We start from the raw sequence: 72089 nt of genomic DNA, 5'->3' as shown, positions 1-72089 counted from the left end.
CCCCGACAAAATCATTCGAAAATTATAATACTCTGACAAATTCATCCGAGAAGACATTTGATTTTAGTAAAAAACATAAACTTTTCGCAAGTATTTTATAATAATTTAAAAAACTTTTCAAGCAATTTCAATGTTATATTCTTCAAATATTAATGCTGTTTTTGCCTTTGCTCTGCACAACAATTTTCTGAAATCTTACACTTTGAATAATCCTCTTCTTTTTAGATTCTTTTTAATAGAATCTGGTCATTTTAAAGTGCTCTTGTTAGGCAGTGTCAAAAAATGTTTGATGTATAAATCTACAATACAATTATACAATCGTTTAATCAATAATATGAATTAGTTTGATAACAACACCGAGGCATCCAACACTGTGTTCATCTAACACTGTGCTCATACGTTTGATAACAACACCAAGGTATCTAACACTTTGTTCATCTAACACTGTGTTCATTATACGTTATCAACAGTGCTCGTAATGCAACTCAAGTGGTCGTCCACATTAAGTCAACCTGTTTTGCTGTGACGGCAAAAATTTTATAAGGATCCTATGCGTGATACGCGTGCAAATTACGATTTAAATAAATAGTTATTTGGTTTCTTAATCAAAAAATCACATTAAAACACAATAAAAGCGCGTACTACACACGTCTATGCTTGCTTAAAGGAAGCAAAACATGTCTACAGGATTATTTATGGGACACACATTGTTCATTGTGAACTTTTATTGAGAAACCTTAAAGTCTTAAATGTCTATAAACTAAATACACACCAAGTTTTATTCTTCATGTTCCAAATAAAGCACGAGCTTCCCCCTATTATATTTTAGCCTTTAGTAAAATCTCTCAAAAAACCCTACTTAATTTTTAAGTAATTACTTGTTCTGAGAATTATTTTTATGGCTAGGTTCTTACCAAATCAAATATCGTGGACCATATTTATGAAAAAAATAATCTTAATTTGTTACTCAAAATAATTATGTTCAAAAGGTCTCTTCAGAACATTTCAGGAACGAATCGAAGAGTCTCTTGATGCAAAAATACTTTAATTTAAAATCGACACGACACGACACGGGTTTAGAAGTGGAGCCATAATTTTCAATTTCTAAAAAAAGTCCTCGATATCTAAAAATTTCTAAAAAATATATTTAGAAGTTTCTAAAAAGGTCCTTTAGAAAAAAATCAAAATAGTTGTTGCTACTATAGCATATTTTGATTTGCTTTTTGTACTATAGCATATTTTATTTTGAATTTTATTTTTTGTAATCTTTAATATGTTATATTTCATCATGTATTACTATAATGTACGTAATTTAATCGCGTTTAAATTATGTACATTATAATTTTTTATTAGTGAATATAAACTGATAATTAGACAATGTACACGAGGTTTGGTGATAAGACTTTTTGTCTCCGGCTATCTTATATATTCATACAATTTATTTTATTGTAAATATTAAAAGGCAACAAATTAAAATTTTTTTTTACGCGCATAAACTTTTTGAAAAATAAAACACCAAATTATCTAACTTTTCTATCACCAGAATAATAAAAAAATTGTTATTACGTATTATAAAAAAAGTCTTGTTGTTACGTTTAAAGTTACCAATTTAAGTGGTAGTGGTTTTCCATTTTCCTATTTTTAGTTTTTGAAGCTGATTGTGAATTATATGTGACATGATCACTTCTGATCAAGAGGTATTGGTATTGGTTTATCTGTTTTTTTCTGGATACTTTAGTCGCATCACCTTATCTAATTTTGTATTTAGAGCTTTTTGCCCTCAAAGTAAAAAACAATAACAGTTAGTTTACTATCTAAAGAAAAACTTTGTTGAATCGACTAGACACAAATTGACCATTGAAAGCATCAGTAGCTTTCCCTACATTAAAAATAAATAATTCTGTAGTCAAGAAAAAAATGCGTGCTTATATAATCAATCCAGAATAAATATTTTGGGGCCTGTTTGTTTCCGGTTGATTAAACATAGCTTCTTGGAACCCTATCTGATGTTCTTTAACTATTATTTTGGTAAGAATATTGTGCAAGGTATAAAATTTCATGTATTTACATGCTGTCTCATAAATTTCTTATTGTTTTATCTCAGACTCAAAAGCGTGTAGTCAAAGCAAGATAATTCTAACATTGCAGTTGTTAAAAATATTGTCAAGATTTGCAATCTAATTTGAATTTTGCTCTGGTATTGCAGTAGTTAAGAAGTTTAATTTATTCATAAAGCTGTTTAAGTATCAATTTCTATTACTGTAGGTTAAATACCTCAGTCAGTCTTTACAGATTATAAAATTTTTATAAATATAAACTTACTAAAGACTAGATGAGGTTTAAATGTTAGACACTTATGCACCCTCTAGCCTTTATCACTTTATTTATATATATAAAGTTTTATTTTTTACTTTTCACTTTTATTATATATATATATAATATAATAAAAATTGCTTTTATATCTATCTATCTATCTATCTATCTATCTATCTATCTATTTATCTATCTATCTATCTATCTATCTATCTATCTATCTATCTATCTATCTATCTATCTATCTATCTATCTATCTATCTATATATATATATATATATATATATATATATATATATATATATATATATATATATATATATATATATATATATATATATATATATATATATAATATATATATATATATATATATATATATATATATATATATATATATATATATATATATATATATATATATATATAAAAGCAATTTTTCCTAAATTTATAAGATCTCATAAATTTCTTTTGGGAAGATAGTGTCTAAATTTTGCCAAGTTTTTTTTGTTTTTTTGTTTCTACATCTTCACTTCCAACAAGGCTGCAAACAACCAATAATAAAAGTTACTATAAGAAAAAAGATGACATTTGTAGAGCAAGATAACTATTAACAGACAACTTAAAAGGTTGCAAATTATATAAATTAGGAAAACAAGATGAAGGAAGCGAATTCCAAAGAAATTTTGGAGCACTTAGGAACAGTCACAGTAAAAGGACAAGACTTAATTAAATAACGAGTAACACGAGAATGAATTTTAGAAGATAGCATAAAACGCTAGCTCTGTAGAGCAGTGCTCATTAAAGTATTTATAGAAAAGAGAAAGCGAAGCAAAATTACGACAATGTGATAGCGGTTGGAGGATGGTAGTATACCATACCAGGACGGATTTGAGATTTATAGAGATACAGAATAAAATTCGAAGTAAGAAAGTGGCGAGCATGATAAAGAGATGCAACCTTAGCAGAACCTAAGCTAATTTTGCAATTGATTTAATATATGTTTTCCAAGAAAGATCGAAAGAGTTAACCCTAGAAGATGAAGGATAGATGACTCATCAAATATATTGCCATTCATAAATATAGGAAGATCTAGAGTTAAACAACTGCGTGGGGCAAGGAATCAAAAAAAATTAACATGCATGACATGAAACTTGTATAAATCATCAATCAAACTATTGTTAACAGTGAGCGAGTCTATGGTTTATAAAATTTATATTTTATACACTTTATACTTTATAAGAGAAAAAATTAAATAGTAAAAATGTGTCACAACTTTATACAACTTTTTATATCAAAATTCTAAACATTTAAGTCCGATTAAAAATTATTAATTTTAAAAATATGTATATAATATGCGACAAAATTCTCACTTACTTACGTGTATCTCAATCGACTGTTCTCCACCTTTAGTTTCGCATTGTGTTACCATTATAATTTTCTAACTCTTACCCCTTAGATGGTTACCTAGCAATTGCAATCCCGGAATTCCAGCCTTTTTTTATAATCCCGCATTCCCGGGATTGTCTAATATGAATCCAAGGATATTCTATAAGATATTCTATAAGATAGTCTATAAGATATTCTATAAGATATTCTATAAGATATTCTATAAGATATTCTATAAGATATTCTATAAGATATTCTATAAGATATTCTATAAGATATTCTATAAGATATTCTATAAGATATTCTATAAGATATTCTATAAGATATTCTATAAGATATTCTATAAGATATTCTATAAGATATTCTATAAGATATTCTATAAGATATTCTATAAGATATTCTATAAGATATTCTATAAGATATTCTATAAGATATTCTATAAGATTGAACAAAACAAAGCGTAATAAAAGTATATATAAAAGTAACAACAATTTATGCGTCTCAATAAAATAATTTAAAGATAGTATAAAATTGCAGAAAACAATTGCATTTTTAGTTGTACAATTTGTAAGTTCTTTATTTAAATGTAGAAAATTTTTGGTAAAATTTCTGAAAAGTTTAAACGCTTCCAATCCTGCTCAAGAGTCAGTTAATTCTGATATGCTGAATTTGATTGAGGAACCTGAAATGGTACCGGAGTCTGAACAAATTTACAGGAAACAACAGCGCTTAATGGTTGATAAAAAAAACTATTTACCAAACTAATACGTAAACTCATTGTTATTAGGGGTCGTCAATAAATTACATCACTCAATTTTCTACTGTTTTTAACCCCCCCCCCCTCCCTCCTTCGTCTCAAAATCGTAACACTTAGGTCCCTGTTATGTTAAGAGAATGTTTAAAGAACAAATGATCCAAGATTGCACCAAAAAGAGGTTGGAATTTAGGCAATGTGGATCAAGCAGTGGCAACAAGAGTTGCAAAATTGTTTATTAGAGAGGAAAAAAAGGGCTATTAGAAAGCAAATTAGACAAATAAATCTTCAAACAACATCAGATGTTGGTTCAGATGAAATTTTTAGTGTTGAATCCTTAACTTTAGATATAGCTGAAATTGGCGAGTCTGAAAAGCAAATAGGTAATGAAAAATATTACTAGACTTAATTAATATAACTAAGACTGCAATATGATATGAAGTTAGAGATGCTACTAAGGTAGTGGTAGAGCGCTCGCCTCATAATCGAGAAGTTCCGAAATCGATTCTCACCCCATCACATGTAGCACCACGCTCAACTTCTTTGTCAAGGTTCGTGTTTTGGAGTTAAGAGTTGAGAGAGGGTTGTAACCACAACTAAAGTAGTCTCCTTGACTGTAGTGGCCTTCATGGCCTTCAGGAGTGAAATAAATTAATGGGTGAATTGAAATAAATAAAAATAAAAAAAATTGACTATCTAATAACTGAATATAAGGTTATTTGTGAAAAAACTCAATTGATACTATGCACCGTAAGATGCTCTGCAATTAAAAGTAATTGGTATAGATGGAAAAAATGAAATGAAATAATGAAATTTTTGAAAATACAAGACGATAAAATACAAAAGTAAAACCAAATATAAAGATCATCTGACTTTTACTTGTGAAAATAATCCTTTTTCTGATCATAACGTGTTCTTTTCAGCAATTGCTCTATAAGCCTTATATACGCTGTAGTTAAAGGCAATACGTGTTCTGGCGCTGATGTGTATCAGTGACGTTTATATAATATATATATATATATATATATATATATATATATATATATATATATATATATATATATATATATATATATATATATATATATATATATATATATATATATATATATATATATATATATATATATATATATATATATTATATATATATATATATTATATATATATATATGTATATATATATATATATATATATATATATATATATATATATATATATATATATATATATATATTATTCGACCGTTCCGGCATTTTTATTTTCTACATGACAACACTGATGTGGAAGATGATTTGTTTATAAATTTAGGATAGGTTGTTTGCTTCACCAATCCGAGCTACCAATTCTCCATTTCATATCTGAAATAGATGGAAAAAACAATGAACCTAAAAAGTATTTTTTAAAAAAGGTTTCTATATAAAAAATACAGTTTATCAACAAACAGGATAACAGAGTTCAAAAAAATGTATTGATAAATCTTCAGGGTAACTTTACTGATGCTGTCAAGAAAAGTTCCTTTATGCTATGCTACTAGATGACAAAGTTCTAAGTGATCGCGCTCTTAATAGAATCCTTAAGATTAGGTATCCAGGGGTATTGATTCAAATTTTAAGCTTAAAATTAAACCTAATGCAGTTAAGCCCTTGCTTTTCAAAGCTGATGTTTGGACCAACTTGGGGTTTTTTTGATAAATAGCCTTCGAGTTTTTGTTTCTTCAAATGAGTTTCTACAAGCTATTTAAACTGGTAATAAACTTTCTCTTACTAATCTGTCAAACAACTCTCAATTGGTAGAAAAAGCTGTAGAGTTGATATCTTAAGCACCTAAAAAATTTTATGGACGGGTGAATTAAAAAAAACAACATCGCTCTCGCACTTTTGCAAACTAAGGTACACTTTCGCTGACTGGTGCTAATGAAATTCATTAATTAGGGAAGGGTATGTGTCATACACCCTTTTTTACAACCCTCACCCTTCCCACTTTTAAAAACCGTCAATTTTAATGAGATTTTTATGAACATTTGACTTGAAAATTGCTTCATAACTAAGTATTTTAGAAAATTCTTAACTCTTCTTAATATTTGAGAAAAAACACAAATATATGAAAACTTCAAAGTGGTATCCCAAAATGAATTCCAAGTTATCTAATTTTTTTAATTTGTGTCTATATGTATGGGTCACATTAATTTTAAAGTGAGCCAATGTGTTTAGAAAAAAAAGTGTGTTTCGACAATGGCTTAATGTAGATGTTATACTGTTTTTTAATTCTGAGATCAAATCCGAAAACCCGGAATTAATGCTTTTTTTTTTTTTTTTGTGCCCCAAGAAGTCCTTACGGTCTTATCACAGAGCACCGCGGAAAAGCAGTTAATAGGAAGTTCACACCTCCTTACCAGCCGGTATCGCAAAACTTGCCCAGAAATAGGGTTTGAACCACAGATCTTACATTTCTGTGGCAAGTGCCACGAGTGCTTCACGGCTGCCCCACGGCTACCTTTCAATCGGGATTAATAAAAACCTTGGGGATAGCATTACCAAGTTTAGCAATGTAATAAGTAATTTTCGAAATATTTTAATTGGCTAGCTTGCCCCAATGCTCAATTAGCCCCCCATATATATAACATATATAAATATATATACATATATAAATATATATACATATATAAATATATATATATATATATATACATACATATGAAATATATATATATACACAATATAAATATATATACACATATATATACATGTATATATATATATATATATATATATATTATATATATATATATACATACATATATATACATATATAAATATACATATATAAATATATATACATATATATATATATATATACACATATATATACATACTCTTTAATTTAACTAAAATGTTGTAGTTTTTGTTATTGTTATTTATGTGGTTTTGCTGTCGTTGAGGTTGTGTTTTTTAATTTATGATGTTGTTGTTTGATTTTTTTTTTCTAATCATTTAGTAAGCATGCGTACTTAAACAGTAATTTTACATATTATTGATTTTAAATCATACAAAAGGTATAATTGAACTTGATTAGTAAAAGTTCAAATAATCTTTAATTCTTTGCATGATCGTCATGGTCGTGGTTGTGTCCGTGATCGTCGTGACTTTTTTCAGTTTCTTTATGACCATCGTGTTGTTCGAAACTTTCATGTTTGCCCATAGGATGATCTTCATCGTGTGAATGCTCTTCTATGGTTTGGACAAAAAGTAAAATCGCTGAAAAAATAAACAAATTCTAAAGTTGTATAACCATAGACTACAGTTTTGGCCAATAACAATTTATTTATGTCTAGCTATATTATAATTATATATTATATATTAGATTTATGGCAGCAAACTAAATTTTCAAACTCTTTTGCAAACTTTCAAACTCTTTCAAACTCTATTGCAAAATGTCATATTTGCATTTATCATAAATTTACCTATGGCCACAGATATATGTATACGTATATAGATATATGTATAATAATAATTATAATAATAATAGTAATAAACAAAAACTAGCGACTAGCTTGAATTTTGAAGTTTCGTAGGTTCTGTCACTTAAGCTTTAAACATTCACATATTATCGCTTCTTCTTCTAAAACATACAGACAACTACATTGTCAATTTATATTTTAAAAATAAAATAATGATAATATTAATAACTATAAATAAAAACTAGCATTTTTAATATTTTATTTAAAATGAGATCATCTACTTTGACCATAGTTTTAATACCATCTCATAAATTCGTCTAAACACATCGCATTACCACAAAACACTAACTATAAAAACTAATTTTTAAATGTAATTTTATTGTAAAATCATGAAACAATACTGGTTAATTCATTTAAAAGTAGTAAGTTATTTTGCTTAACAAAAATATTCAGTTTTTCTTTAAAAAAGCCCTTTATGTTTATTTATAAATCTTTCACATATCGCTGACTCAAGTAAGCAAAACCTCTATAATTAATGTTGAGCTGTAAATCTCTAAAAAATGTCATTAGCTTGATATTTTTAAAACTCAAGGAACTATTTGATTGACAGATACGTGGAAGTCGTTTTTCGTTTTGATGTAGTCTAAATTTTGATTGCGTTTACTAATTATCGCAGCAGCTAAAAACTTCTTGTTCTAAGTTTATTAGTTCTAGCGTTATATATAAGACGTAAACGCTCAAAAAAATGACTTTGAAGCCTTCAAACTTGTGGTAATAGGAACGATTGTCTTTTCAAACCATCCATCAAAAAACATTCGGACATAAATCTAAAAGTTTAATTAATGAAATAGTACTTTATAAAAACCGAAGTTTTACGGATTCTGTGCACAATTTTAAATTCCGTTGTATAAAATAAATACTCAAAATAATCATAGCTATTATTGCCTTTGAAAGAAAACATGAGCTGGCAAGAATGTTTCAAACTTATCACAGCAGACTGAAGCGTTTTTATAGCTAATACAAAGTTTCTTTAGGCTAACCATAAAATGGTCAAAGTCACAATACTAAATAGTCAAACACCATTGACCAATAGTGCTTAGCTGAATTAACATTGCACGGTTTGATAGCCTATTATTTAAAATCTTGAGAAAATATCTTATTGGAGTGGTGTCTGATGAATAAATAGTACAAGACAGGTGTACTTTCGCCGAAAATAAAACCAACACTTACATCAACACTTGCCTTATTTACTTAGTTAATAACTTAAGATTTTAACTAAAATGTGTTTGATGTTGTCGCTCAACAAATTTGGTTTTTTTTATAGTATGCTTCCTGTTACTCCTATCGATGAGAGAAGCTCTTTTGACGTCATTGCTGTTGCCCTCTTACTATTTTTTTTTTTTTTTTTTTACCTCTTTACACATTCAAACTGCAAACATTATTTGAAAATTAAAGCTCGTAAAACTTGAATTACGCCATTTAGGGGAAAGTGGGGCACCATGACACACTTTTGGTTTTTTCTTCGTAACAAATTATTTAATACACCTTTTCTTCAGGCGATTAGTTTAATTTGTAAAATAAATTTATACCCACAAAATAAATTCTATAAATTATCATAATACAACAGGTTAAACTTGTGAGACTAGTTAAAGTAAAATTAGAAATTTGTTTCAAGGTACCCTACCCATGGGGTACCTTAATACATACTACGAGCATCATTAAAAAAGTAAATAAAAAATATAAAACATAGAGAAAAGGCGGTTTTTTATTTGAAATATAAACAAATGAATATTTATAATCCAAATAATGCATCCAATGGTCAAAATCACATTCCAGAAGACCAGATACGATATTGTTTTAAGTGTCATTCTTAAGCGTCAATAAATAAAGGCTTTGTATCGAAATGTTTTCTCCTTGTAATATAGTTACATAAATTTTTTTTAAAATTGATGTTAAATATTAAAAGAAGTGATTTTTAGAATTGTTTATGACACAATGGAGTATTACTCTACAGTTTTAGGGCCCCCCATAAATGCTGTATCAAGTTACCCCATTCTTGCTAGAGAAAACAATCGCTTTATTTTTAGTATTAATTTGTTTTTTCAATGATTTTGTTTATTGAAGTAAAAAGCCTATGAATTGTAGTTTACAAAATAATATTACTTACCAATAGACACATTGAATAAAATACCTTAAAACTTACGAGCTTTAAAAACTAATAAATTACTTTGTCATTAAAAAACACTAATTTCGACCCCTCGCAGGACAAATGATGTCAAATGATATATATTTTTTTTAAACATAGCTCTAGTAGTAAGTGTTTCACTATATGAAAGTGGTTGTCACAACTCCTAAAATGGCTTTCCAATTACAATGATTCATGGTACCCCATGTATTATGGTACCCCACTCTCCCCTACGTATTTCATTTTTTGCCATTTACTCCTAAAAAACCGAAGCAACACGGTAACCGAACCTCGGCAATTTTACAGTGTATATACTTTTAAATATTAAACGTATAAAATATATTAAAAGCTATATTTACATGTTAAAAAATGCGTCTCCCCGTTAGTCAAATATTATGTGTTCATTATAACTAATATGTATAAATACAAATAATATATATTGCTTTATTTACGCTACCTTGGGCACATCTAGTTTTTTATTAAAAGCAACATTTCTTGCAAATTAATAGTTAGAAACTTACAAGTAAGCACGGTAAATGAAACTAAAATTTTTTACTAAAAGCAACATTTCTTGCAAATTAATAGTTAGAAACTTACAAGCAAGCACGGTAAATAAAACTAAAAACTTCATATTCGCTTCTTTTTCTTAGCTGCAGAATCAAACAATTTTTCTTAGCTGCAGAATCAAACAATTTTTGCTCAATGAGGAAAATGAAGTTTATGTCCTTTTAAACAAATCGTTTTAATCTTAAAATAAATATTGAGATGACTTAAAATCTTGCCATTGACATTATTTATAGACCAAATATTGGCAGGCTAAATATTTCTGGAAATCCTAAAATAAATAAAAATAATAATAGCAATACTTTTTTTGAACTTTGTCGCGTGAGATTCATAAGATTTTTTCTGCATTTTTTGAAACAAAAATTTAACAGTAAAATTAGCATTAACAATCAGTATTATTAAGCAAAGAATTTTAAAAGTTGTAGAGTTATTATTGTAAATAAAGTTTTAAAACATAACATAAAACATTAATTCATAAACATTTTGTATATACCAAGAACTTTTATGTTTATTCAGTGCCGCAATAAGGTATAATAAGGCTCTAGGCACCGAAACTTTTGGGTGCCACTTTTTTTCATAAATTAAAAAAAAAAAATTTTTTCATATTAAAATGTATGAAGAATTTTATTTTGTTGCTGACTAAGAAAAAAATTCATAGATTAAAAATCGTACAGAATACTTCAAGTCCGATAACGATGTAGATTAATTAGAAAAATTATTTTCATTGATTAATTAACAACAAAACGTGTCCTGATGTTAATTATATTAACAGTGAAATTTTAAACTCAAAAACATTAACTTTTTGGCTGCTCCTGTTCAGCGTGGGCCCTAGGCCACAGCCTAGTCTGAACTATTGGTTAATATAGTGTTTATTAAAACACTAATTTTTTAATTGACTCAAAAAAACTCTGATTACTACTAAGCAAGCAAAAGTAAGCAATTAACAAACAACTCTCTGTTATGTTTTTAAATAAAACATAATGTGGAAGTCTGGAGTAATGGAGCAATTTCTCCAAGCATCTGAACCACAAAGGTGTCTTTCAGATATTACACATTTGTTTATTTGTTTCAGATATTACACATTTGTTTATTTGTTGTTTTTGTTGTTATTTTAAACAACTCTGCTTTTTCTTTTAGTTCTTTTTTGAATTGATCATTAGTAGAATAATGATGTTTTTATAACAAAAATATCCTTATTGCAATAATAATTTTAACAATAAAAGTGTGATATAGGTGCGACAATTATTAAAAACCAGTGCTTATTAGTCAGTGTTTATTTAAGAACGGCGGCTTATTTGTTTATAAAATGTTATTGAAAAATGCCGGCTACTTCTGAAAAAAACAAACATTTTATGAATAAATATACCTTTCAATTTAGTTTAACTGTTGTATGTCAAATGTTTGTTAATTTAACTTATTTTGAATGTTTGAAAGTTTATTACAACTTTTTCAACTTCTGATTAATTGCAACTGCATAACAAAACACTATTTGGCAAATTTGGGTTAAAATTCAGTTTTACTAATTATATAGTAATATCGAATGAAAACAAATAAAAATATTTAAAATCATTAACGAACGTGCCCATCAAACCTAAACCCTTAAAACTTGCCAAACAGATAAACAAACAACAAAAAAAGATGATGCAAGCGGTGTTCAAGTAACAGTTGATATGAGGTAATATCAGGGCGTAATGATAAGGCAAACATTGTCCTTTTTTAGCCCCAGTCATGTAGATTTTATTTTTTATAACACGGTATCGTTTTCTTTTTTTACTGCCGAAATAAATAAATAAATATAGTTTAAACATTTAAATCTGATAAATATCTAAATAGTTAACATTAAATTTAGAAGAAATTCAGGATTCCATTTTATCAGACTTGTGTCCTACAGAAGTTTAAATAAAAATGAAGACACCGTTTGTGAAACATCAAACATCCCCTAAATTAATGAAACACGAGCCTAAAATTTTACCACTGACAAGAGACAATAAAAACCCGGCGTGTATAATTTTACAAGAAAGCCCTTAATCGATTAATAACATGGATAACTTAGTTATAAAAGTCCAGTGTAAATAAAAAATTTTGACTTTCTGGTAAACAACAATCGTAGTCTATTTTTGTTTACAACCAACAAAAGCCATAAAAGCAACATGTTTTTAGATCCTGGTTAATTTCCAATTTCAATATTCAGTAATTGTATAATTACAGTACAAAAATTAACAGCTAAAACATTTTAGCTGTTAATTTTTGATGTTGTTTAAAACCATTAAAAATTATAGACTGCTTAACAATGCGCAGTAAATATAAAAAAAATATCAAAATTAAAAAAAAAATAACTGCCGTATTAAAATTTATGTAATATAACAATCATTAATAATGCGATGTGTAATTGGCAAAATTTATCATATAAATAATGGCAATTTAAAAAAAAAAAATTTAATTACTGGCTTAGTTTGATCTGCAGAACATCCTTGAGTAACCAAAAGTAAACAAAAATACATTATTTGAATTTAAGTAAACAAAAATGAATACATTATTTGAATTTAAGTAAACAAAAATACATTATTTGAATAACAACATTCAAAATGAGTTGCGGTATATTTCTAAAAAATTAAAAGCATATTGTTAAAAAAAAATTAGTAAATTCTATTTAATAATAGTAGATTGCACCTCAAGGTCACGTTGAGCAATTATTGTTATGACAAGATTTGAGTTCGAAGGCAATGGTGGGTTACTCAAAAATTATCTACCACAGAGAGTAGTAAAAAATCTGTGAGATTTTCTGTGAAAATTACTTCTGACGTCTTCGTCCACTTCAAGGTAAGTAGCTAGCTTTTTTAAAACTAATTAGCAAAATTATGCATTTTTAAATCATTCTCTAGATGGCGGGATATTTTAAAACAGCACGCAAAAATCAACTTAAAATTAGTTAGCTCTACTAGATGGGAAAGCTCCATTTTTGCTATAATTCAAAACACTTTTAAAGTGTTTTTGTTAATATTAATTCAAATGAAAACCGCAACAATCAAATGAAATGTGAAACCCAAACATTAGCAAAACATGTCTTGCTTTAAGTTTATTTATAGCTTATGTGCTATAACATTTTATCAAAAGTAAATATTGCATCAAGAATAATTCACTTCATCCCCTCAGCCCTCCTCAGGAGGGCAAAAATTACAAAAAAAAAAAAAATTTTAAGTTGCAATAATGCTTTTAAAGAAGTTGTTGATTTCATCAATGAAACAAAGAAAATCAAGTGAACTCTCAAATATTTCAACAATTTGAGTTCGTAATAAATCAAAACAACTTTGATAACTAATTTAATAACTAGCCTATTGTAATTACACTGTATAAATATAAACTTACAAATATAAATTAATTTTTTTTCTTAATTCTTGACATAGCAAATATTCAATCCGAAAATATGGCAGAAAAGCTGCAAATACTGGTACCATATTTACTAAATCCCGAAATTAAAGCATTAATATTAATTGTATGAGCTTTATGAATTTATATTAACATGAGCTTATAAACATTATATTAGCATGAATTTGTAATAATATTAATGAGTAGTGATGTTAATATTGTTAAATAATTCGACTGTCGACTATATCGATTAATATATTTTTTAAAGTCGAATAAAATCAACTAATACATTTTTGAAATCGAATAAGTCGACTAAGAGTCGATTTGATCGAAGTATGCTAATAACTAATTAATTTTTCGAAACAAATTGTAAGGGTATTTCTATACAAGATGCAGCTGAAATATATAGTTTATCAAAATCTGCATTAGGTAGAGCTGTTAAAATGGCAAGATATCAAAAGCTGCCAGACTATAAACACGCTGTAAACATTGGAAATAGAAAAATATTTCATGCGTCCGAGGAAAGTGCTATTGCAGATTATTTGCATACATCTTCAAATATGTGCTATGGTTTAACTAAATTACAAACTAGGCAGTTAGCCTACAAGTACGGAATTGCATTAAATTCTAACAGTATTCCAGAGTCATGACACCAAAATAAAATGGCTGGAAAGCAATGGTTGGAAAGTTTTTTGATACGACATCCAAAATTATCACTATGTAAGCCAGAAAAAATTAGTCTTGCTCGTGCAACTGCATTTAATGAACATACGGTATCAATGTTTTTTGATAACTTGTCAGAAGTTCAATTAAAATATAAATTCAAACCAGAATGTATTTTTAATGCAGATGAGACAGGATTATTAACAGTAACCGATCCTCGAAAGATTATTTCAACTCGTGGAACTAAGAGGGTATCGCAAGCTGTTTCAGCAGAAAGAGGTTCATTGGTGACAATGTTAGCTTTTGTGAATGCTATGGGTAATACAGTTCCACCTGTCTTTATATTTCCGAGAGTAAACTACAAGGATTTTATGATAAGTGGAGCCCCAACGGGAAGCTTAGGGCTGTGTAACAAAAGTGGTTGGATGACAAGTGAGAACTTTTTAGTTGCAATGAAGCACTTTGTTTCCCATGCTAAGCCATCTGTGGATCCTCCAGTGCTGTTATTAATGGACAACCACGAAAGCCACATTTCATTTGAAACAATAACATTTGCAAAAGAAAACTTTTTGATTTTATTAACATTTCCACCACACTGCAGTCATAGATTGCAGCCTTTGGGTGTTTCGGTGTTTGGTCCTTTTAAATCTTATTTTAGATTGGCTAAGAATGAATGGTTGGCCTCCAATCCAGGGAGAATTATTAACATATATGATTTACCTCAGCTAGCATGCAGAGCATATAATATGTCATTCGCAATAAAAAATGCTTGCAGTGGATTTTCTAAATGTGGGATCTATCTACTTAATAGACAAATATTTGGGGAAAGTGATTTCATATCATCTAGTGTTAGTGACAGACCTCTTCCTGTCGAGCAACCAGAAAATAAACAACCAGATAATCAGCAATCATATGAAAAAAATAAACAAGTTGATTCTTCAGAATCATCAGTCAAAATAGTTAGTCCAGAAACCATTCATCCGTACCCTAAAGCACCCCTAAGAAAAGATTCTAAAAAAAGAAGACAGCAGGGTAAAAGTACTATATTAACTAAAACTCCAGAAAAGACAGTAGATAAGAGGAAAATTTTTGAAACTGGTAAAATTAACACACAAAACCGAAAAAAAAATTGACCTCAATAGAGTGAAAGAAACAGAAAACTCTGATGCAGATTTTTTAATTGTGTCATCTGTAAAAAATGAACCCGTAAACCAACAACAACAAAATACTTGCAAAATATGCAAATGCAACTGGAAAAATTTCTTTGGGCCTGGTTGGATTCAGTGTTTTACTTGTCAATGGTGGATATGTGGTAATTGTAATAATAACAGCAAGAAGCGTTATTATGAATGCGAACTATGTGAAGTTGACTGTTAATATCTTCTACACTTTCTTTGATTTATTGGTTTTTATTTCATGTCCTTTGCAACAAGCAATAATTGTTGATTTTTGTATTTTGGTTAAACATAAATAAAATGATTTTTTTAAATATCTAATAAGATGCTTTGTTATTGAGTTTTTTGAAAGTAAACTAGATACTTTGTATGGTATAAAGTTGTTTATTTATTTCTAATTTATAATTTAGCATAGAGATGCTGTAGGCAACGACTCATTTCCCTATTGGAAATGTTTCATTACTGGGAATTATATCCAAGCATTTAAACAACGCTTTTTGTTTTACTAAAAGCAATTATTCGTGTTTTTAATTTATTTTTAATATACATATATTTTTTAATAAAATTATTTTAGGTTTGTCAATATATGCAGACATTCTGCTATATTTATAGCTTTTTCGGGTTCCCTAATCGTAGAAACTACCCTTACTGCTTGACTGCCTTGAAACTTACTTAGGACCTCTCTTCTTTTATTAATTTTTTAGATTTGTCCCATTCAATAATTTTTTTGTCCCATTCAATGAGTAGTTCTTAATGAATGGGACAAATGCCATGGTCCAAAACCCGTATGCGGAATCTATTTTTTTGTTTTTGTTTATCATAGTACGAGAGTTAATAGTTATCAAACTATTTTCAAAGAAATTTTTAAACAAATTTATCAACCTCAAAAAATGCATTTTACGAAAACTGTCCCATTCATTAAGGTTCTCCCCTACATAATCGAAAGTTTAAATAGGTATAAATAATGCTAACATGCTATGAATTAGATAAAAACTTTATAAGAGTAAACAAAAAACTATATAATAGTTTTAGGGAAAGGTCGGGTAGCCCCAGACACTTAAGGAAAAAAATAGATTGAACACATGTACTAACAGAAAACAAAATATTAAAAGACTTTATTAAAAGTATAAACATTTATTTATTGAATTAGAAATGAAATAAATACAAATAATTAGCATTGGAATATTCTCAACACATTTAAAAAAAAAATTGTTTGTAAAAATTGTCTCCGATATATAAGGAATGGGAGTGAAAATGTCATCATTTAGAAATATAAACATTAGCTTTTTACTAATAAAAATTAACCTCCAAATATGTGTCCAATGCCACCTGATCATACTTCATTCACAAATATTAGTTTTAAAACCAGTAATTTAAAGTATTAAACGAATTTTTTTTTTTTTTTAAATAAAATTAGTAAATAGAAATCTTTAATCAATAAAAAGTTATTAGTTTACATAAAATTAGATGTATTAATGTGAACCAAATATGATGACATATAGCTCTTCTAGTGGTGGGAAACAATATCTTACACTCCCAGCCAATCGGTTTGACATATTATGATATTTTGCATATGTCTGATTTTCACTCAAATAATATATTTATAGTATTTAAAATCACATAGCTTCTTTTGCTTAAGCTGTACATTAAGTGTCTGGATTTACCCGCCGTCCGGGGCTATTCGACTTTGCCTTAATAGTACATACTAAAGTTATTAAATGAACTTACAAAAATTAAAGATTGAAAAGTTAAATCGAATGAAAAGGTATAAGGATTTTAGAATTTTTATTCGACTAAGTTGACTTTTAGTTGATTAGTCGAAAGTCCATAGTCAATCAAATCGACTATTTGATTTTTCAAAGTCGACTTATTTCGACTTTTGACTAGTCGACTTTTAGTCGATTTAGTCGAAGTCGATAACAACACTTTTAATGAGCAATCATAATGTAGTTTTAAATTTTGTAAATAAATTGTAAATTTATCTGCAGAGTTGCATTTTTTCAATTGAACATCATTATATTTAATTTGAATTTTTTTTTAATATGAAATTAAAAACAATATTTGTCTAACTTTAAGTATTTAGAATCTTGCTAGGATGAAAAAGAAACTAAAAATTAACGTAAACAATATAGAAAATATTTTTATTAATAAATTTTTTTTTTTTGCATTGTTATTATGGTGAATGTACATGGTTTTTACAGTAATTGAGTTTAAACAAAGAAAAAGTTATAATAAAATGAAAGATGGCTTCAAGTGAAATTAGCGAGATTATCTCAAATTCGAATAATAATATTTGTGGATATTACTAAAATAGTGTCGCGGAAATATGCTCTCATCCGAAGGATGTTATCATTTAAGAGTAACACTATTCACCGAGATCTTGAAAAGTTTTGATATCAATTCTCTTCTATCAACATTATTCTTGACGCTGAAGATCTCTTTGAGAAAAAACCTTAGAAAGCGTTATAAAATCGCAACATGTCTAGATGACATATAATTAATGTCGAAATCATTTACAGAAAAACAGCTTCACAAAGATTTTAATTAAATGTTATCTAATTGAAAACAAAATAGTAAACAATTACAGCAATTACCATATGTAAATCTGTTGTCGACTTAAAAGCGCTCGTCGATTGCGTTAAAAAAATTAATCAGAAAACAAGAAAATCAGAGACGATCTGCATTTATTACAAGGAAAATATGATGAACTACAGCAAATGTGCAAAAAAATTAAAATGCGCTGCTTTCTAACTGCAGCAGTAATTTATTAATTCAAAAACCGCTTAATACTGGAAAATCTTTTGTTTATGGTTCAATAGAAAATCATTCCTTAAAGTTTTAAAAACAAAATCATTCGAAAATAAAACAATTTATAAGACTTGTTAAAAAATTTGAAGTCCAAAGAAAAATGTTAAAAAAAAATTACTACATAAATTTATTAGAAAAACATAAACAAAATTCAAAACACACATGGGAACTTTTAAGAGAAATTACAGGCAGTAAGAAATCTAAAACAGACTTTTTACCAAATGGCATCAAAATTAATGATGAAATTTTTTATGATCCGAGAGTGATAGCTGATAAAATGAACACATTTTTTATTTCAGTTGGAAAAAATTTAGATAAAAATATTCAAACCGAAACAAAAAAAATTAATAATTTTAATTTTCCTTTAGTGTCTTGTCTAGATTCTTTTGAATGAGTTTGATAAAGCATTTAAAATGCTCAAGTCAAACATAGCAATAGGTCATGATGATATTAGCGGAAACGTGAAACAAAACTGATATGAAACCATAAAAATGTTTTATATAAAGTATTTAAATGTTCAACTGATCAAGGAATATTTCCTGATCAGTTAAAAATAGCAAAAGTTAAACCAATATTTAAAGGAGGAGAGTTGTTGAATGTCAGTAATTACCGTCCTATCTCTGTTCTCTCTGTTTTTTCTAAAATTTTAGAGAGAATTTTTATAACAAAACTTTCCAACATCTGTCTCAAAATAATATATTATATAAAAATCAATATGGGTTTAAGAAAAATAACTCTACTGAGTACGCTATACTAAAAATAACTCAATATATTACAAATTCATTTGAAAAGTCCAAATTTACTTTAGGCATTTCTGTTGACTTATTAAAAGCGTTTGATATGATTGACCATAAGATCCTTTTCAAAAAACTAAAATATTATGGAATGACAGGAAATTTTCTTAAGCTAATAAAAAGTTATTTATACAATAGAAAACAATTTGTGCATTTTGACCAATCATCGCGATCTCAATTATTAGAAATAACTTGCGGAGTTCCTCAAGGATCTGTACTAGGACCTCTTCTTTTTCTCATTTACATAAACGACCTCTATGAAGCATCCAATTTAATGACAGTTATGTTTGCTGATGACACAATTTTTTTTTTAATCTTATAGCGACATAACGACACTATTTTCTTGTATGGATAATGAGTTAATGAAAGTTTCTCAATGGTTTAAATCAAAAAAACTTTCTCTGAACATTGAAAAAACAAAATGATCTCTTTTTCATTCTAACTCTAAAAAACGTCTACTTCCAATCGAGCTTCCTCCTCTTCTTATTGATGGCGTTCTAATTAATAGAGCAACATGTACAAACTTTTTAGGGGTTTCAATTGATGAAAATCTCACATAGAAAAAACATATCGAAAACATTACCTGCAAAATTTCAAAAAGTATAGATATATTATATAAAGCAAGAAGCATGTTAAATAAACATATTTTAACTCAACTATACCACTCATTCATTCATTGCCACATAAACCATGCCACTGGTGTAGTGTTAATAAAAGTAAATTAGAACCTCTTCAACGCCAACAGAAACATGCTGCACGTCTTATTAATTTTAAAGGCCGTTTTTCACGTGTCGCATAGCTCAACCTACAAAAACCTGCACCTACAAACTTGATCTACAAAATAAAACATCTACTGTAAAGTGGAAATAATTTTTAGATGTCCTACTGAGGCAAAAATTGATTTCAACCGATTATTGGCTTTTTTTAATTCGACCGATTTGTGACGTTTTCAATTTCGATCGATTTTTTTCTCAACCTATTTTAGAGACTTTTATTTTCAACCGATTTGCGATTGTTTGATTTTCAACCGATTTTCAGATATTTTCATTTCAACCTACTAGTTAGTGTTTTTACCGTTTTTTCCTTACGTTTTTAAGGTTTTTTTTTTTCAAAAACCATTAACAAGAAATCAAGAATACACAAGTTTTTGTTTTCAGAATTCCATCAACAAGAAGCCTATGTCATATCAGCCTATGGAAGTTACTGACCTCCTTGTATTATTTCTACTATTAACTGCCATTTTTATTTAACCTAAATGCATACAAAAACAAACTTGTGTTTTTTTGTTTTTGTATGCATATATTAGCAATATATATCACTCATATATATATATATATATATATATATATATATATATATATATATATATATATATATATATATATATATATATATATATATATATATATATATATATATATATATAGTTTTAATTAAAATAAAATACATACCGGAAAAGACGTAGTTATAAAGTCGATCGAAAAAAAAGTAGGTCGAAAATACAGTAGGTTGAAAATTCAGTAGGTTGAAAACCCAGTAGGTTGAAATTTCAGTAGGTTGAAAACCCAGTAGGTTGAAATTTCAGTAGGTTGAAAACCCAGTAGGTTGAAATTTCAGTAGGTTGAAATATCAGTAGGTTGAAAACCCAGTAGGTTGAAATTTCAGTAGGTTGAAAACCCAGTAGGTTGAAATTTCAGTAGGTTGAAAACCCAGTAGGTTGAAATTTCAGTAGGTTGAAATTTCAGTAGGTTGAAAATGTAGTAGGCTTAAAAATAAGTAGTTCATGTTTTAATTAGTAAAAATAAAAAAACAAAAGTTGTAGGTTGAAAACCAAAATTGTCATATTCGATGATTTTAGGAATTTCAAAATTAGGTCCAGTCATAGGCCACCGTTTTTCACATGCTAAGCCTCTTTTTATTGAAATGAATATTTTAAACATATTTCAACTAAATATTTTTAATATACTGTGTTTTATGTTTTAATGTAAAACTCGTATAGCTCCGGTTTCTTTTCACAATTTATATTCCTTAAGGACTATAAGTTCCTTAAGGAATATAAATTGTGAAAAGAAACCGGAGGTTTAAGGCCTTAAAAGAAAAAAATAAATATAATTTAAGAAATGATAGTTTCCTTTTTCAAACAGTTTTCAAAACCAATTTAAGCAAGTTTTGCATTTCTTTTCGAGGGGCGTTTTTATGGAACAATATAGTTTTGAAACATTTTGATTTTTCTCACGACTGGAGCTTTTTCGCATTTAAAAGGAAATTAAAAAATATCATTCTCTCAGTTGAAAACATACTTATATATTTTTAAATTTAGTTGTTTTGATTTATTTATAATGCTTTTACGAATTCTTATATAAAAATATTTATTTGACTATATACTTGTATATTTAAATTTTGTTTTATTAATTTCATTTTTGTGTATCATGTTAATTTAATTTATACATTTTATACCTATCAAGTCTTGTATTTTAAGTATTTATATAAAACATTAATTTTTACTTCTAACTTTCGTTTTATAAACTTTATTTGACTGCCTTATTTACTTTATACACATTATAAAATTGTTTTAACACGTAACGATTGGAAGCAGTTCTTGATGACAAGATCATCAGATCTTCTGCAAATCTCCGCGTTCTTATTTTATATGCAACAAATACTGAAAATACTTTATATGATGTACCTTTACGTTTCCTTAATGACGAAACTACCATTATCGAGTCTAGTTTAAAGACATACGAAAGCGGAAACCAAAATAGAGTCACCTATGCTAAAAAAGTTTAAATAGACCGCCAATTATTGAAGAAAAAGTGAGTCGGAAAAAAAACGATCGTTTCTTTTTGGTAGTAAAAAAAACAATGTAGCAAATAAAGCCCCAAAAGAAAAGTCTAGAATAAAGCCCATTTTTGAAAATAAAGTTGCATTCAACAGAAACTAGCAGGGATCTGTAACTCAATATCGGAAGAAGATCTGTCTAACCACATCAAAAATGAAATAGGTTTTGAACAGATTAATGTAGAACTTAACCGTGAAAATAGCTACAATTGTTCATTTAAAGTGAAGATAAAAAGTTCTGAAAAAGCCATAAGCCTAAACCCTAATGCTTGGGACAAAAATATTATCGTTAAACCATTCAGGCTTCATCGTGATACCTCAAGAAGCAAAACACCACAGCAGAGTACAGTTAATACGCTACAGTTTGTACAATCACCTTAAGAAATATTTTCTAAATTTCAAGAACAACCTTCTTTTGCACGGCAACATTCTTACTCAACTTGAATACCATATTTTAATTCAAAAAGGAAACAAAGTAAATCCTTCAAAAATATTTCTTTTTGTGCATATAACTGCCAAAGTTTTAAGTCGAACTCAATTTCCAAACTTGTCAAATCATTTGATATTATCGTTCTATCGGCTTTTGAATATTGAACTTTTGAGCTAAAAAGCATAGCATTGCCGACACAAAGTATTTTTTCATGCGGCAGGAAAAAAGGCATATGGAAGACCCGAAACAGTTCACAATTATGAGAACCGTAACAATAAAATACGCAACAAATTCTTTAATAATTTAACTAATTTCATTAAATTAAATAAGCTCTCTTTAATCAACATAATCAGTGGCGCTGGTCCAACATACATCTATCAACAAAACTCTCTCTAACTTATTGTATATTGATCACATCGCAGCTCTAAAAGCGTCGACCTTATCTTTTATAAATACCAAAGTTATTCCCCATTCGCCTTTTAATTTTAGTATACACTTACCAATTGTTACAATTATCGTCGTTACACATACTAATCTATCAACATTAATAAATAGCATAATGCATAAATATAATCATATTCCGAAATATACATGGAATAACGGAAACTTCACTAACTTGTATAATTATAACCTCTCCATTGCTTTCAATAACTAAACCTTCAAAATAGAAAAAAATGAACAAGAATTAAAACAAACATGCAAAAAAAAATCAAAAAAGCTGCTCCATTAGCAGTTAAGCAGTGCTTTAAACAACGCAAAACCTGTAAATATTCCAAATCGTGGTGGACAACGGACCTTAAAAAATGCAAAAAAAATCGTTGCAATGTAAACAATCGCAAAAATCTAATTAGAATGCATTAAATACAAAAGATACATCCTTGCACGTAAAAACTTCGGAATGCGGTTAAAGCAAATCATAAGAAAAAAATCCACGAAAAAACTATAAATATTCAAAATCTTCGAAATACAGTTCTTTAAAAGTTCTGGGATAACATTCGTAAATTCAAAACTAAACCAACAACTTGATTATTTACAATTGATAAATCGCAAAACATAAAAGTCATCGTTAGAACTTAGACATATCGTAGTATCGTAATATCGTAACATCGTAATATCGTAAAGAATTTAGACAACATTTTCAAACTCTACTCAATTCGCCTCTTATTACAAACAATAACCATAATCCTCTTTAAATTCTAACTCTAAGAAACAAGCCTAATTCACTAGTTATTACATCAGTTGATATTATAAATTACATCTCACAAATAAATAGTAATAAGTCCCCAGATAGCTTTGGGGTAAGTGTTAAACACAGTAAAAACTCTTATAATAACAATCTTTTTTTGTGGCTCGCTAAATTATATAACAGTATTCTAACAAATGGAAAGGTGCCAAACGATCTATCAACTTCAAAAACTATTACACTGGATAATTACCGAGGAATTAGTATTTTTTTAATCTTTACTAAACTTTTAAAATATCTAATACTACTTATATTTCCTAGTATAACAGAAAGCCATTCCCATCAATTTGGTTTAAAAAAAACAGCTCTTCACTCCACGTAGTATTTTTATTAGGCGAAACTGTTAAGCAATATAAAAACAATAACACGCGTTTATATATGTGCAGTTTAGATGCAAATAAAGCTTTTGATACTTGCAACTGGGATTTACTACTTGAGAAGCTCTGTTTCCGAAAAAAACTTCCTTTGCCTGTAATACACACAATTTCATCGCTTTATCTTTCTGGTACTGCAAACATATTCTATCAAGGAGTTACCGCAAATCAATTCTATCTGTCACAAGGGGTGCAACAAGGGTCTATTCTATTGCCGCATTTACATAAAATTTATACTGAAAGCATCATATATGAAATAGTCTCAGAATGTAAAGTAGGATGAACAATTAACAAAAATTAAAAAAAAAAATTAAATACATGCAACCTATCGAAAACTTGCAAGCTGATGCTGTGTCAATATTGAACAAAACGTTCCAGTTTTAAAATTTAAAAGAAAAGAGGGAATCGTTTAAAATTTTGATGGAGGAGAATGTTACGAGGAATCTGATCCAATAATTTGTGAAAAACACACCGGGTGGTTATTAGCATTTAATGCTAACAACTGCGAGAGCCGTGTCGTTTTAGCTGATTTTAATTTAATTGACTATTTTTATTTAGTGACTATTTTATTATAATTTATTTTACCTGCAATTTATTGCCGGGTGATAAAGAGAAAAAATATAATATAAAAATGTAAAACATTTTTATTAAACTGTTAATAAACCTTAGTATGAAAAATAATACTTATAATTAAATAACTGACGTAAAACTATTAATACAACTCGGAAAAAATATATGCATCGTTTTTGCGTCAATATACTTTTCAAAATATTTATTATTGCAAACACCCACTGTCTTATAGCTCTTCTCTATTTCCGTGATTTGTTCTTGTCACTTTTTGTATATTAACTTCATCATGGGGTTACTTTATTAAAATATATACTTAATTTTACTACATAACTGCCCTTCTGCTTGGATAGGAGGGGAGGGGGGAGGGTAAGGAGCAAACATTTAAGCATTTTTTGTTTCCAGGCCCCACCATCTCAATTTTTGCAAAGCCTTATTTAGTATAGGTAAAAATATACTTAAGTTTAGACTTTTCCCAATGCGTGAAAGTGTCATACCTGAGGTGTGACGGAATAGTGTCGCAAAATTTTGAACGTCGCAAATTTTTATTGTCTCAAATTTGATTGTCGAAAATGTGAAAAAAAAAAATAGTGTCGCAAATTGTCGCATGACTGATTATCGAATAACAGAATAAGGAATAATTTCGCAAATGAATTTAATGAATAGTGTCGAAAGCAAAAAAACGGAATAGTATCGCAAATGAATCTAAGAAATAGTGTCGAAAACATAAAAAAGGAATAGTGTCGCAAATAGTGAAAATGGAAAAGTGTCGCAAATAGTAAAAACGGAATAGTGTCGCAAATAGTAAAAACAAAATAGTGTCGCAAATGAATCTAAGGAATGGTAGTTACTAATTGCGAAACTATTCTGTTTTTACTATTTGCGACACTATTCCAATTTTACTATTTGCGACACTATTCCGTTTTTACTATTTGCGACACTATTCCTTTTTTATGTTTTTGACACTATTCCAATTTTACTATTTGCGACGCTTTTCCTTTTTTTTCGTTTTCTACACTATTCCAATTTTACTGTTTGCGACATTATTCCTTTTTTTTTTCAACACACTATTCATTAAATACTTTTGCGACACTATTCCTTTTTTTTATTTTCGGCACTGTTCACAAATTCATTTGCGACATTATTCTTTTTTTTTTGCGACATTAGGCCTTTTTAATAAATTCGACATTATCAAAATTCATTTTTCGACATCATTCCTGTCACCCATATCTGAAACATGGAAAAATTATGCGGACACCCGCATCGTTTTACACCTCCCAAGCAATAATTTTTTTTTGTTCTTTTCTTAAACATTTTAGTAAATCGTTGTACAATAAAATCATTAACATAAAAATAACAAAACCATGCAATAGGAACTAAGTAAAAGATAAAATAGTTATACAGGCAGGGCAGGCGCAAATTACGCGATTGCATAGGGCGCCAGCGTGGCTGGGGCGCCGCGCTGACATAGCCAAACCTTTTTTTTTCTTTTGTTTTCAAAAATCATAATTTTAATTTAAAAAAAGTACATATACTGAGTTATTTACATATTAGGGGCGCCAAAGTTTACTCGCTAGACTAATAATTTTTTGCATTTTTTCTCAGCACTTCAATGAAAGAATAAGTAGATTGAGGATAGCAGTTGGTACTTAATTGAAGAGTTAATTGTTTATTTAAATCATATCTTTTTGTATGTTAAATGTTTATTGAAATTGTAAACCTACATTTAGGGGCGCCAAAGTCTATATAATAAACTATTGATTTTGAATGTATTTGCTCCGCATTTCAATAAAAAAATAGTTATAACAAAAAATAGTAGTTTGTTAATTATTTGAAAGAATAAATTTGTGTGTCATTATGACGGAAAAAAAAAACATTCTTAATAAAAAACCCAAATCAGATACGGATAGATAAGACATAAAACACAAAAAGTTTTTTTTAGATTGGAAAAGCAAGATTTTAACGATAATCAGCATCAATTGCAGGTAAGATATGATATAAGAGTGCATTTATAACAAGTTTGTTGATATGCAAAATAATAATAAAATAAAGTGATAATAGGTTATCCTTTATTTAAGCCTTAATAACCATTATGTAAATTTTTATAATAATCTTTACTTGATGTTGGGTGTTAGGTGTACTTTTAACCCTATTTAAAGTCATAACAAATAAAAAATAAAACAATTTGTACTCAAGGAGCAAAGACGTTAGGAGAAAGTTCATAATCTCAAGATTTAAGAGGTATTCCTAATAAAGTAGTTCAAATCTTTTTTCTGTACAATTTCAACCAAGTACCCGTACGAATACGTCGATTTCATTTTTATTTCAATTTCATTTTAACTTTTAAAGGTTTAGTCTTTTATTAAAAAAATAAATAGGATAAATTTACGTTACAAATCTTGTTTTACGGTACAAATTTTACGGTACAAATTTTAAAGCAAAAACTTTAGTTTTAACTCCTCTCATTGAGGGAACTTTCTTGAATTTTTTCAGGTCTTAGATACATCTGAGTAAAAGTTGAAAGCTTCCTTAGTAGACCTTTTAAAAAAAAAGAAAATCTTTACAAAATATGGGGACCAAGGTTATGATAATGGATCACACAAAAAGGGAAAGAATGTAGGCGTACAAAAAAAGATACTTGACTTTAACCCGAGAGCTTTTTTGTTCCTTGTAAAAGCTCACTAAACCTTGTTGACAATGATGCAGCTTTTTTCTACACTCTGTTAACTTTTTCAGCAACATTCAGGAGGTTTATAACATTTTTTCTGAACCAACTCATTTATGGAGTATATTAACAAGTCATGAAAACAATTTGACTGTTAATCTTCTATATGAAACTCGTAGAAAGAGCCGAATAGGCGTCCTTTAATTTTTGCGATACGATATTAATAAGATTTATGACATTTGGAAAATGTACCTACGGGAATTTCCAAAAAAATACAGATTTCTTCTTAAATTCTTCTTCTATTTGTTCTCTTGGTATAATGTCTCGTTCAAATTTAATTTAGTAAATAAAACACATGAGATGAAAATTGTTAATCTGCAGAGCACTTTGAAACCTTTTTGGAGAACATGAGATTGGAAAATGGGCTGTATATTGTTATTACAGATGCCATAGAACTGATCAAAAACTGGACATCAATCTAAAGTTCTCTTATGAAGTTGTGGTCAGACCAAGAAAAATCAAAAAGCAATTTTACTATGAATGTAAAGATGAATCTGTGAAGTCGGCAATGTAGTCCTTTAAAGTAAATTTCTATATTTTAGTTTTAAACACTGCAATTAATTCTTTTTCAGAAAGATTTGAAGAGATGGAAAATCACAGCAAACATTTCGAATGCCTCTATAATATAACAAAATAAAAAAATGTGAAACAGATGCAGTTAAAGAAAAATGCGAAAAACTACATCCCGTTCTGGCAGCTGGCAGAACAATGGCAAGAGTGAGGTCACTAGGAATGAACTGTTGATGAAATTGTAATCTTGAACCTAATGTTGCCAAAATGTAGCTGTCCCGAAACAGCATTGTCATTATTGTCAAAACTACTTTTTTGACATCATTCTTAAGTAGCATTCCCTGTAACATTGAAAATTTTGTTTTTCTCCCGGTTTCAGAGACCAGCGAAGAAAGGAGTTTTTCTAAATTAAAAATTCTCACAAATTATTTTCGATTGAGTCTTTCTCAGGACCGTTTATATAGGCAGTCCTGAGGAAATGGGTCAATCGAAGAAAACAACCTTTCTTTATATATTATAGCAATTGAACCTGGCGTTCAATTGCTGTAATTTATAAAGAAAGTAATTGAATCTGGTGTTTAATTAAAACCGACTCATTTTTGAAAGACTTTGCTAAACTTAAGGTAAGCTTGTTACTTGATGATACGTTTTTATTTTTGTCAAAAAAAACTGTACGATATTTGTTAATTTCTTTATTTAAAAATATATTTATGAGGCATACAATTCTGCAGTCAGTTTTAATTATAGTACGGTAATTATTTATAGTACGGTAAATATTTATAGTACGGTAAATATTTATTAGGATATTATGTTTTTATTGTATTTTAAGGGTTTTAATAAATATGTGCAATTTACAAAAAATACATATGATACGTTAATTATAAACATACCGTTATATTTTGATTTTTCCATATAATAATTGTCGTCAAAAATTATTTGGTTCATTAATATAATCAGCTTTACAGTTCATTTTAATTTTAAAGAAATAATCATATTAATATTACTTATCCTATTATCCTAAAATAATTAAATTATTAAACCATTCAAATTTTTTTTTAGAATTTTTAAAGGATACACTTTTTTTTATGATAGGTGGCGCCAAACATTGATCTTGTATAAACCAAAAAAAACCCTTGATCCGGCCCTGTATTCAAGTATTTAATTTTATAAAAAGAACGTGGAGACAAAAGACAATCAGGTCTTGTCATCGAGAACCACTCGTAATTAACAATTTCAATAAATTAGAAATCAAGTATAGTTGTAGGTCTCTATAAAAACTTGATTGCATAAATACATCAAATAATACATTTAATTATTTAACTTTTAGAAATGTAAAAATATATTATCAAGACACAAAATAACTTCTTTGAGCTTATTCTTAAATGAGAGGTAACTCCATTCCAGAAAAAAATCAAAATGTTATAAAACTATTTTACTCTAAAGATAAGCTCTTTTATCTTTCAAGGTATATAAATTATGGAAAGAAATTGTGGAAAGTTAATTTTACAATTGTACATGAGATATATATTAAAAATTTTCATTTCAAATAAAAGATGGGACTTAAATTACAGCAAAATGTAAAATTCCATTTTACATTTCGCTCCATGTACCTACTCTGTATCAGGCCGAAACTGCAGCAGTATAGTCAACCAGGTCTTTGACACTTATCATTATCTTAGATTTAGTAGAATGACTGTAATAGAATGAATCTAATAGGTAAATCTTCATCATTCAGAGAATCTAAACTTAACTCTGATTTAGAATCATTTCTAGATGAACGAAAAGAAACCAAGTTCATTGAATTTTACTGCATTCGACGATAAACAATTTACCTTTAGCCTTTTTTATCCTCTTGAGCCAAATCTTTTTATTTTCAACTGAATTTTGTAATACTTTATCCAGTTTTTCTGTAATATACATATTTCTCTTCTTTTTGATCTAGATAGAATTGAATATCTTTCTCTTTGGCATTCGCAGAACAAAAACGATTCTGATTTACTTTTTGTTTAAAACATGCCAATGAAATATCAAAGAGTGTATTACTCTCCTCTAAAAACTCATTCTGTTTTGTAGAAATGTTGCCATCCATATTAAGTACCTAAATCTACAAAAGTTGCAGATTTATGTACTTATCATAGATGTTATTAGATTAAATATGTATTACATAAAATAGACGATTTTCAAATTTTATTATTGTTTTATAGTATATTTATATAATAAAAAAAAATTTATTTGTTCTATCTGGCAATTTTACAAATTATTGAATTCTTTGACACGCTGTACTTTCTCTTCTCACCTTTTTTTATTTTTGTAGGTACAAACTATATTACTTTTATTTTTAGTTAATGCTAAAACAAATTTGAGAAAATTTAATTCTAATGTCTTTCTAATAAAATTTCATTTTATTATACAATTTTCAAGTAAATATATGTATATTGCAGATATACATAACTATTACATAATTATGTATGAAAAAATTAGCTTATACCATTAAAAAAACAGTTTCTAATTATTACTATAAGCAGTTAAAATTAAAGAAATAGACAAAAATTAGTAAAAACAAAGCAGCATACAGAAAACACAATGGTTTTTAAAGCAGTAATTATTATCGACATTATTATATACATTTTTTACTTTCTACCAAAATGTTTTTATTTAATAATATAGCAATTTCTTCCCAATAATAATTGGCTGTTGAAACTCAACACTTGCTTTTCTACATTGAGCAAAAACAAAGGGATCTAGATCGCCAGCAAGGTCTCTGTTAAAATATTTTTTATGGTGCATATTCAATTGTTCTTTCAATAAAATACCTTTTTGAATAACTGCTCTGTTTGTAGAGAGCTTAATAAGAGTAAAATACTTTCCAGGTTCAATAAACTCTGAAATTCTAATGATGGATGAATGTCTTGTCATAGCTTTCGACATAATTTATACAGAGTAGGTATACGCCCACAAACTTCATTAATAGCTGCTATTTGCAATAAATCTAAAAGAAATTAATCTCTTTAGAAGTACACTCCATAGAAAGAGATATAAGAAAATTGATATATTAGGAAATAAGCTCCGGCAAGAAATTATAAGTACTCTGAAAAGAAAAAAAGATTTGTTCATTTTGATGGAAAGTGGGTAAAACAGATTAAAGAAGATCTTAAAATAATTGTTTCTGTAGAAAGAATAGCGGTCGATGTTACATCCCCTAATATGGATGATACCAAGTTCGATAGATAGTGACCAGGCTGAAGCAATTTTTAATCCGCTAGAATACTTTGACATGGAGATCAAGTATTTGCTGTTTGTTGTGACACTACGGCATCCAATACTGGAATACACTCTGGAGCTGTTTTTATTCTTAGCCTCCTTCTAAACATTCCACTTAAATGGTTTAACTGTTGAAGACATATATTAAAAACACACATTTCTAATCTACAACTATTTCTAGTTTTCTACTACTTCTAGTTCTCTACTCCTACTACTACTACTACTACTACTACTACTACTACTACTACTACTACTACTACTACTACTACTACTACTACTACTACTACTACTACTACTACTACTACTACTACTACTACTTCTACTACTACTGCTGCTACTACTACTGCTACAACTACTACTACTACTACTACTACTACTACTACTACTACTACTACTACTACTACTACTACTACTACTACTACTACTACTACTACTACTACTACTACTACTACTACTACTACTACTACTACTACTACTACTACTACTACTACTACTACTACTACCACTGCTACTTAAAAGCAAATTTTTTGATTCGAATGTACTTAACTCTGTCACAAGCTTTATAATTTTTTGACTGATAATAATACTAATTACCTGGAAACATCGAGTAATCTTTTAGTACAATAAGTTTCATCTTCTTCTAAAATGCACAATTTTTTTGTCGCTAATTTAAGCAAATTTTTAATTTAACCCTTTAGAGCCCTGTGTAGCAGATCTGCAACAAATGTTTATTAACCTGGCATTCAAGTATGGCTTATTCATGTCAAAAATGCCCATTGTGGCATATTTGCAACTCAGTTTCATTACGTATAATTTGGACATTATAAGTTTGTGTTATCAAGACAAAAACACTAACAATCAAAACAGGGTTGCCATCTGGGTTTTTTTTCAAGCCAGATTTCTCAAATCTGGTTTTTTTTTTAAGGTTTTGCTTGAATTTTTTTCTCTGGTTTATTTTAGAAAATCTGGTTTAAAGCTGGTTTTTTTTTAAAAGTGTTTAGTTTTTTTTTTCTTTTTGGGATATTTTATTGAATTTGGTTTAATTCTGGTTTTTTTTTTTGTTAAATCAATTTAATAAAGCTTTTCGTTTTGTAAAGAAAGTAAAATTAAGCGAAATAAACAAACATGAATGAAAATATGAACGAAAAGAAAAAAAGAACGAAAATGAATAAAATATTCATTTGTTTATTACGGCTCACTAAAGAAATTCTAAAAAATTCAATGAAAGAGTTAACTCTCACTCATGAGTTTTAACAAGTTCAAACAATTTATTTGGATTCGGCCCATTCATTTAAAATTCCGTTTTTTCATAAAAAAGTTTTTTTTGAATAAACTATTGCATTTGCGCAAAATATTAGAAAATTCTGCCATTTAAAAAGACGATTTAAAGTGAAATACTTTACTTAAAAAAGGTAAAACAAATGTTTCTGCGGATATTGAAAATTTAGTAACTGTTACTATTCAAATAACAACTTATTAATTTTTGCTTTCTTAAAATAACTAATTTGAAAATTGATCTGATCTATTGGTTATAAAGTTGAATAATTTGTAGCTTATACTTGATTTTTTGTTTTAGATTAACATCTTTAAATTGACAATGCCAAACAAAAAATCATATGAAAACTCTCGTAGCTATCGAAGTGAGTTGGAAAAAGTATTTTCCTGGGTAAAAAAAAGCTCTGATGCACCTGAACAAGCTTTTTGTTGCTTCTACCGCACTAATCTACGTCCACACAAAGGTAGCTTAGAGCAACATCAAAAAGCGCTTCACACATTCAAAGAGAACAAAACTTGAATACGTTTCAAAAGAAGAATCATTTTCCAGGTCAAGTAAAAATTTCAGGCGTAAACAAAAAAGCAGACATTCAGTTTGCTATGTGTATATGCTGTCACTCAGCAAATTTCAACTCCTGACCGTTTTTGTGAAATTGTTTCTAAGTTTGGTGTAGGCAGTCTCCTGGAACATCTAAAACTCTACCGCACTAAGTGCACTAAAGTAATCCAGAACGTCATCTCATCAACTCTAGAAGGAGAAATTTCTGAAAAAATCAAATCAAAGCCGTTTTCCATCCTCATTGATAACCTCTTTAATACTTTGAATTATAAACTCCACTCTATTGGGTTAACTCTTGAAAACTGCATCGGATACAGTTCGGATGGTGCTTCAAATGTTATTGGCATACATAACTCAGTCTGGTCTTGTGTACTAACTAAATCACTTAACTGTATTATGATGAGGTGCATTTGTGACTCTCTAAATCTTGTGGTGCAAAATGCCTTTAATGCAATTCCATCTCCGGTCGGCTTTCTTCTGAGCGAGGTTTCCCGGTTATTTAACAAGAGCATTCTCCGTTGAAACGAATATGAAAAGCTATTTGAACTCATGAATCCAAACAATGAACACGTGCGAACCCCGTCTCCTTTTCAGAAGTTTTCTGCAACTCATTGGTTGGTTTTAGCAAAGTGTTTTTATAACTTGCTTGTGAATTGGCAAAAACTAAATGCATTCTTTATTTGTGCTGAAATGAATGCAAACTATGAGGTCCGTTGGAAAATCTCTTCAATAAGCAAAATGTTTTAAGACAACACCCTTTACCTTTATGTTGTTTTTCTCACTCCAGTCTTTCAAGAGTTTGAGCGTCTAAACTCTTTTTTTCAAGGGTTTTCACAAAATGACTTTAATTTAAAATATCTCTTTTAAAATAAATACATAAATAATATAAATTATTTAAAAAAATAGTTATTGACACTACTTCTCTTTTGTTGCAGTTTTATTTTTATTTATTTTTTTTGTTAAAAAAACTTAAATACTTTTATATTGTTGCTAATCTTTGATATATTGCGTTGTATTTCAACACTAATATTTATATTTTATTAATATATATATTGTAACTAACGTGTGTAAAATTCTTATTATGTACTTAGCTACTTTTCATTTTTGTATATAAACTGACGATTTTTTCAATGCAAATGGGGCTCAATGATAAGACAGTTTATGTCTTTTGCTTGCTCCAGCTCTCTTATTTATTAACACGATTTATTTCATTGTAAATTTTAATATACGGCAAATAATAACAATAATAATAATAGTAATAATAATAATAATAATAATAATAATAATAATAATAATAATAATAATAATAATAATAATAATAACAATAATAATAATAATAACAATAATAATAATAATAATAATAACAATAATAATAATAATAATAATAATAATAATAATAATAATAATAATAATAATAATAATAATAATAATAATAATAACAATAATAATAATAATAATAATAATAATAATAAAAGGGTCAAGTGTTGATCCAGAAAATCTAATGAATGAACTAAATATGCACCTCAAAATCTTAAAGCAGCGTGTTTTGAATACCAATGGCTTTGTACTTCTTCTTTAGTGTGTTGATTTTGGAGCCAAATTTCCTCAGAGTGCGAAATTTACATTCAAGGGCAACCTCCAAATGCAAAACTGAACTCTGCTTAAAAAATTTTTTATATGCCCATGAAAAATTTTCAAGCTGAGGTTGCAACAAGTCTAATAAAGGCAAAGAAATGTAAGATTGGCAGACCATCTCTTGAAGCTGTGATATCACCAAATGCTAAAAGATCTGTGGTCCAAAGCAACCCAACGCAAGACGTAAGACAAGACGGAGTAAACCATCTACCAGCATTCACTGAGAAAAGACGACGATGTAAAAAATGCCCAGCAGGGTTTTTATACATTCGATGAAGTAATTTTTCTTGTGTTTCGATATTCTAAACAGAAGAAAAAAGAAGCTTTTAGATATTCTTTAATACTCTTTGAATTAAAGATATAATGCATTCAACTTGGTTGCTAAATTTTGTTGTGGCTAAGTTAGATTTCAATGAATCAAGTCAAATATTGGTTTTGTCTATTTTTTGTCATTAAATCTTAATTTTTTACCACTTCCATTTTCTCTCTTTATAGTCTCGTTCTTCTTAAAACATTTGGTGACAATTCGATGAGTTGATTTTGGAACTTTGTAAGCTTTTAAAGTTATTGAATTATTGAATATGAGGACTATCTATATGTGATTATCTATATGTGATTATCTACATGTGATTATCTATATTATGTTTCAAAATATTTTTTTGAATTTTTATATTTTTCATTCAACATTGCAAAAACTCAGGGGCGTCCCAGAAAGATCATAAAGGGGGAAAACGTATCTTTTTTATTGCACACCAAGGCCTAAAAACTATTTTTGAAAACTATGGCCTAAAAAACACATAAAAAATAAAAAAGGTCCTTGTTGGCTGACATTTGCAGACTGACAACTAAAGGATTAAAATTGGCGACTCCAGGGTCCAAAGTCGTCAACTAGTTTTTGAACAAAATTTTTACTAGCAACCCTCCCTCCCCAAGGGACGGCCCCGCAAACGCTAATTAAATCAATCAAAATTAATCAGATCAATCAGAATCAATCAGAACAGAACTATCCCGACGCACAGAAAACAACTTACGTATCTACTACTTATTAAAGAAAAAATTTGAATTGATTAAGCAGTTTCTTAGAAAACTTTAAGAATAATTTAAACCGATCATAATGATACTCAAATATACAAACTCTAATTCTTCTCAAATTTTAGCTAATAAGATTATAAATGCAAGCTTACATGTAACTTATACTGCTCGCATTGCAAGAAATTATTTATCTTGGTTTATCGCTTGTACCTAACGGAGTGCAAATAGCTTCAAGCGGCAGTAAATTAATTTTACATTAAAACTTTACATGAAAAACTTTAAATTGTTTTATTGTGTAATTTTTGAACAATAAAATCTTCTCTAAGTTTTCTTAATGGCCCGCTCTATGTATGTCAGTTTATGTATTGATCATGGTTTTGCACTAATATGAATTTGTCATCTTCAATTAATACTGCACTGTACAATAAAATTTTAAGACATATTCTCACTAAATCAAAAATTAAAGCCAAGATTATAGTGAAACAAGAACAACAGCGCTTGTATTGCTTAAAGATTCTTAAAATATTGAGCTAATAAATGATAGTTTAGGTCGAATGATTCCTCCAGTAGCTGTTACAGTTAGCAAAAAATGGAAACGTCGTGCACTTGTTTAAAAATTAGTGATCTTTTTTTTATTATTATACAAACAGGTGAAAAGTTAAAAAGCAATGTATTTCAATGTAGTTGAAAATGGAGACATGATTTGGAAATGTTCAAAAAAGGATGACCATTAGTCTTAGGGATTTAAAAAAGCAGAAAAATGGCCTAAACTTGTCACATAAAAAAGGAGAACTGAGGCTGTAATAGGCTTACAAATAAAATAATCAAGAAAATAAAAAATTATTTTAGGGAAGCTATCGGTAACAACAATGGAAGTCTTGACTTAATAAAAAAATGCTGTATGGACAATTTTTAGGCATATAATTCAGGACAGCTCGAAATCTTTAGATGAACAGCAGAATCTTGGTATTTGTATATTGATACCAAGTATCGGTTTGTTAAGATATCGATACTTGGTGTATGCATTAAACCAAGTATCCATAACAAACAACTTCTATTTTCACTTATATCAACTGATGTTCTTTTAAAATCTCTTTTCCCAACTTATACAAACAGTGAGCTTATTAATTACTGTTTGTTAGGTATCACACTAAACCAGAATAAATTGGTAAATGAAGTTCTTGGGTCAAAATGTCTGCATCAGCAAGATTTAAGCTTTGTTTGTTTTGTATAGTCAGCAGATCCGCATGACATCTAGTCCTGTTGGCAGTTATACGTCAGAGAGTGACTTTGAGTATCCAGGAAAAAGAAAATTTTTTTTAGATATTAACATTCTATTTACTGAAACATCAAAAGCAAAGTATTAGTTGAGTATTATTATAGTATAAGTATAGCATGGAAAAGAACGAAACTGTACACATAAATATTATGTATATGTTATTACAGTTTTATTATATAGAAAACCTTATAAGAATTTATTGATAAATATAGTGACATGATTTTTAAAAAGTAAGTTTTATATACAGTATCGGACAAAACGAGAGCAACCAAATAATGCTAATTTAGTTTCTTTATATAAAAGTGCTGCATTTTTTCAATTTAGAGAAATAACTATGTAACTATTTAGAGAAAAAGTTTTTCAAGTTTTTTAATACTTTTGATTAATTTATTAAGTTTTTACGAAAATTAATAAATTAATCAAAAGTATTAAAAAAGTTGATTTCCTTCTGGACAAAACAAGTGCAACTCGAAAAAATGTTGACCAAGCTGTAATTCTCTATCAATATTTTGTGACGAATCTTTTGTTGTCGATCACAACCTTGCATCTTCGATGCATAGATTCGATCAGGTGATCAATGAAACTTGGCGGAATCGCTGCCCAGGCCTTTTGGATTTGTTCAAACAGTTGATCCTTATTACGAACACCTTCACGATTAATTCTGCGGTTGGCGATCTCCCACAGGTTCTCGATAAGGTTGAGAACCGAAGACTGAGGCGGCCAATCCATCACCAATAGATGGTTGTCTTGAAACCACTGCTTGACTACTTTTGCAGTATGTTTCGGATCGTTGTCTTGCTGAAAAACCAATTCTATTGGCATATTCCATTCAGCATGAGGTAACATAACATCTTTCAGGATATTTTTGTAGGGGATATTTTTGCAGGGCGTCGAGAAAACAATCCGGCTTAAACAGCACGTCGTCTGATTGTTCGGTCCGATACAGGCAGCTCTAATTGCTTTTGTATCTCGACTGATGATATCCAGGGATCCTTCTTGACGGATCTGACGATCATAGAATCCTCTCTAGAAGTGGTGGAACGCGGTCTTTCACCTTTGTTAACTGCTGCCAACTTCCCCGTAGAACGATATTTGGAACATAGTCTTGATACGATCCATTTTTTCACGCGATATTTATCACAAATACTTTTTTGTGACATTCCACTTACGTAATCGCCAATAATTTTCTTTCTTAGTTCCAATCCAAGACTATCGGAAGCCATTTTTGCACTTGAAGTCATAAAGATAATAAAAATAAATAATCACACTTCTCAAGGTTTACCGTGTTATATTTACCTTGTAATGATACAATAATGCTCTGTGGAACACAACGTCTTGGTTGGATGTGGACTGTATTGATGTAATGAAACACTTGTTTTTCATTTCTTGTATTGATGTTCTTTGATAAAACACTTTGATAAAACTCACTTCGATAAACTGTCTTGATAATACTGACTGATTGACTTCCATATACTGACTAAATTACATGTCGATTTACATGTCTCTTATCTAGTAAAATAAACCTGTGTAAACCTGTTCTGCAAGATTCTAGATGCTTCTTTTCGATACTTCTGGAAGCTTCTGGATGCGTCTGGATGCTTCTGATTGTTTCTGGATATTTCTGGATGCTACTGGATGCTTCCAGATGCTTCTTCTGGAAACTTCTAAAAGCTTCTGCATGCTTCTGGAAACTTCTGGATACTTCCTTTAATTATTAAAAAACTTCCGTGACGTTGACACGGACCAGACTTAAGAAAATGAAACAAACCAAAAAAGTTGCACTTGTTTTGTCATTTTGCAAAATGGCACTTGTCAACGAAGTTCTGCCTGTGTGCTGTCACCTGTCAGCTGATTGTTCCTATCACCTGTAACCTTTCAGTTGATGTCATGGCATGCTATGACTCCAGACTCCTGAACTGTTTGCTGTGGTAGTATAGTTCGTTTCGTTTTTAAGACATGTAAAATTAGGAACACTTTTTAGCATTGTTCGATGTTGGTTGCAAATGTTTTGTCCAATGCTGTTTATATATGTATATATATATATATATATATATATATATATACATATATATATATATATATATATATACATATATATATATATATATATATATATAAATATGTATATATATATATATACATAAATATATAAATGTATATATGTGTGTGTGTGTGTGTGTGTGTGTGTGTGTGTGTGTGTATATATATATATGTAAATATATATATATATATATATATATATATATATATGTAAATATATATATATATATATATATATATATATATATATATATGTATATATATGTAAATATATATATATATATATATATATATATATATATATATATATATATATATTTATATAATATAATATAATATAATATATTGTATAATACAATAATCTGCAATAAGAAAAAATTAAATTTCTCATGAAGTCTGTCAAGCAGACTTTAGCAGATGCTTGTTCGGCGACAATGAACTTGTCATATCAATTCTTGAACTCGTTGACGCTTCTTGAATCGATAACTTGATCAGGCAACTTTTTCCATAAGAATACAATCCTGTTTGTAAAAAAGTAATACCTAGCTTGGTTTCTTGTGAATTGTCTCGACAGTCTTAATTTAGAGCCTCTAACATTACTTGCAGGTCCTTGTGCTAAAAGAGAATATGGTATGGCATTGGTATGAAATTAATTAACTTCATTAAACTCCTTGAACGCTTTAAAATATTGTATAATTTCCCCTCGTTCCCTTCTTTGATCTAGAGTTTGTAGATTGAGATAAGTTAGACGGGCTTTGTAATCTTTTCTGGACGGTTTCTAGAGCCCTTATGTCTTTTTTGATAAAGATTCCAACAGATGCACAGTATTCCAAATGAGGTTGAAAAAAGGTTGTAAACAATCTAACAAAAATAGGTCCCGTCCAAGATTTGAATGTTTGCTTAAGCATACCTAGGATTATATTTGCTTTATTTATTGCATGTCTGATGTGGTAATTCCATTTTAATTTATTGTTAAAAATTACACCAAGATTTCGCTCAATATTTGTTGTCTCAAGGTTAATCATATATATATATATATATATATATATATATATATATATATATATATATATATATATATATATATATATATATATATATATATATATATATATATATATATATACATATATATATATATATATATATATATATATATATATATATATATATATATATACATATATATATATATATATATATATATATATATATATACATATATATATATATACATATATATATATATACATATATATATATATATATATATATATATATATATATATATATATATATATATATACATATATATATATATATATATATACATATATATATATATATATATATATATATATATATATATATATGTTATATATATATATATATATATATATCTATATATATATATATATATATATATATATATATATATATATATATATATATATATATATATATATATATATATATATATATATATATATATATAATTTTTTGTTTTTGTAACGTCAGAACTCGTTCCACCGTAATTTTAATTTGTAATTTTTAAACGGTTTTTAAGTGACTAAATACACAATGGCTGATGATTGCCGAAAGGCATGAAACTCAGAGTTCCATCAAAAGTTTTATTTATTCATTTTATATAAATATATATATATATATATATATATATATATATATATATATATATATATATATATATATATATATATATATATATATATATATATTTATATAAAACTTCTTCTAAACTTACATTTGATCTTGATAACGGTAATAACCGATAGGTTTTATTGTGCATTATATAGATGTGGAGAGAATAAAGTAATTGCTCTCAATATTCCTAATACCTTTGATAAAGTTTGACATGCTGGTCTTCTTCATAATCTCTCTTTTTAAGGTGTGAAAGGTAACATCTTTAAGATTATTAAACCCTTCCTTTAAACCCTTAAAACCTTCCTTTAAACCTTCCTTATCCTTCCTTAACCTAACCCTTAAAACCTTCTTTTAAACCCTTAAAACCAATCGTAGTTTAACTGTTGTCCTAGATGGTCAGCACTCATCTTCATTTCCTGTAACTTTAGAGGTTCCTCGAGGTTTTATTCATGGCCCTATAATTTTTTAATTTAGATTAAAATTCTCCCAGAAATTCTTACTTCTAAGGTGGCTTGTTTGGTAATGATATTACCATTTATTCTTGACTTGATAAGCCAACACTCTCTAATTACTTGGAGAGGGTACTTGAAAGGATCACACTTCTGCTACACATGGAACTCTCAGCGGCTGGTAAACTTTAACACAGATAAAACTCAATTTTTTTTAGCTAACTGTTATTGCAATAATTTAGATCTTCCGCTATCTATAAGCGTCAATGTGCTCAATGTGCTTTATCTTCTTGGATTGACTCTTATTTCCGATCTTTCTTGGAAAATATATACCAAATCCATTGCAAAATTAGCATCTCCTAAGGTTGCACATTTTTATCGTTTATCTACCAATTTCTATTTTTTATCTCTATGAATCTGTTTTTTTCAGCCAACTTTTAATTATTGTCACATCGTCTTAATGTTGCTTTTCTTTCTCTTTTTTATAAATACTTTAAAGGACGCTGCTCTAAAGAGCTAGCGTATCTTGTAATGTTTTCTAAATTTTACTCTCGGGGTACTCCTCATTCAATTAATTCTCTTTTATTTACTGTGACTGTTTCTAAGTGCTCCTAAAATTCTTTTGTCAAGTTTTATTTCTCGAACATCAGTTCTTTGGAACTTGCTTCCTTCATCTTTTTTTCCTGATTCATATAATTTGCAATCTTTTTAGTCGCCTGTTAGTCATTCTCTTGCTTTATAAAATTGATCTTTTCTCTTATAGTAACTTCTAACTCTAAATGTGGAAGCTTGCAGCCATTGAATATTGCTCAATAAAAATATTGTTCAATAAAAAAATTTGATGCTTCCAGCATCAATATTTGATGCTAAAACTCTCATTTCCAATGTTTAATTTAAATTAAAAGAAAGTTTGTCCACTTTGGCACAATTTTAATTTTTGATAAAAAAAAACGGTCTCGAATTTCTATTAATTTCTATTACGATTACATTATTCAATCAATTAATTTTACACCGAAATAAACTATTCTTTTCGAAACTCACGATATTCAATTGAGAGATATTTGTCATCAAAATTTTAAAAATGGTGCCCTAACAATTTTTATTTTTTGGAGTTTTTAACATAAAACCAAAAAAATTTTTTATTTTTGAGAATCTATTATGTTTCGCCTAAATATTTTATGTTATCGAAATTTTGAAAACGTCACCAAAAAATCAGCTCCATCGGCAAATCTAAAATTTGCACCAAAGCATTTTTCTATTATCGAAATCCCAAAAATAAAACCGAAACGATTTATTAGTTTCAAAGTTCCATGAATTGTTTCAAAATATTTTTATGTTATCGAAGTTTTAAAAATTTTATCGAAAGAACTTTTAACTTGAGCCACAAAAGTGATCAACAGGCGCCTCGTTTTACATATTAACTTTAACCCTTTTAGCCCCAACATTTTATGTACCAGTTTAAAAAAATTATGATATGCTCAAATTGTGGATAAAAATATATAATATATGTTCAACTTAGGATATAATATTTAGCTATCAATTTCTATGAATAAATGTAAACCAAAGAAAGAAAATAACAATTGAAACTTGTAACTCAAATTATAAATACACACTGTCAAATCTAAAAAATGCTAATGGTTCCAAATGGACCCACTGGGACTAAAAGGGTTAAAGTAAATTTCTACGTTTAATTTCTGCAGAAAATTTCTTTTGATGTAAATATTTATTTTTACTATACTAGGCCAAGCCTTATACTATACTATTATCAAACATCTATACTCTAAAACTATACATCTAAAATCTATACATCTAAAACTGCCAACATCTATACTCAATGAGCACAGACGTCCGTGGGACGTTTTTTAAAAAAAATATTTTTTTTGTAAGTTGAATATAACGCAAAACAAACATTGAAAAAAAGTAATAAGGCTTTTTTCATATAACTGGTCAAACGACTTTTTCATTTTTCATATAACTGGTCAAACAACTTTTTTATTTATAATTCTAATTCACTTGCTACAAGGCTGAGTTAATAGATAACAAAGAATATAGCTAAAGAGCGATGAAACGGTTGACAAAAGACTAGAAAAGTTGTAGGCTGTATGAGTCAAGAAAACATGAAGATGGGAGAGAGGCTCAATCTTGGCATATAAAGCAGGTCAAACTAAGTTTACTATCTGTTTTTATACCTTTTATAGAAGAGAAATAACATTATTAGAAAAACCAGCCACAATATAACAACATCTTTTTTGTTTATTAGATATATTTCTTCATCGTCATAATAAATTATTCACAATATTTTTTTTGAGTTAAGATGTGGCGGGAACAGACAGAAGAAAAGTCTTATCATCCACCCCTGTAGTATCATTTACATATAAAACAAAAAATAATCTATCATATAAAAAAAAATATAACTATCTCAGAAAAATAATACGAATACAATACAACTTAAAATTAAAAAATAAATAAAATACAAAGATAAGTAAAGATGTAAAGGGTGATGTCGCTTTTTAACAAAAGGAAAAGTCAAAAAATAAAATAAAATAAAAATTAAAAACAAAATACTATTTGAAATACGTCATAATCAAGTGACTGTTTTTTAAAGATCCTTTTAAAAGTTTGTTATAGAATATTATAAATATATAATTGATAAACATGCAGCACTTCAAGTTTTCTTAGCAGTGAATTGGCACTGGTGTATTTATTATCATTAAATTTAAGGCGGCTTGCTTGTTATTGTTTTTTTAAAATACACGTTAGTCTTAATGGAAAAGTGCTTGCCAAAGCAATCTTATAATAACTAATATAGCTATGAATAAATGAAAAGTAAACAGATTTTAAACAGTTTTTATTCAACATATATCTAGTTTTATACATAATTCCAATATTTTTTTAAATTTTATTTTCTATTAGATTAATATGCTCCAACTTATTTGCTCATTGATTAAAACGCCTAAGAATTTAACACAGAATGTCCGTTGCAACTTTTTTTCTATTGAAATATCCAGGAGTTTTAAGGGCAACGTGTCAGATTTAGAAAAGAGAGTATATTTGCTTTTGGTAGGGTTCAGAGAGAGTTTGTTGGCTTTAAACCATTCTTAAGGTTATCAAGTTCACGATTCATAGTGGTAAGGATTGTCTTAATGTTAAAGTGAGTATAAAAAACTTGAGTGTCATCAGCAAAAAGATTGAAGTTTATTATATTAGATGATAAGAAAATATCGTTGATATAAACAATAAAGGCCCTAGAGTAGATCCCTGTGGAACTCCGCAGGTAATGTTTTCTAATTTAGTGTAGGTTTTGTCATAAGATACACATTGTTTGCGATTTTAAGATAGGAACAAAACCATTTAAAATTATTATTTTTGACTCCATAACTTTAAAGTTTGTTAAGAAAAATATCATAGTCCACCGTATTAAAGGCCTTTGTGAGGTCAATAAACACTCCAAGAGTATATTGGTTGTTTTTAAACCCATTTTTCTTTAACTAATTTAATTACTGCATGTGCTACCCTTTTTTAAATCCGTACTGATTATTATTTAGAACTTTGTGAGTTGTGAGATAGTTGTAAAACCTACAATTCGTTCTAGAGTTTTAGAAAAATATGGGATTATTGAAATAGGTCTATAACTAGATAACTTTGAGATATCACCATCTTTAAATATTGGAACCACTCTAGCTAGTTTCAAGAGATCAGGAAAAACTCTATTTTTAAATGAAAGTTTAAAAATAATAAGTAAAAGTATTCAATAATTTCAAAAACTTCTTTAACAATCCTAGGACTTATACCATCATTGTACCATCAAGACCTGCAATTTTGTTTAGTTTGATCATATTTAAAGCGAACCTAAGTTCATCAGGCGATACCTCAAGCTCATCCATTACATAATTCACTTCATTTAGATATGATTAAATTTTTTTTTTCTGGTGTTATTTCATTTGCTAGGTTTTTACACACGTTTATAAAAAAGATATTAAAACTTTTTGCAATATCTTTTTTCTCATTAGCTATTGTTCTTTCATCCTTAGTATAAAAATATTTCGGTAAAGTATAACTACGACTTTTCTTTTCTTTTCCTATCTATTCCTTTATTATATCTAAAGTTTTTTTTTCTATTTCCTTTATTATTTTGTGATAAATTTGAGAAATAATTTTTTTTTAAAGTTTTTAAACAGATTTTTCAAAATTTTATATTTTTTTTCGTTTTGATAAGTTTTTTATTTTTAGTATTTTTCATAGATTTTTTTTTCATCTTAGAAGATTTAATGAGTCCTTTCTAAATCCATGGACTTTGTGGACTTTTAAGCTTGGTTTTAATTTCCTTCATTGGAAACGCTTTGTCGTACCCATTAAAGAACTCGTTGTAAAAAAATTCATAGGCTTTATTTGTATCCTTGCAGTTATGTAGTTGTTTCCAGTTTACTTTGAGAAAATAATTTCTAAATTCCTTAATATTAAGTTCAGTAATCTGCCTTTTTATTTGCGTTAGTACTTTGCTTGTTTTTTCTTTTTTATAAAAGTCAGATAGAAATAAATTGGAAAGTGGTCGCTTATATCTCTTTAAATCATTCCGCTTTGAATTTTGTAAAAATATTAGTAAAAATATTATCAATGTTGCATTGAAAAAGAGAGTTTAAGAAACGTTTAACATCGTTATTAGTTTTAATATCAATAAAGTTTAGTTTTAAGACCCGCGTGATGTAAATTTGTTTACTTTTTATTTATTTTTTGCTTTTTTTATAATACCACACTGTGCACTCCTGAGACCGCCAGGGTAAATTTTGGTTTACTTTAAATTTTTTTGTTTATTTACTATTAATGGGTTAAACAAAGTATTTTAAAATAGTTTTTAAAATCTAAACTAACTTTTAAACATAAAAATTTTAAATTTAATTAATTGAAATGTCTAAAATAAATTGCGTCATTATATGATTGCATCATCTATTCTATTTGGTACAAAATGTTGCAATACCGATGAAAATTATTATTACGGTTAAAAGCGATCATATAACACTTATATTTTTTGTCAAAAAACGGCCGACGAAAAATGTCTAATTTGTGCATGTTGCTTTATTTCCTTTGGAAAAGGATCACATAAACTTATTAAAGTAACTCCCGCATTACAACTTCACATTCAAAATTTGATTTGGAGAGAATATGATGTAGAAAAAGAGTGTTGTCCGAAAAACATTTGTAATTCTTGCAAAATAAATTTATATGCATTGAACAGGGGTGAAACATCAAAATTAAATGATTGGATTGAGAAAATATCTCAAATAAACAGACAAAAACTCAGAAGATCATCTGATATTAGTGAAATATCTGAACAGATCACAACAAATAATCAAGATATCGTTGATAAAATTGTTAAAAAGATATGTCCTTCTTGCTTTTCTACAATAGGTATGATTTCCTTAAGTAAATTAAAAATATTGTATAACTTATATATTTTAGCTAATAAACTATTTCTTCAATTATTAAAAAAAATTATTTAAATTTAGCATAGAGTCTATGCTAGTCAATACATAGTCTATGATAGACTTATTAAATATTAGTGTATTATTTTTATATGTTTTACAAATATAATAATATCAGAGTTTTTCCTACTTTAAATTTCTATTTAGGCAAAGGAATTTCTCATTTTTGCTGTAAAAGTGAAGCTGTAAAAATTCTAATTATGTTGGCTGAAGGTCTTGGAAATGTATCCAGTGAGCAAGTTGCTTCTGGGATTCTCAAAATAAAAATGAAAAGAGACAATATTAAATCTGGAGACAAGTTTCCTTTAAAAACCTTTGGAAACAATCTTCTTCTTGTTGTTGGCACACCTGATAATAAATGCAGCAGAGCATCCGTTAAAAAGTTATCTCTAGAAACTATAATGGAAATCTCTAATACTTTAAACCTGAGTAAAAGAAAGACTAACCTACTTTGTAAACATATGCGACAAAATTTAGGGAAGAAAATGTTAGAACCAAATATAGCAACTCAGATAGAGGAGCTGCATAATATAGTTTCAGATTTTTATGATGTCAAAACTGAATCATTCATTTCAGGGGATGAAGAGATAAGTCGGAGTTTGGTATTTGTAAAAGACACTTCTGATTTAATTCTTCATATGATTAATGAAAGAAGTTTGAATCCTTATAGCACTATTGCTAAGATTTCCATTGATGGTGGACAGGGTTTTCTTAAATGCGTTATAAATGTTTTTGACCCACTATGTAAACATACAACTTCAGAAAGTCTTGATGATTGTGGTGTAAAAAGATCATTGGTTTTGGCTTTAGTTGAAGATGTTTCAGAGCATAATGGTAATCTTAGCAAACTATTGAAACCACTAGCTCTGAGAGATGTAAAATATTCAATAGCATTTGATCTAAAATGTGGTAACTCTTTATTTGGTTTAAGCAGTCACAGCAGCAAGCATGCATGTCTCTGGTGTGAAGAGGAAAGTACTCTTGAGAGCGGAAAAAAAAGAACTTTAGGTTCAATTGATATCAACTACAATAAGTTCATTGAAGATGGATGCAAAAAGAATCACATGATGGAATTTAAAAACTGTATTTCTCCTAGGGTTGTGTATCTTGATGAACCTCTAGAAACTTTAGTAGAACATCTCATTCCTCCACCAGAGTTACACATTCTAATTGGTATTACTTCTATGTTTGTAAAAATATTAATTACATTGTGGCCTGATTTTGATTCGTGTCTTAAGTCGAATTATATAACCTATAGAGGTTACCACGGAACTGGTTTGGATGGTAATAATTCACAGAGACTTTTAGATAAATTAGATAATTTAGAAGTTAACCTTCTAAGTGCAGCCTCTATATTACCAAATATGATATTTCTCCAACCTGTAGTTAGCTGTCTTAGAAAGTTTTCAATTATTAAAGTAAAAGGTTTTAGCATGTTTATTGGAGAACCTATTGCTGAATCAGTTTTAGATTTTAAAAAAGCTTTTGAAAATCTGCTGCTTCATCTTCTGGAAAAGTTTAACTACCAATTAAATATTAGCTGGAAAGTTCATATTTTAGTATGTCATCTTGTTCCTTTTCTTCAGCATAGTCAGTTTGGGCTTGGTGTATATGCTGAGCAGGCAGGAGAAAGTGCTCACCACTATCACTATCAAGTATGAAAGCGATACAAGCGTCGTTTGGAACACAATGATTATGCAAAACAGCTTAAGAAAAGTGTGATTGAGTTTGGTATAAACAGTTTCAAGTAGTCCTTTTCTCTCATTTTTTAAAATTGTGAACTTTGAAATGATTGAATTATTTTATAAGGAATTTTAATATTTCATGTTAAACTGCTACATTTATTGCCTTGATGTTATATTGTTAATCTAGAATTTATCTTAATTTTATCATAAAAGATCTCATTTTTTCATTTTAAAGTTGTATTTTTTGTAACAAAAAATGTTTTAGAAGTGTAATACTCCTATAAATTTTGAAAAAAAATCACCGCCCTCCTCATATTACCCCCTCCCCCTCCATCTGTTATTTTAGGTAAAAACTATTTTTGCAAAAAAAATGTTTAAAAGTTATTTTAGATTTTAAAAATTATTTTAATATACTTACCTAAACCCAATATTAATGATTAAACAAAAAAAATTAGAGTAAACCAAAATTTACCCTGGCGGTCTCAGGAGAGCACAGTGACCATGTTTTTGAACAAATTTTCTATTACCGCAAGGTGGTCAATACAAAGCAGTTATTAAAACGTTTTTTTTATTGTGTTTTAATAATTCGATAGTTAATGACTCATAATCCGCATTTGAGAATTTCTACTTTCTGAAAATGGATTGACTCGTGAATAAAAATGCATACACAGCCACCAATGCCACCACTTCGAGTTTGGTGGATTGCTTTATAACCAAGAATTTGAAACTTATTTTTTTCATTTTTGCACCATGTTTCGATTAAGCATATTACCTAAACTCAGAATTTATACTTTTTAGTATTGATTTAAAATTTTCAAAGATTTTACTCACACTACGTATGTTTAAAGTTAATGTTGAAAATAACGATTGCGATGCATTCATGAGGTTAGAAACTTTCTTAGTATCAAAATAATTTGAGTTGATTATGACGTCCTCAAAAAAGTTTACATCTAAATCAATATCATTATTCAAAAGAAATGTGTTTTGTTTATTAAAAATTTCAAAAAAATTTGTTGCCCTTAGTTTGTTAGCCATTTTTATTATTAAAATATGCAAAATTAAGATTAATATTGTTTTCTACCAGCATCATTTCGTCTTATTGTAAAATTGTAAATGTGTTTTTTCAAAATAATAAGTTTGTCATAATTTACAATAACGTTTTCTCCTTTTGATTTTCTTTCTTTCGGTTCTGTAAATAACTTCTTACGAAGGTTTGCCGTCTCTTGCGAGAAATATTCGTTTACGTAGATGTCTAGTCTTTTTCGTTTTTTTGTTTCTTTTAGGATGTTTGACTTGTCTTTAAATCTCAACAATTTTAATACAATGGTTCGAGATTGGGCTTCGTTTTCAAAACCTACTCGATATGCCCTTTCAATTTCAACTCATTTAACTAATTTTACGCATAACAAATTTTAAACCTTTTCTTCAGTTTCATCCCAGGTTTCATTTGCATTTTCAGGAATTTCAACTATCCTTAAATTATTTCACCTTGACCTGTCTTCAGAGATTTTTCATCTTTCGTTCAAAATATAGATATATTCAGTAGAAAATGGTGTTAGGAGAAAGATAATGTCAAGCACAGTAAAGAGAAGCAACTTTATGAGATGCTAGCTTTACAATGATTGTATATATGGTTTCCATGAGAAGTCAGAAGTGAACGATAATCCAAGAAGACGTAAAGAAAAGGTCTGCCATTCGTTGATACCGGAGTGTCAACAGTATTGCAATAATTGTTTGCAGTAAGTTGCTGAGTTTTGTTGGAATTAAAATTCAGAAACAACTGCAAGCCCGAACCTGTTACAGAAGTGAAATCAGATTCAAGATCGGCCTTTTCTAAGTGACAAACATGCTTTTCTAAAAGAAAAGCATTTTTATCAAGACAGGAGTACAAAGTTAAGTCATCACCAAACAGAGCCACTTCAACTGTAAGATTGTAAAAAAGATCATTAATGTAGATAAGACACAAAACTGGAGCATTGATTGAACTTTGAGGTACCGCAGAAGTTACCGGAAGTGTAGAAGAGTGTTGGCCTTCGAGGATGACCTTATTAATGTGGTTAGAAAGAAACAAACTGATAATCTCAAAAATATACCAGACACACCAAGATTATGGAGAAGACCAGCATGCCAAAGTTTGTAGAAAGCTTTAGATTTGCCAAGAGCAATAGCCTTAGCCTCTCCGCCTTCATCTAATGAACGATAAAATTTTTCAGTCACAGTAGTCAGCTGGAGAACGAGAGGATCGAAAACTGTATTGATTGTTTGACTTTAAGTTATTTGATTTAAATAGGATGTAAGAAATTTGTTGATTAAAGACTCACAAACCTAGCTGATAAGAAAGAGGAGACAAATTGGACGTTAGTTTGAGGGGTCAAAATGTTCTTCAGAGTTTTTTAAAAAATACAATCACAGACACCATTTTCCAGCAGGCAGAAAAACAAGATTCAACCAAGCACTTATTAAATAGTTTTGAGAGAATTAAAGAAAGTTATTGAGAGTTATTTTTTCAGACATTGACAGGAATGTTGTCTGGATTACAAGCCATAGAAGAGTTTAATTGAAACTAGCTGCCATGACCCGTAAAATTTGGGTTCAGGGGAGTTTATTTCAAACCTACCCCACACCTATCTTACACCAATTTTTATACTTATTCAGCTTTTTATCAACCATCTATATATTGCCGTAATCATTTTTGAATAAATGATTGAAAAATAATTCAATAACGTATTGCTCTTTTAGCAAACAAACAAACAAAAAAAATTAATACACGCACTTTATTCGCATCCTTGAGCTCACTAGAACTCTTTCCCCGTTCATCTATTTTGAAAAAAAAAGTATCAATAAAATGAAAACATCTTCATAATTTGAAAAAGAAAATTGTCTTTTAAATTTCCTTGATGCGCAGATAAACCTTTTTGATTGCGTAAACACTTAGCATAAGTGTCTTTAATATAGATAGCAGTTGCATGATATTTCTTGCGGCGTTTTTCAAAAGTCAAGGCTTAAAAAAAAGAATTTCAACCATTCATCAAAACTTTAAATTTACAAAGCAAAAGCACCAGAAAAACGGATCACGGGGAGCTAGGTATGTTAAATCCGCTCCTTAGAACAAAACATTTTCATTTTTTTAACTTGGGCGTATAAATTTATATATACAAATAAATACAGCAAAAAAACTTTCGATTGTTAAAATTAAGTTTTAAAGTTTTTGCTACGGGCTTTTTTCCCCCACAGCAACACCTTCATGAGTAGTACGACGGGCTTAGTTTTTTTTTATATGATTACGTTTCAGGCCATATCTTTTTTATAGACCATTCGCAGCTTGTTAATAGGTAATTAGTACTAAATAGGACTAGTTACATGAGCACATTGATGAAATAACTTGACATATGCGCAACAAATTTCTGCCGATGTTTTGATAATTTTAGAAATTTCATGCTTTTTTAAAAATTATCTTTCTTTCATTTGTTAGGAAAATTTTATCATCTGTAAATGACGTTAGTTTCAAAACTAACTTCATATTCAGTTCATTATAGTGGATTTTATTTGTGGGAAATGTTTTCCAAAGTTGTAAATACACATAAACTAGTATAGAGCAGCTTAAAAATGAATCAAAAGAGGCATTCTTACTTATGGATTTTAATATATCCGATTTTAAATGTTTTTTTTTATTTAAAATTTAAATACAAAAAAATAATTAATACAAAAATTATGTCACTGAGTGTGTCAACACACACCTATCCAAAATGGTCCCAACCTCAATTTTGAGGACCAAAAAAACGACCAATGGGGCATTATTCTGCAAAGGTCTCAGGAATCACCAGATGTAAAAATTAAAATCTAATCTCTACAGCCAAAGGAGAAAAACACATTTAAAGTTTTATAGCACTTTGCGCTCCTAATCGCACTTGAAGCCCCGTTGTAAATCTTTTTTTTTTTTTTCCACATATTTGGGTTATGGAGTTTTTAAAAAATATCAAAAACTCTTTACATATATGTGTCGGCTGTAACCTGACAAAAAATCAGCTCTTTAACACTTTTGTGTACAGGGACCTAAAGTATAGGGTATGGCGCTAAAAGCCTCTTTAAAAAGAGACAACGGATTACGTTTTTATTCTAACCTTATTATCGACTATGGAAGTTTCAAAATTTTAATAGAATGAAGTCTTGGTATGTACCTTTCAGGCAAAAAAAATAGAAGCAAGATATCTTTTATCTGTGCAAAAATACAGCTCCTAAAGTAGGAATATCGCCTTTGAAAAACAGCCGAAATATTGCAAGCTTTTTGTGGTTTTTATGCTTTTTAAAGATTCAAAGTTACATCAAATGACTAATTTAGTAAAAATATCATGTGACTAGTGGATATAGGACATTTATGTGTACTTTGTCTGCAAAAAGAGTGCTGTTTTTGTCCAAGTTTGTATAAAACATGGTGTAGAAAACACATTGTTAAAGGCACTTTTTCTAATTGTTCTAAATTTAAAAAATATAACAACCTCTTTATATATTAGTTGCTAAACCCACAGGTTTGCTTTGATGTTTTTATTTAAAATGATTGACCAAATATTGGATATAATAAAAACTTTTTTTCATATTGTAAAAATTACTTTAGAATTGTAAATTCAAAATTAATTGGCAATTTATAAAAAAATTTCGATATTAATGTTAGAATAAAGTATTTTCAAACAAATCAAATATGCATAACCTTGTTGTGTTTTTTTCTTGTATTGAAGTCTCTCCTAAAATCTTTTATTGCTTTGACCAAGTTTTTTCTACTACTTAAAAATGTGAAAACAAATGCTACTTTTTTTCCGGGAAAAGCCACAACACCAAAGTAATTACATTTTTGCAGTCAACAGCAAAAAAATGAAAAAATGTTTTTACCAATACAAGCTTGTATTAAAGTTATTTTTCAAAGGTCAGTTTTTTAACCACTGAAATGCTATATAAAAGAAAAAAACTCATCAAGATTGTCGGCAACTTTTATGCTTCATTTGTTTTTCAAAATGTGACAGGCATATTTCTGAAATCATCAAGGAAAGAATACCAGGTAATTTTTATGGAAACTCCTTTGATTTTAAGGATAATAGAGTTCCATTGAGCATATGCAATTGCTGCAGAGCAATGGTACAAAAGCATGGAAAAGGAGATAAAAACTTGCTTCTTCCCAAGCTACATGACTTTAACAAAGTGGTTATTAGACCACAGACCAGAGGACTTGATTCTTGTAATTGCTTAACTTGCAAGATTGGCCAACTAAAAGGATATTCTACAAAGCTCACTTTTTCAACCGATCAAGATTTGAAAGAACCATTAAGTAGCTTTGATAAACTATGCTCAAACTGTCTCATTGTAGTCAAAAGAGCAATAACACATGATTGTTAACAAGCCATCAAGTTTGAAAACTTAAAGAAAATGATACCAACTGATTCCAGTCCTGCTGAAAAATTGCGTCCTCTGTAATAACTCAAAAGGCATCCTCTCCACAGGGCACAATTAGATTGAGCAGAGAAAGTGGTAAAAGTTTAACTATTACTCCAGGTCCCTACAGAGCTCAGTGCATGTCAAGAACTTCTCTAACTACTTTAAATATGCTTCAAGTTTAAATCAATACAGGTCTTTCGATTAAAAAGATTCAAGAATTGACTGTAACATTAAACAAGACTACAAATTCCAAAATTGTTTAAACAAAATTTATGGAAAATTTTACAATGGCTGGTCGAAAGGTTGAAAGTTTATTCAAAGTTTCCAAAATCTCACATACAAGGCCATCAACAAAAATGTAACTTCATCTTCTCCTTGGAATTGTAAATCATCTTTACAAATCAATGCTAGAGATATGGCCTAAAGGCAAAAATTGGCCATTACTTCTAAAATTGAAATTACAACCTTATCATGGTGGACAATTTGTTGGGAATGATTGTCATAAGCTTTTGAAGAACATCGATGTTTTGCAAAGAATTGTTGAAAGTGAAAAGGCAGACCATATTCTTGGTTTTGAAAAAACATTCCAACAAGATTGTTTTTAGTTTCTGTTGTGGAAGGACATTAAATAATGCATATGTTCAACATATCAACGAATTTACGAACTCATATCTTCAACTCCCAGTTTCAGTTACCCCAAAAGCCCATGCAGTGTTCTATCATGTTCCTGAATTTATTGCTCTAAAGGGTACAGCATTAGATAATTTTAGTAAGCAATCAACAGAAGCCTTGTATTCAATCTTCAGTGCGCAATGGGCTAGGTAAAAAAGAAACCATGATCAATCTGGTTATGGAGGCCAGTTAATGAAATATGTTATTGACTATAACAGCAAACAGCTTTGGATTCAATTTTTTAAATAATTCATATTTTATTTAAACAGTTAAACCGTAATTTCTAGAATTTCATTCTAGAAATACTTGGTATAACATTTGTTGTTAAGAAATATTCTTGTCTGAAATTTTTGTTTATATTATAAACTATATTAATTTATTTATAGTTTCATAAAATATCAAGTTTACTAAAACTTTTTCAGAAGCAAATATCTTATTTTGCAATTACTAAACAAAAAAATCTCAACAGGAATTTGAAGAAGAAGTAATAAACATCTTTACACCACCATAAAGTAATTTTTTTTAAAGGAAATCATTTTATGTCTGTATGTACGTGTTTTTTCAATCGGAGATTAAAGTTGAATTGGATTTTCTTATGTTTAATATCTTGAAAACTCATTTCAGTAACAATATATTTCTTGTTTTAATTAAAAAAAATTATTATTATTGTGTGCATTTCCAATATTTGGTCAATCATTTTAAAAAAAAACATCAAAGCAAACCTGTGGGTTTAGCAACTAATATATAAAGAGGTTGTTATATTTTTTAAATTTAGAACAATTAGAAAAATTGCTTTTAACAATGTGTTTTCTACCAATATGTTTTATACAAACTTGGACAAAAACAGCACTCTTTTTGCAGACAAAGTACGCATAAATGTCCTATATCCACTTGTCACATGATATTTTTACTAAATTAGTTATTTGATGTAACTTTGAATCTTTAAAAAGCATAAAAACCACAAAAAGCTGCAATATTTTGGCTGTTTTTCAAAGGCGAGATTCCTACTTTAAGAGCTGTATTTTTGCACAGATAAAAGATATCTTGCTTCTATTTTTTTTGCCTGAAACCCAGTGAAAAATAAAACCGTGTCCCACATGGGTTCCGCGTGGGTTCCGTGTGGGATTGATGGGATTTACGTGGGACGGATTTTCCCATGTGGTATCCGTATGGAAATTTGTCACCTTAAACCCATGTGGGTAATCCCACATGGGTTACATGTGGGAACCATATGGTATTTACACACATGGGAAATCCCACGTGGGTTTCCTGTGGGATTTGCATGGGAATTAATTTGAAAGCTGGAAACTAAAAAAAAAACTATAAAAAAATTTTTTAAATCGACATTGCATTGCGTTACGTTTATACTGTGTGAAAATATTTTATATTAATAAAGAGAATGGCAAGCAAGTATGTAAGTACCACGAATAATGTTTATCTTTCCTTATAGAAATAAGATTAAGATTTGTGCAAATAGACGTATTATTAGGATAATATAATAGTTATTTGAATATAGATCTTGAGTAAATTATTTGCAAACAATTAACTGATGCAAGTTGAAATGTTGTCAAAAACCAATCTTGCATGCATGGGACACTGCAGTGTCCCACAAAGAAATGCAGGTTTGAAAGTCAAAGAATTCCCAATTTTCTTTATTAAAAAAAGAAAAAAATAGGATGGGTTTCTGTAACTTTTTTTATGCTCCAAAACTTTTAACTTTAGATGTAATAAAGTCCTTAAGACTTAAGGGACTTACGAACTACATTGAGGAACAAAAACAGGATATTTACAGAAACTTTTCAATTTTTAATCTGGAGTACCACAGTGTTATTGATAATAAAGCCTCTGGGTCCAGTTTTCAAAGTAATATGATCTAAGTAATGTTTAAATAAAATAATATGCTTTAAAATGCATATAGTTATACATATAACTCCCGATAGTTAACTATATGTATAACTAGTTATACATATAATTTGTTATAAAAACTTATTTTTTAAGGTTATGCTTTAACAAATTAGTACCAATTAATTCAAATTCAAGATTTAGTTAAAGTTCAAGTTAATGTTCTTATTTATTCATTGTTTCTGTTAATTTTATATTTATTTGTTTAAATTTATCAGTTAGTACTATATTTTACTACAGTAAGAATGTTTATCATTGTTGAACGTGATTTTATGTTGTTATTGATGTTAAATTTATTACGTTTCAATAACTCAGATTGAATCTTAACTGAATTATTGTAAGCTTTGTAGGAGTTTGTTGTATATCAAATGGTGTTGTAAATAAAGTAAAAATAATATATATATATATATATATATATATATATATATATATATTTATATATATATATATATATAACATTAAAACAATAAAATTGATACAAAATTTCACTTTAAAACGAATACCATTAACATTGTGATGATAATAGCATTAGGAAACTAGTATTTATGTATTATTATTATACTATAAATAAATAGTTTTTTAATTCATTTTATAAAATGGAGACTGACAACTGATAATTAATGGAAATAAATACAAATTATAAAAATCATGTATTATTACTAAATACTATATTAATGCTAGTCTACAAAGTTAAAATCAATTTAGAGCATTGTTATTAGTTCTTTTGTGATTCGCACTTCCACTTCTGTCTCTCAAATTTATAAAATAGGTGGTTAAAGCTTGCTCAATAGGTAGGTTCTCAGCATAACAATGCTTTTTTCTTACACTTTCTAAAGAGAAATATGGCAAATTGATTACTTATTTTACTTAAATCGTAGGGTCATCTATGCATAATGATGTCAGATGATGACCCGGTTTGTTGAACAACTTCACCCTTTATCAAACTCAGTCAATTTTTTGCTATCTCCCATTGAAAATGATGTCAGTTTTTGTTATCTTATTATGATGGTATATCTGAATTGTTAATATAATATAAAAAATGCATATACCATCAATTTTTTTCTGGTTCAATTATACATTTATTCTCAACAGTACTAAAAGTAAAAAAAAAAAAAACATAAATTGTTCTTTCAGATAAGCAAGCTAATTTCTGAATTTAAATTGTTTTTCCTATGATCCTCTACAGTTTTAAGCAACAAAAGCAAGAAGTTTTTAGATCACATTGTTGGTGTAAATACCTCTAAAACCTGCTCATAGCTAGTTTTACTTTTTTTTAAATAAAATATTTTACTTTTTTTTTTAATTTAATTTTTTAATTGACATTATATTGGTCTCAACATCCCCTCCCCATTGTCAATTATTGTTAAACTCACGCTGCTCCTCTATCTACTGGCATCATTTATGGATGATCCCATAGCCTAAATACTATATATATATATATATATATATATATATATATATATATATATATATATATATATATATATATATATATATATATATATATATATATATATATATATATATATATATATATATATATATATATATATATATATATATATATATATATATATATATATATATATATATATTATTTTTACTTTATTTACAACACCATTTGATATACAACAAACCCTTACAAAGCTTATAATAATTCAGTTAAAATTCAATCTGAGTTATTGAAACATAAAAAATTTAACATCAATAGAAAAGTAAAGCTGTCATCATTTAAAATGTAAAGGGTGTTGTCAAAATATGTTGATAGTAAAATTAAGTTACTAATAAAATCACGTTCAACAATGATAAATATTCTTACTGTAGTAAGAATTAGTACTAGTTAACAAATTTGAACAAATAAATATAAAATAGTGAAAAAACAATGAACAAATAACTTGAACTTGAACTAAATCTTGAATTTGAATTAATTGGTTCTAATTTGTTCAAGCATAACCTTAAAAAATAAGTTTATATAATAAATTTTATGTATAACTAGTTATACATATAGTTAACTATCAGGAGTTATATGTATAACTGCATGCATTTTAAAGCATTTTTATTTAATTTATATATTACTTTAGATCATATTACTTTGAATACTGGACCAAGAGACTTTATTCCCAATTACACTGTGGTACTCCAGATTAAAAATTGAAAAGTTTCTGTAAATATCCTGTTTTTGTTCCTCAATGTACTTCGTTAGTCCCTTAAGTTTTATGAACCTTATTATATATAAAGTTAAAAGTTTTGGAGCCTAAAAAAAGTTACAGAAACCTCCTTATCTCCCCCCTATTTTATTTTTTTTTTTAAATAAAGAAAATTTGACTTTCAAACCTGCATTTCTTTGTGGGACACTGCAGTGTCCCATGCATGCATGCTTGGTTTTTGACAACATTAGAACTTGCATCAGTCAATTGTTTGCAGATAATATACTCAAGAACTATATTCAAATATCATATGAACATGTTAGAGAATGTTCATATGATATTTGAACATCACAAATTTAATAATATTGTTGTGATATGTTATATAAGTAATTCCATAATAGATTATGATATGAAAATAAGATAGGATATGAAGGCAATGATCAAAGAATAAATATACTTATAGAAATTTAGATGTTTGTTTATTAGTTTCAGAATATTATATTGTGTGACCGCGGCCTTCTATAATAACAGGCCTTGACATCGCGCAACAAAGTTGTTAAACTGAAGGCCAATTCCTAATCTGTGTTTACATTTTCATCTTTTAACATTAGACGAAAGTTTGTGTTCGCGCTTTTTTAATAAATCTTTAAAATGTGATGTGGTTTATAAATTAGATATCTTTAAAATGTGATGTGGTATATAAATTTAAAATGTGATGTGGTTTATAAATTAGATAGCCCAACATCAAGACGATAACGTTGTTATCGTCTTGATGTTGATGTAAGGTTCAAGGCGTTAACTTTGTAAGGTAATAATATTGTCAAATTAACGATAAGTTTTTTTAATAATTAAAATGCCTTAAAAATGCCTTTAAAATGCCGTGTACGGCATTTTGCGCGATGTCAAGGCCTGTTATTATAGAAGTCTACATCATTGAAAAAGTAGGTTTTTACATTTTTGTTTTTGTTTTTTTGTTTAACTACTTATCCTTATTGATCACTTTTTTTCAGGATTCTCCTCATGGGTTCAAGCTCATTACGCATAAACGTTAGTCATTGTAAGTAATAAATTAGGAAATAATTATTTGTGAAATATTGTAGTCATTAATGACTTCAAACTGATAATAATTAAAATTGCTCGACTAATAAGGTTCCTTATTAAAATTGCTCTCTCTCTCTCTCTCTCTCTATATATATATATATATATATATGTATATTTATATTTATATTTATATATATTTGTATTTATATTTTTTTTTTAGAAAATGTTTGAAGAAAGTTAGAAGATACTAAAAACCTTGGTATTATACAAGCCGAAGCGATTTAATTAATTCAATTGACAAAAAACGGCGTGTAAATCGCAAAAGAAAAAGTAATATTTTTAATATTCGTTTTGAATGTATTGATTAATAGCATTTATTTTTAAATAAATTCATTTTGCAACACGTTTTTTAATTTTATAAAATTTCGTCATAATAGTTTAAGGTAAATCCCACATAGGTTATAGGTGGAAAACATCACATGTAAAAGATCAAAAATGCTACACGTTTTGAATACCGAATGGGATAAAGTAGCAAATACCAGATTAAGTTAAGCCTCTCTGAAAGCTTCGATGATTGATTTTAAATTACTATTTAAGTAATTTTTAAATTAAAAGAATTTTAAAAATTATCATAGAAGCATTCGGACTTTCATTTGTCTAGTATTGACTACTTTTATACCATTTGGATTAAAATATGTGGCATTTAAGATCTATAACATGTCGTATTTTCCACCTATATCCCATGTAGGATTTACCACATAAAACCCATGTGGGATTTACCATATGAAACCCACATGGGACAAAATAATAATCCCCATATGGGTTACATATGGTAAAAACCCACGCGTATCCCATATGGGATTTACCATATGGAATCCATGTGGGATTTACCATATGAAACCCACATGGGACAAGATAATAATCCCCACATAGGTTAGATGTGGAAAAAATCCACGCGTACCCCATGTGCGCTTTTTCACTGGGAAGGTACATACCAAGATTTCATTCTGTTAAAATTTTGAAACTTCCATAGTCGATAATAAGGTTAGAACAAAAACGTATTCCGTTGTTGCTTTTTAAAGAGGCTTTTAGTGCCATACCCTATACTTTAGGTCCCTTACACAAAAAGTGTTAGAGAGCTGATTTTTTGTCAGGTTACAACCGACACATACAGTATTGGACAAAACATTTGCAACCAACATCACACAATGTTAAAAAGTGTTCCTAATTCTACATGTCTTAAAAACGAAACGAACTATACTACCACAGCAACACAGTTAAGGAGTCTGGAGTCATCGCATGCCATGACATGAGCAATCAGCTGACAGGTGACAACACACAGGCAGAATTTCGTTGACAAGTGCCGTTTTGCAGCGGACAAAACAAGTGCAACTTTTTTGGTTTGTTTCATTTTCTTAAGTCTGGTCGGTGTCAACGTCACAGAAGTTTTTTAATAATTAAAGGAAGTATCCAGAAGTTTCCAGAAGCATGCAGAAGCTTCCAGAAGTTTCCAGAAGAAGCATCTGGAAGCATCCAGTAGCATTCAGAAATATCCAGAAACAATCAGAAGCATCCAGACGCATCCAGAAGCTTCCAGAAGCATCAATAAGAAGCATCTAGAATCTTGCAGAACAGGTTTACACAGGTTTATTTTACTAGATAAGAGACATGTAAATCGACATGTAATTTAGTCAGTATATGGAAGTCAATCAGTCAGTATTATCAAGACAGTTTATCGAAGTGAGTTTTATCAAAGTGTTTTATCAAAGAACATCAATACAAGAAATGAAAAACAAGTGTTTCATTACATCAATACAGTCTACATCCAACCATCACGTTGTGTTCCACAGAGCATTATTGATTCATTACAAGGTAAATGTAACACGGTAAGCCTTGAGAAGTGTGATTATTTATTTTTATTATCTTTATGACTTCAAGTGCAAAAATGGCTTCCGATAGTCTTGGATTGGAACTAAGAAAGAAAATTATTGGCGATTACGTAAGTGGAATGTCACAAAAAAGTATTTGTGATAAATCAAGACTATGTTCCAAATATCGTTCTACGGGGAAGTTGGCAGCAGATAACAAAGGTGGAAGACCGCGTTCCACCACTTCTAGAGAGGATTCTATGATCGTCAGATCCGTCAAGAAGGATCCCTGGATGTCATCAGTCGAGATACAAAAGCAATTAGAACTGCCTGTATCGGACCGAACAATCAGACGACGTGCTGTTTAAGGTGGTAGTATAGTAATTAAAATTGAAAAATTTTTTTTTTTTTCAAATACATTTTTTAGCTAATATAACTATTGTAGAGTCGAAATCTTATCTTGCTTTATAATAAAAAAATCAGTATATACCTCTGAAATTGCTTTTAAATTGTTCAATATCAATTTTTATCCGTAGCAACGCTTTATTTACCAGGTTGCTACGGGTTTTTGCAATCAAAGTTATATATAAACAATAAAAACAGTTTCATGCTAAACTTTTATAATGAAAATTGTTAATCAGCAGTTACTTCTTGTTTATTGACTCGATTTATACGCGAATGAGCACGCTTTATTGCTATTTTATGCTCTTTATAAGTTCACCAATAGTCTATAGTGTAGTATACATCAGTCAATTTTTTAAATATCTTATTTTAATAAAAGTGTAATGGGTCGAACGAAAAGAAAACAATCTTCTAAAAGAGTATACCAAAATAAGATAAGAAAGTTTTATGGAAACAGACATACAAATGTCTGCAAAAATAATGAAACCGTAGCCATACCTTCAGTTGAAAACATACCATGTTCCTCATCCTACAAGAAGTTGTTCAACAAAGAAGTTGTAAATGAACCTCAACAGATAAATGAAGACTTTAACTTTATTATGAACTTTGGTTTACTTAAAAAAGCAATAATGGTCCTTAAATGCCCAGAATGTAACAAGTTAGTAAATTTGCAGTTTGATTCTTCAAAAAAATATGGCCTAAGTATTGGACTAAAAATTTGTTGCAGTGATTGTGAATGGGAAACGATTTTTTTTTCATCTGCTAAAATGGATAAAAAAATTAATTGTGTTGGACGAAAACGCTTTGACATAAACACTCGTACAGTAATTGCATTTCGTGAAATGGGTAAGGGATTTTCAGCAATAGAAACATTTTGTGGAATTATGAACATGAACCCTCCAATGAATAAAAACTGCTATAATGACACATTGCACATAATGTTGGATGTCTATCAAAGTTTGGTTGACAAAAGCATGTCAAATGCAGCAAATGAGTTACTATCAATCAATGAAACATCTAAAGATATTATTTGTGGGTTTGATGGATCATGGCAGAAACGTGGATACACCTCAAACAATGGATTAGTAACAGCTGTTGCTGTAGAAAATGGTAAGTGTGTTGATTACGAAATAGAAACAAAAACTTGTAAGTTGTGTTCTATATGGGAGTTAAAAAAGTACACACATCATGAAGAATATAATGATTTTCATTCCTTACATTATAAAAAGTGCAAAATCAGTCATACCGGTTCAGCCTCCTCTATGGAATCAAGTGGTACAATAAAAATATTTTTGCGTTCTGAAAAAAAAAATAATTTGAGATATACAACGTTTCTAGGAGATGGAGATAGCAGTTCATATGTTAATGTCGTTTCTGCAAAACCTTATGGAGATTTTGAAATAAAAAAAGCAGAGTGCATTGGGCATATTCAAAAACGTGTTGGTACTAGATTAAGAAACTTAAAAAAACAAAATAAAGAAACTTTATGTGATGGCAAAAAGTTAGGAGGAGCAGGTCGCTTAACAGAACATGTTATAAATACATTGCAAAATTATTATGGTAAGGCAATAAGGCAAAACGTTGGAAATTTATATGGAATGAAAAAGAGTGTTGCAGCTGTACTTTTTCACTGTTCTGAAAGTTGTGATGGCGAAACGCGTCATCAGTTTTGTTTGCGTACCAAAGATTCTTGGTGCAAATTCCAGTCTGACAAACTGACTGGCAAAATTTCATATAAAGAAAATATTTGTATTCCCGCTGCTGTCTGCAACACCATCAAACCAATATTTATAGACCTTGGTTCCGATAAACTTCTTGAAAAATGTTTGCATGGAAAAACGCAGAATCCCAATGAGTCTTTAAACCAGTTGATATGGAAGCGATGCCCAAAAGATATATTTATTGAAAGAACTGCTCTAAGTATAGGAGTAGCCTCAGCTGTACTAAATTTTAATGAAGGGCAGCAGTTCTTAAATAAATTGTTTAATGAGCTTGGAATGGAATTCGGTGTAAATGCGCAAAATTACTGTTTACGTAAAGACAATAAACGAATCATTAAAGCAGAAAAACAATGTAGTACTAAAGTAAAATCAAGAAGAAAAAAGTTAAGAGCAATAAAAAAAGGTTTTTGTGACCAAAATGAAGAACTGGAAGGTGTAACTTATAAAAGCGGTGAATTTTGAACTATTTTATTCTTCTTTTTTTTTTTAATTGCGTTTTTCTCAAAATCATGTATTTGGGGTTTGCGACGTGGATTTTTTAAAAAACCAATTATCAGATTTACTTGAAATTTGGCACACATACTCACTACATTAGTATCTACAACATACACTAGGATAATTTTTATTGCTTCTCTCGTTCAGTAATTTTTAATCATTTTTTTTCATAAATTACCCCCAAAATTGCAAAATTTTACACAAATGCAAATATTTTTTGATTTTTTTGACCATATCAAAATCTTCTAGTCTATGTTGCAATGCCACATGTAATATATCACCAGCCAAATTTTCAATAAAAAATATATAAGGGTTCTTGAAAAATCTCTGTCACAGTTTACCCCATTTATGGGCCTTCAGCGATAATTATGCTGAAGAAGATTTGTCATAATTTTTTTTTTTTTTTTTTTTTTTGCTTATTGATGTTATATTACACATTGTAGAATTTTTTTTTATTTGAAAAAGGTGATTTTTTTTTTTTTGTGCTAATTACTATACTACCACCTTAAGCCGGATTGTTTTCTCAACGCCCTGCAAAAAAACCGCTGATTTCACTAAAAAACCAGAAGAAAAGACTCCTGTTTGCTACATCTCATATTGACTGGAATATGCAGAAATGAAGAACTGTCCTGTTCAGTGATGAATCGAAGTTCAACATCATTGGGAGCGATGGCATTTGCCGTGTACGTCGACCGGCCGGAAAACGCCTCGATTTACGTTACTGCCATAAGACCGTGAAGCATGGTGGAGGCGATGTAATGGTCTTGGGGTGTTTTTCTGCTAACGGTCTAGGTCCAATACATCGAAACGATAGAATAATGGACCGTTTCATGTACAAAAATATCCTGAAAGATGTTATGTTACCTCATGCTGAATGGAATATGCCAATAAAATTGGTTTTTCAGCAAGACAACAATCCGAAACACACTGAAAAAGTAGTCAAGCAGTGGTTTGAAAACAATCACCTATTGGTGATGGATTGGCCGCCTCAATCTTCGGATCTCAACCCTATCGAGAACCTGTGGGAGATCGTCAACCGCAGAATTAATCGTGAAGGTGTTCGTAATAAGGATCAACTGTTTGAACATAATTTAGATATTTGCATACACTTTCGTAGACATTTTCTTACACAAAAAGTCTAGTTTATTTAACACCTACCCCACACCTACCCCACACCTACCCCACACCTACCCCACACCTACCCACACCTACTTTTGTACTTGTTCAGCTAGTTATCATTCCGTCTAAATCCTAAATCTACGTATATACCTCTATATATATCTACCTATATATCTATATTTATACCTACGTATATACCTAAATTTATATATATATATATCTGCATTTGAAAAATAGGACGCGGAGGATAGTCCTAATTTTTATGCGTTTTTTTTATCAATAAAATTAGGTTGGGCATCTGAAACAGTTAAGAAAACGGTAAAAAATGTTCTTAGTAATGACCCGTTAATTTAATTTTAAAAAATTTTAAAAAAACGTAAAAACTTTATTCAATGTATCGTCATTGTTCTTTTGTCTTTTTTTTGGTTTTTGATTTTATGTAATTGAACTGTACGCTTGTAATTTTACTTTTTAGCGTTACCTAATATTTAAATACATATTTATAATTGCGGCTTTATATTAAATTTAACGACAAATAATGAAAAAAACTTGATTGATTCAACGATTGACTCTAATTTTAGGCAAAATAAAAAATAGTCTATAAGCAACAAAATGTTTAGTAATTAAAACTACTACTTTTATTGTAAAATTAACAAAGAACAACAATAATTCAACTTGAAAGCTAAGAAAAATTTATGAGCTCTTATTTACTCGGAGATCTTGCTTGAACAACACGTGAGCTTTAAGAAATGTGTTCAGAAAAGCCTTGTAACTACTCAAAAATGACGTAAAACGTGGGTAAACGGTAAACGTTAACTGGAGGATTAATAGATGAAAAACGTGCGAGTAGACACTCAAAGAAATTTAACTATATTAATACGTAATAAAGTGCTTTAATTAGTAAAGCACATGACTTAAAATGCAGCCAAGTACAATACTCAAATAGAAAAAGTACTTAAATGTACACATTTAAAAAAATACTTAAAAAGCTTGCAAAACTTATCAATTACAGTAACGCGAGTAAATGTAATTTTTTACTTTCAACCCTTTTAAGGCATATATATATATATATATATATATATATATATATATATATATATATATATATATATATATATATATATATATATATATATATATATTTATATATCATATATATATATATATATATATATATATATATATATATATATATATATATATATATATATATATATATATATATATATATATATATATATATATAAACACGATAGCCAATGCATTGCTTTAATAGATGTCTAAAACTTTAAATCTAAGTATTTAATGAGTTTTTGCCGAAATGTTGCTGCTGCTGTTGTCAATCCTGGTGCAGGTTGAAGCCGCTTAATCAGTAGGTAGTTAGACGGAACTACTAGTTGCATAGTTGGTTCAGTAACCTTCTCCATACCTTCAAATATATCTTTTATGCCGTCAGTCACATCGCGAATTTCGCGGTTAACTTTTCTGCTGATATTGGCGATTGTCGATAGCTTGTCCTTGTTTGTCAGAATAACGACGAGTGCGTCATAGCTGTCTTCCACAGAGTCGGCTCGGCGAAACATGGATATCCACGGTCTAGTGTCACCTCCATGCTTTAGTGACTTTGGTAGTTGTTCCTACAATAATTTTTATTAACAATATATAAGTTACAACGTAACAACAACAACAACAGTCACAACAACAACATAGCATTAGCGGCACCAACAATAACAAACTAATAAAAATATAATAATGTAATTTTTGCAATAAAAAATGTAACAACATATTATTATTGTTCATGTATAACACAGACACACATTGTCATCGCAGAACAAGGTAAAATAATTTTAAGTAACATGAGTTGTAAACATTTACCTGTATGCCAGTAGCTTGCTTGACGTAACGACAGAGGTCAGAAACGGCAGATTCATAGGTAGCAGCCTCGGGTTCTTCGGCCATTGTGTCTTTCCATGGTGAGGACCGTGTGTAAACGGTGGCACATGCAGTCAAGTCGAACATTGTTCTTCAATGCTGCTACGACGTTCGATCCGTGGTCAGTTGTCACTGGCGTATCCTTTTCTGGCAAAGCATATTCAGCGAAGATGGTATTCACCGCAGTTGATATGTTGACACCCGTGTGAGCTTCAGTCCCAAAGTGGCGAATGGCCAACGTTGCATGTTGTACGCAAAATTGTCGGTCAATCCACGAAGCATGAACATCAAGGTACGCTTTTTTCCTGTAGTCGTCAGTGTACAAGTCGAGACACAGTGAAATTGTTCCATCTTCGATAGGCTCCTTAATAGCGTCTATTATTTTTTTCTTTATTTCTGCAGCTTGTAGCCGTGTAGCTTGCGTTACAGTTTCACGTTTAACTAGAGCGTCAGTGATGTCAAATTTTCCATACTTGGCGCCAAAGTCAACACATGTTTGAAGCAGTCTCTTAAAACCATCGTGTTCGACAGATCGAAAATAATGATAACCATCAGCACAGAATTCTACTTCTTTTCTTTTCATAAGGTCACAGTCATCTTTTGTCAATTGACACTTTAACGCGAAACATTGACGAATCTGCAGTTGTTTGCTGTCCTTCGTGCCGTATAATTTTGCATGATTTATGAGATTTTTTGTGCCAAAGCAGCTTAGACCATCAGCAGACTTATACGCATACACTTTTTTGCATACGGTACACGCACAGAAATATTTCAATTCAACACTCGATGGCTCTCCATTTCCGGCAACGTCACGCTTTTCAAATATTAAAGTAAACCTATCCCGAATCGCAGATTTTGCAGCCTCGTACGGTTTGAATAAATAATTATTGGGGTAACGTTTCAATTTATTTTCTAATTCATCGGCATTCGCCATCATGCTTAGTTTGAATTATTATGATGCTTTTAATTTAATTTTATGCTGTTTATATAGCCGTACTCAGCGATGAATTTGCTAAATGACGTCATTCACGCAGAAAAAAACGCTCTAATCGCTAACTGTAAAAAACTGCTCTTGTGTCATCGAAAGTAATTATGCTTTCGATGACGCAAGAGCAGTTTTTTATTACACTAATTATTATACATTATTTTTTTTTACATTAATACAACGGCCTGGATATCGATGTGTTGACGTCAATTCGACGGTTGGCTTTAATAAAACTGCGTCATTCGATAGCAAATCCGTTATATCTTAAGCGCAAATAATGAAATAAACATAACGGTGAAACGGCGAAAATACAATGAAAATGCAGCTAAGGCGTGGGTTATCAGTGGGTTATACTTCCTCAACCCAACCCAACCCAACCCAACCCAACCCAACCCATGGGTTAACCCAACCCACTAACAACTCTGTATATATATATATATATATATATATATATATATATATATATATATATATATATATATATATATATATATATATATATATATATATATATATATATATATATAAATATATATATATATATATATATATATATATATATATATATATATATATATATATATATATATATATATATATATATATATATATATATATATATATATATATATATATATATATACATATATATACTTATCAAACAGGTTTATCCCTAGTAGTCTTTAGTGATAAGCATTCGTCCAAATAAAATTAAAAAAAAGATTAAAAATTTTTTTTAAAGTTTTTCGTTTGAACTTTAGTCTCCGTAAAAAAAGTAATTATGCAACATGAATCAAAACTATTTTAACCGTTTAATGTTGCCATTAAACGGTTAAAAACTATGTTATCTAATCTCCTATCGGCAACCGATCTTGTTTAAACTTATATTATTTCCGATAGACATAAAGATATATGCTAATAATTGTTATTATTAAAGTAGGCAAACTGTGATTGTCTAGTATATATTTAATTTTTTCTTTGGAAGAGAGGAGATGTTTATGCAGAGCTATAATTTTTTATTAAAAGCTTTATTTGTAAAGGACTATTTGTTTTTAAGATCAAGTTCACTATGAGATCGATTTCACTATAATTCACTATAAAATTCAATATTTATCAATAAATAAACACGCAGATAAACAGAACTATATTCAAATATATAGAAAATTTTTTTTGTTATAAACATTTTTAATATTAAGTTGATTTAAATTATTTTTTAAATTACTATTGAAAAATGTCAAATAAAAGAAGAGTTATTAGTGACAGTGAACTTGATCTTTCTTCAAAAGATTATTACATCATTGCGAAACTTCAGGAAGGTAGTAGTGGAGGTGAACATTGCTTCAATGTAAATGAAAAAGAAGAGGTGACATGTAATGGTTACTTAAGTGACCAAAGTTCAGTATTTAAAGTTTACACTGCGTATTTGGAAAATGTAGACAGCAATGTATGTGTAATTCATTGTATTGCCAAAGATGTAGTTGTTGCAATCTCTGGAAATAAAATATGCTCTAAAAAACCCTCAATAGACTATAAAAATATCCAGAATGTTATTAATGTAGAGGATGTTGATGAAGAAACGTTATTTGAGCAAATTCCAGATAAAAATAATCCAATCTGGTTTTCATACAGTTTGTTTCGTAATAAAAAGAAAGTTTTAGGATTTGATTGTAATGGAATTGGATTAAATCCAGATAATGTATGTTCTTTTAAGGAGGAAAGTTTGTTTCAACCATTCCCTGCATAATTTACACGTAAATCTTAGCGAGTTAAAAACATTATATTTTTTTATTTGTAATGTTGCATTATTATATGCAATATAATTTATAATGTTGCAATTGTAAAGGTAATCACAAAAATTTAAATAAATATTTCTATGGCTATAAAGCCTCAGTAAATCTATGCATAAATCGTGTCTATCTTTATTAGTTTAACTTAGACGCCGCAACAGTCAAAACTTTGTCTGTTGCGACATTGGGGCAAGACATGTTTAGGGGTGAAGAACAATGAGCAAAAAAAGCATCGTGTTTTTACCTTTTGTGATGTAGTGAAATACATCATCTGTGTTTCATTTCTTTTACATCAACTCTCCATATACATTATTGAACTGACATTCCTAATTTATGGATGTCACCTATATCCATAATTTGTGCTTTATTTCCAACATTCTTTCTGTTCCTGAAGGCAAATGTTTTCTGTTCCTTTCTTTCTGTTCTTGAAGGCAAACTCTTTCTGTTCCTGAAGGCAAATTCTAAAAGATAAAAAAGCCATGTTTGAAATTGAGTATCTTTGAATATATAATTGAGGACATATAAATCTAAGCTGAAACCAAAAGGTAGGATACGAATTTTTTATTAGTTTTTAAAACTATAAGTTAACAAAATGTAACATAAAAGTAATGTTTATAAACAAAACCTTAAAAAAATCGCAGGAGAAGATTTTTCCAAGCATTCCCGCTCTGCAGACAAATCATTATTAGGGTAAAACACCAAGTGTTCGCCTTAGTTTAATATAAATCTCCATTTCTTTATACACATTTTTATATACACAAATACATTTTTATATACACATCTTTTTTTTTTTATTACATTTTTTTTAGTATAATATGAGCAGACGCAATTTACACTACAAATCTATGGTGATATGATTGCGTAGAATTTAAAAAAAAGAGAAAGAGAGGGAGAGAGAAAATAATATTAACAGAGTGCGCATAAAAAGTTTTTAAGTAAACTAACTTTTTATTAATTTAATGAAACACCTTGCTGAACCTAGCATAAAGAAGTCAATTTAAAATCATACCTGAATCTGAAACCTAACTAATCAGATGTTCCTATCTGATGCTGTTGATAACTATTGCTTTCTATTTTTTATTTTTTTTGGCAAACTCATTGGTTTGAATCTGGCTTCGCATAGACAACTTTCTTTTTGACAAAGGATTTTGACTTTTTTGTCATCTTAGATGCATTTGTTCATTCTTTCCATTTTTGCTCTTTCTGTTTGTTTTGCTCTTTTACTACCATTTTTTTCCCCAATGTTTCGTCATTTATAAACATTTTACAATGTTCTTGTTTTATTATGTTTATTCGTCAATGTTTCGTCATTTATAAACATTTTACAAGCCCCTATAGTAAGTGCAAAGTATTTCTTACAAATTTCTCATTATATAAATTTACAAACACTCGTTATATAAAACAAGTTAATACATAATTACAATAAAATACGGTAAATTGCAACTATAAAATAAATAGATAAAGTAAGAAATATTGCGAGATTTTTTTTAACTTAAGGGTGGAGTGCAAGAAGCGAGCTTGAAATTTGAAGTCATACTTTAAGCTAAAATTTGAATTGAGCAAATGCAAAGAGCGAACTTGAACTCTTTCTGACTTGAAAACCGGTCGTTTTTAAGCCAACTTGAAAAAGCAATAATTTTTTCCGAATGCAAGAAGCAAATTTGAAATTTCAAGTTATACTTTAAATCTGAAATCTGACTAAAGTGTTATGCAAGAAATAAACTTGAAATGAATTGATTCTTGAAAAATCTAATTTCAAGTTGTTTTTTTTAAGTTTGGTACAGACCAGTCTTGAAAGCAAACTTGAAATAAAAAAACAAATCGCCATTATCATTTTGTAAAATATGCGTTAAAAAGTTACATAGAACTTTTGTCAACTTAATATAGAACTTTTGTCAAACTTAATGTCAAACTTAATGAATAATTAGTAAATTACTAATGAATCATTATTTTATACTATATAAATACATTCCACTAGTTCAACAACTGTCAATATGGCGGACATGTAAACAGCGCACCCCCTAAGTTTAAAACACGTTTTATCGAAAATGATATTTTACTGACCACGTAAAATTAAT

The 72089-nt window shown here is 28.8% G+C and overlaps 2 protein-coding genes and 2 long non-coding RNA genes across 4 annotated transcripts; 2 read left to right on the top strand and 2 right to left on the bottom strand.

Moving 5' to 3' along the window:
- Window positions 1-7464: 7464 nt before the first annotated feature.
- Window positions 7465-10841, bottom strand: LOC100207929 (uncharacterized). The gene is made up of 2 exons (XR_010637999.1): window positions 10700-10841; window positions 7465-7714 (listed from the first exon to the last, which is right to left on the bottom strand). It is a non-coding gene; the product is annotated as an uncharacterized LOC100207929 (long non-coding RNA).
- A 35496-nt stretch (window positions 10842-46337) lies between these two features.
- Window positions 46338-48743, top strand: LOC136078970 (uncharacterized). Its single transcript, XM_065794753.1, has 2 exons — window positions 46338-46757; window positions 46979-48743. Exon 2 carries the CDS (start codon window positions 47032-47034, stop codon window positions 48490-48492), a length of 1461 nt encoding a protein of 486 aa, XP_065650825.1. The 5' UTR covers window positions 46338-46757; window positions 46979-47031; the 3' UTR covers window positions 48493-48743.
- Window positions 48744-55687: 6944 nt separating this feature from the next.
- LOC136078969 (uncharacterized) lies at window positions 55688-60050 on the top strand. Its single transcript, XR_010637828.1, has 3 exons — window positions 55688-56026; window positions 59672-59718; window positions 59923-60050. It is a non-coding gene; the product is annotated as an uncharacterized LOC136078969 (long non-coding RNA).
- Window positions 60051-66567: 6517 nt separating this feature from the next.
- LOC136078968 (uncharacterized) lies at window positions 66568-68208 on the bottom strand. The gene is made up of 2 exons (XM_065794752.1): window positions 67183-68208; window positions 66568-66944 (listed from the first exon to the last, which is right to left on the bottom strand). Exons 1-2 carry the CDS (start codon window positions 67324-67326, stop codon window positions 66588-66590), a joined length of 501 nt encoding a protein of 166 aa, XP_065650824.1. The 5' UTR covers window positions 67327-68208; the 3' UTR covers window positions 66568-66587.
- Between the last annotated feature and the right edge of the window lie 3881 nt (window positions 68209-72089).

Source organism: Hydra vulgaris, chromosome 04, assembly GCF_038396675.1.
Source record: "Hydra vulgaris chromosome 04, alternate assembly HydraT2T_AEP".
Taxonomy (NCBI): domain Eukaryota; kingdom Metazoa; phylum Cnidaria; class Hydrozoa; order Anthoathecata; family Hydridae; genus Hydra; species Hydra vulgaris.
Note: the sequence above shows the minus strand (reverse complement) of the source record. Positions and strands in the feature narration are given on the sequence as shown.

Excerpts from the sequence above, each read along its gene's own strand:
- LOC136078970 (XM_065794753.1), top strand. The coding sequence starts at position 47,032 with ATGTTGGCTGAAGGTCTTGGAAATGTATCCAGTGAGCAAGTTGCTTCT.
- LOC136078968 (XM_065794752.1), bottom strand. The coding sequence starts at position 67,326 with ATGTTCGACTTGACTGCATGTGCCACCGTTTACACACGGTCCTCACCA. Across the intron at positions 66,945-67,182 it reads AGCAAGCTACTGGCATACAG|GAACAACTACCAAAGTCACT; the intron begins GTAAATGTTTAC and ends AAATTATTGTAG.